The 69,192-nt window shown below is 54.2% G+C and overlaps 2 protein-coding genes and 3 long non-coding RNA genes across 7 annotated transcripts; 3 read left to right on the top strand and 2 right to left on the bottom strand.

Annotated features, from left to right (window-relative positions):
* Positions 1-4,121: 4,121 nt before the first annotated feature.
* LOC139671443 (testis-specific H1 histone-like) lies at positions 4,122-5,518 on the top strand. Its single transcript, XM_071554272.1, has 3 exons — positions 4,122-4,388; positions 4,538-5,256; positions 5,488-5,518. The coding sequence occupies exons 1-3, from the start codon at positions 4,122-4,124 to the stop codon at positions 5,516-5,518; spliced, it is 1,017 nt and encodes a 338-aa protein (XP_071410373.1).
* Positions 5,519-6,159: 641 nt separating this feature from the next.
* Positions 6,160-9,655, top strand: LOC139671001 (uncharacterized). Of its 2 annotated transcripts, XR_011697630.1 has the most exons (4): positions 6,160-6,435; positions 6,646-6,731; positions 8,060-8,207; positions 8,991-9,655. It is a non-coding gene; the product is annotated as an uncharacterized lncRNA (long non-coding RNA). The 2 variants fall into 2 exon arrangements; XR_011697629.1 differs by lacking the exon at positions 8,991-9,655 and having other exon boundaries at positions 8,060-8,316.
* Positions 9,656-25,378: 15,723 nt separating this feature from the next.
* Positions 25,379-28,874, top strand: LOC139671000 (uncharacterized). 2 transcript variants are annotated; one of them, XR_011697627.1, is made up of 4 exons: positions 25,379-25,654; positions 25,865-25,950; positions 27,279-27,426; positions 28,210-28,874. It is a non-coding gene; the product is annotated as an uncharacterized lncRNA (long non-coding RNA). The 2 variants fall into 2 exon arrangements; XR_011697626.1 differs by lacking the exon at positions 28,210-28,874 and having other exon boundaries at positions 27,279-27,535.
* A 28,174-nt stretch (positions 28,875-57,048) lies between these two features.
* Positions 57,049-58,527, bottom strand: LOC139671724 (uncharacterized). The gene is made up of 3 exons (XR_011697772.1): positions 58,264-58,527; positions 57,943-58,178; positions 57,049-57,094 (listed from the first exon to the last, which is right to left on the bottom strand). It is a non-coding gene; the product is annotated as an uncharacterized lncRNA (long non-coding RNA).
* A 1,694-nt stretch (positions 58,528-60,221) lies between these two features.
* Positions 60,222-67,191, bottom strand: LOC139671723 (PAX3- and PAX7-binding protein 1-like). The gene is made up of 8 exons (XM_071555036.1): positions 67,186-67,191; positions 63,832-63,977; positions 63,563-63,684; positions 62,928-63,004; positions 62,604-62,670; positions 62,208-62,354; positions 61,676-61,806; positions 60,222-60,503 (listed from the first exon to the last, which is right to left on the bottom strand). Exons 4-8 carry the CDS (start codon positions 63,002-63,004, stop codon positions 60,356-60,358), a joined length of 570 nt encoding a protein of 189 aa, XP_071411137.1. The 5' UTR covers positions 63,563-63,684; positions 63,832-63,977; positions 67,186-67,191; the 3' UTR covers positions 60,222-60,355.
* Positions 67,192-69,192: the final 2,001 nt, after the last annotated feature.

The raw sequence follows: 69,192 nt of genomic DNA, 5'->3' as shown, positions 1-69,192 counted from the left end.
CGGGCACATGCTGGCACGTCACCAGCAGCACTGGCACAGACCCAGGCCCTGGCTACAGGCGGGTGACCGAGAGGCTTTGCTGCCTCCTCGGAAAGAAGGGCCGAGGCTGGGCCGTGTCTCCGTTTGTGGGTTTTGAGGGCACGCCCCGGTTGTTGCACACAGCCCCTCTTTCCCTCCTGGGAAGCCTAAGCTACGCTACCTGCTTTTCTAGGGGGACCAAGGGACACGCTCGCTCTCTCACTCACACCGACAAAGACAAGACAGAGACACAAAGGGGCAGCGTCCCAGGAGAGGGAGCAAGCTCTGAGCAGCAACCTGCGGCGAGCCATCCCTACCGCCCACAAGCAGGAGACAACGGCCTCAGACTCGCCCTGGCCTGCACAGAGGCCTCAAGGGCCTGACTACGCTCAAGGGCTTCACGGCTGGCCAAAGAACAGCGGCTGTGACGCGGCCCAGCTACAGGGGGTCACAGTGGCCAGCAGCCGTCAGCAGGCACAAAGGTGCCAAGGCAAAAAAAAAAGCCCTGCCCCGTTTACAGGGTGGGCTGGGGTCGGGAGACCTGCATTCTCCTATTGGGTGTGGCCAAGGGGACTCTCCCTCTTCCTTACAGGGTTGTCCCCCTCTTTCTGGGCAGCCAAAGGAGAACCGTGGCAAAAGGCCAACACTACCAAAGGAAAGACCCAGCCCTGTTTACAGGGGGGGTCACCCAGCGCAAAGCCAGCGGGGGCACCCTGAAGATGCCCTCCGCACTCCTACGTGTATGCCTGACCCCGTGATGGCAAAGAGGTTCATTTGCCCAGAAGGCCTTTCTTGTGCTCCCTCTTGACCTCGACGCTGCTGATCCTCTTCTGAACTCTTTTGCCTCGCCGTCCCACGCTCCTGGCTCTGCTTTCTTCTCGGATGGCTTCCGTCAAGCAAAGAGAATAACACAGTTGAGTCCGAGAAGCTCCAACTCCTTCAAGTCAGTGAAACGGGCACCCAGAGCGAGCTCCCCAAGCCACCATCACCTGCCCACTCCCACCACACCCCCCCACGGCTCCACACAACGCTCCAACTTCCACTGGTGTCACCTCCGCGTTTTCCCACGTCAGCACTGCCGTCCGCACGATGCCTCCGCTCTCTTCTCCCATGGTTTCTGCAAAGGAAGGAGGACACAGGCAGGTGTGAGAAACACCAGCTCCTCCGTAGGAAGTAAACCGGGACCCTACATCTCCAGAGGGAGACCTCCAAGTCACTCCAAACCCACCCACAGAGCTCCCCATTGCCACAAACCTCTCCAAACCTCACCTTGAGTGGTCACGGCGATGCCCCGTCTGCTGCTGGGAGCCAGGCCCTCTGGGCAAAGGAAGCTGGGCATGCAAAGCAGTAGCCAAAGAGGCTGCACCTCTGACTACAGAGGGCTCGAGCTGCTGCTAGTCTGCAAAGTGCCCGGGACTCCAGGGCACTGGCCCAGACTTACGGGCGGCCCTGGGCCCACAGGCCCGCGGAGGCTCCTTCTCTCCGCCTCGGGGGAACCCAGACACCCTCCCCCCTAACGGTGCTTCGTTGGCTGCTTGAAGAGAGAGGGCAACCCAGGAAGGAGGGTGAGAATCCCGTTCTTCACCCCCGATGGGAAAATGGAGCTCTCCCAACCCCAGCCCACCCTGAAAACAGGGCACGGCTTTCTTTATTGCCTTGCCACCTTTTGTGGCTGCTGGCGCCTGTCGTCCACTGTGACGCTTTGTAGCTGGGCCATGTCATGTCCTCTGCTCGTTGGCAGCTGTTAAGCCCCTCCACATTGCCAGGCCCTCGTGGCCTCTGCACAAGCCAGGCCATGTCTAAGGCGGCCACCTGCTGCTGTGCAGTACGGATGGCACCCCACAGCTTCCTACACAGAGCCCCTCTTTCCCTCCTGGGAAGCCTAAGCTACGCTACCTGCTTTTCTAGGGGGACCAAGGGACACGCTCGCTCTCTCACTCACACCGACAAAGACAAGACAGAGACACAAAGGGGCAACGTCCCAGGAGAGGGAGCAAGCTCTGAGCAGCAACCTGCGGCGAGCCATTCCTGACGCCCAGCAGCGGGAGAACACGGCCTCAGACTTGCCCTGGCCTGCCCAGACACCTCAAGCCCCTGACTACGCAGGGCGGCTTCAAGGCTGGACAACGAACACAGGCTGTGACATGCCCAGGCTACAGGGGGGTCACCGTGGCCAGCAGCCGCCACCAGGCACTAAGGCACCAAGGGAAACAAAGAAGCCCTGCTCCGCTGACACGGTGGCCTGCAGTCAGGATACCTCCATTTGCCCCTGGGATGTGGAGAAGGGCTCTCTCACTCTCCTTACAGTGTTTCCCGCTCTCCCTGGGCAGCCAAAGGAGAACCGTGGCAAAAGGCCAAAAACACCAAAGGAAAGACCCAGCCCTGTTTACGGGGGGGTCGCCCAATGAAAGCCAGCGGGGCACCCTGAAGGTTCCTGCTGCACTTCAACATGTGTGTCTGTCCCGATGACGGCAGGGACAGTTGTTTGCCCAGAAGGCCTGTCTTGTGCTCCCTCTTGACCTCGATGCTGCTGATCCTCCTCTGCACTCTTTCCTCGATGTCCATCTCCATCTGTTTCTCGACAGCTTCTGCAAGATAAAGAGAAGAGGGTTAGCCCTGAGGTCTCTCTATTAACCTCTACTCCTGTACAAGGACTTAAGTCTTGGAGCAGTACTTGTTTTCATTATATATTGTCTCCTGAACCCACACCAAAATTTTAATGTGATTCATCCTCTTTTCTTTTGTTTTCCTCCCTTTTCAGCCTTCTAACCCGTTTGCTGCTTGAAAAATCTGTGGCTGGACTCGGCGTGAAGTACTTATTACCATTCTTTTTCTCTTCTTACAGGAAAATTACGTCCAAGATCCTTTGTTAAACTTTGACTCCATGATTGGAAAGAACGTAAAACAGTATTCCTAATTTATGGAGTCATTCCCTAGGATGGTGAATTTTTTTTTCAGAAAAATCTGTCTCCTTCACCCCATCAGCAAGTTTAGTTTCTACAACTAAAAGAACTGCACACATCCAGAATGCTAGTTTAGCACAGCCTGCTTAAATGTCTATTCTTTCTCCTACCTAAATTGTCTTGCCAACTTGCAGATGCCTGCTATGAAAATGCTACCAATGTCTTCCCTGAAGTACTTCTGATTTTGTCTTTAAATAGGATGGCCCCACGCTTATATCTCTCCAAGATGTTTATTCTGTCCCTAATAGTTATGCCAGATTGCTCTGAAAATTGTTTATTTTGTCCCCCATAGGCACCCTCTTTTTTTGCTTTTCCCTCAGAATTGTCACGAAACACCCTGCTGCGCTCTGATGCTGTAGTCCAACACTCCCTAGTCTCTAACAACCTAAAATTCGCCCCAGGGCGACTCTACAAGCTTTTATAGGAGCTTTTCAAAGCACCTTTCGCCTGCCCTGCCTCAGGGCTGAGGGGAACGGCGGGGAAAGGGCACAGCTACGGCACGGCCGAGCCCCCCCCACCGCCCTCACGGCACCTGTCGCTGTCCGTGTAGCCCTCACAGCCCCTCAGGAGCATGGGGGACACCCCTTCTCCCTCCCGGAGCGGCGGGAGCCCGCCTGTGCCTCCCGGAGCGGCGGGCGGGACCCGCCTCTGCCCCCCGCCCCTGCCCCGAGCGGCGGGAGGAGTGGGGGCGGGAATCCGCGGCTCCCTCACGCACTCACCGGGGACGACTCTTAACACTTTACCTCGCCTTTTCCCCTCAAAACATATCCCAGCTCTGCCCCCACGGTTCCCTTGGCTTTACATCGCTTTGAGGCTGTGCCATAGCTGACCTCTCCCCTCAGTAACGCCACAGACACCTCACTGCTCTCCGACACGACCGCTCTGCGCCCCGTGCCCCCCGCATCGGCGTAAAATGGCGCCTCGCCTCTCCTTTCCTTGAGCCCCTCACGGTGGGCGGGGCAGCGCAGCTGAGGGGAGGGGCGGGAAAAGCCCCTGCTGGAGAGGCGGGAAATACGTGACGGGGGGGGGGGGGGGGCAGGGTCCCGTGCCAGGAGGCGGAACGTACGTGCGAGAGAAGCGGCGCGGCCGTGACAGACCCACCCTGGCTGACCCAGTCCGGCTGGTGCCGACCCTCAGACCATGGCGGGACCAGCAGAGCCCTTCAGGGCTGCTGCCCCCTCCGCGGCGACACGCGGGGCACCACGCAGGGTGCTGGAGTGCGCTGCAGTTCCCGGCCGTGTCCGCCAGGCGGCGTCGGCGAGGGAGAGGGGGCGGCCGAGGGCGGGATTCGAACCGGCGTTTGGGCAGAGGGGCTCGGTCGCTACTGCGCACGCGCGGAGTACGAAGAGCTGTCGCTACTGCGCACGCGCGGAGTACGGAACATCGTCGCTACTGCGCACGCGCGGAGTACAGAGCGCCGTCGCTACTGCGCACGCGCGGAGTACGGAACTTCGTCGCTACTGCGCACGCGCGGAGTACGGAACTTTGTCGCTACTGCGCATGCGCGGAGTACGAAACTTTGTCGCTACTGCGCACGCGCGGAGTACAGATTGCAGTCGCTACTGCGCACGCGCGGAGTACAGAGCACCGTCGCTACTGCGCACGCGCGGACTACAGTTCGTAGTCGCTACTGCGCACGCGCGGAGTACAGAGCGCCGTCGGTACTGCGCACGCGCAGAGTTTGGAACTGTGTCACTACTGCGCACGCGCGGAATACAGAACTTTGTCGCTACTGCGCACGCGCGGAGTACAGAGAGCAGTCGCTACTGCGCACGCGCGGAGTACAGAGCGCCGTCGCTACTGCGCATGCGCGGAGTACGTCTCTCCGTCGCTACTGCGCACGCGCGGAGTACGGAGCTTCGTCGCTACTGCGCACGCGCGGAGTACGGAGCTCCGTCGCTACTGCGCACGCGCGGAGTACAGAGCGCCGTCGCTACTGCGCATGCGCGGAGTACGTCTCTCCGTCGCTACTGCGCACGCGCGGAGTACGGAGCTTCGTCGCTACTGCGCACGCGCGGAGCACGGAGCTCCGTCGCTACTGCGCACGCGCGGAGTACGGAACTTTGTCGCTACTGCGCATGCGCAGATTACGGAACTTTGTCGCTACTGCGCACGCGCGGAGTACAGCGCGTTTTCGCTACTGCGCATGCGCGGAGTACAGATCGCAGTCGCTACTGCGCATGCGCGGAGTACGAAACGTTGTCGCCACTGCGCAGGCGCGGAGTACGAAGCGCTGTCGCCAGTGCTGCCTCTCCTGCTCGATGCCACATCCCGTGTTCGTTCATGGCGCTGTTTTCCCGCACCTGCCGCAGCCGGTGCCGCGGGAGCGCGCGGGGAACATCCCGCCGCCGGTGCGGCTGCTCCAGAGGCGTTCCTGGAGCGCGGCGCCGGCACCATCGCCCGCAGCGCCGCCGCCAAGATCGTGAGTGCCGGGGCCGCGGGGCAGGGGCTGGGCTGGGCTGGGCCTCAGTGGCGCTCCATGCACGGACAAATACTCTGCATGCAGCTCGGTGGGTGCTTTCCCGTCCTGGGGCTGAGGTGAATCCTGGGCTCCTGTGCTTTTGTCAGCCGAGATGGAAAATTCCTGCACTTGGTTTTGGCAAGTGGCAGTTTCCCAGAATTTTCTTACCTTGTTTGCTTCCTGTGGAACATGTGGACCAGCAGAACTCTCAGGGCTTGTGTTCAGAACAGGTTGAGGAGAGTGAGTGAGGGAGTGAATGAGTGAGTGGAGTGAGTGGAGTGAGTGAGTGGAGTGAGTGAGGGAGTGAGTGAGTGAGTGAGGGAGTGAGTGAGTGAGTGAATGAGTGAGTGAGTGAATGAGTGAGTGAGTGAGTGAGTGAGTGGAGTGAGTGAGGGAGTGAGTGAGTGGACTGAGTGGAGTGGGTGAGTGAGTGAGTGAGTGAGGGAGTGAGTGGAGTGAGTGAGGGAGTGAGTGGAGTGAGTGAGTGAGTGAGTGGAGTGAGTGAGTGAGTGAGTGAGTGAGGGAGTGAGTGAGTGAGTGAGTGAGTGAGTGGAGGGAGTGAGTGAGTGAGGGAGTGAGTGAGGGAGTGAATGACTGAGTGGAGTGAGTGGAGTGAGTGAGGGAGTGAATGAGTGAGTGGAGTGAGTGAGTGAGTGAGTGAGTGAGGGAGTGGAGTGAGTGAGTGAGTGAGTGAGTGGAGTGAGTGAGTGAGTGAGTGAGTGAGTGAGAAGGAGCCACAACGTGTCTTCCTTGTCCAGCACTGCAGGATCAGAATCCTGGTTTAGGTTAGGGATGCTTTTGCACTGTTGCATGTCTTCGATGGTCAGAGCCAACTTTCTGCTGGGCCACTTAGGAAGAACAGTTGCCTAGAGCTTCATGTTTGCTTTCCTTGCAGCCTGGAGTGTTGGGGGGATTCCTGAAGCTGATTGCCTTGAAAGCCAGTGATCCCCAAGGCTTTGACCTGCTAAACAGCATCATGGAGCATATGCCCCCGTGAGTATGAGCTCAAATTGGATTCAGAACTGACTTCTGTGGGCTTTGGTTCTGCAGTGTGCAGTCATGGCAAAGGTTAACACTTCAGGAGCAAAAATGTCACATTTATCAGTTAAAGAGATGGGAACAACTTTATCTGTGTTTTCTGTAAAGTGACAGCACCAGTCAAAGCCCACTGTGAACTGAATAACTGTTCTTTTAAATTTCCAGTGAATCAGTTGACTGGTACAGGAAACAGGTCTTCATTCTGCTATTCCAAAGACTTCCAAGTTCCAAACCAACAAAACTTATCAAAAGTAAGTTCCTTGCTCTGAAAAGCTCCAGTGTGTGACACGAGTGGTTCAGAGTGTGCAGTTGCACAGATCAGGCATCCTGTACATGGGTGGGACTCTGGTGGCTCCAGGGACTTGCTCCAAATGCTCTGGAGTCAAGGGGGGCATAAAGGGCAGTGGCCACAGCAGGTGACACTCCATGAAAACTGAGGGAATGGAACTAAAGGACTTGTGTAGTTCTCCTCCTTTCCTGGTGTGTGTGATGTCGTTACTTGTCTGAAAGTGTCTCCATTTAATCTCCAGCTAATAGCAACACACTTGCCCTGTCACACAGCACAGCCATTCTGACCACTGCTCTCTGCAGTTTGTGTTCATGCTGGGAAACATTCCATGCTTTTGTGTCATTTTGGCCTTCATGGGAATAAAGTTATGAGGAAGGGTTTACGTTCCTCTGTCAAAGCTGTGACACATTGTTGAAATCATCCCCAGGCAGATGGCCATGCTGATGAAATTCGTGATGTTATCTCTACACAGATCACACAAGGTCTGTTATTAATCCTTTAAAATCTGCTTGATGCCTCCTGTAGAGGAGCAAGAATTACAGGGTTCTTCCAATGGTGTTCCACCAACCAAATGGAAGTGGTGCTTCCAGCGTTCCACGTTTCAGTGTTGTGGTGCCCGAGAAGATGAGCAGTTTTAGGCAAACTTTGGAGCAGCAACTTAATGCCCTTCAGTAAAAGGGAACATTTATGAAGGCTGCCCTTTCTGTCTCCTTCTTAGAATGCATTTTGCTGCTGACTCTAAAGCAATTCTCTTGTTTTCATCTGGAGTTTTACTTCATCCTTTTTCTCGTTGCTTTCTCCTCTTCATTAACCAGTATGGCACAGGAAATGGGGCATGAGCTCTGCAGGAAATACTTGGCAGCATACAGCCAAAGGGAGTGTGTTCTGTTGGCTTGGGTTGTATTTCAGGCTGCTGTGCAGTTTTTGCCTTTGAAGCAGGAAAGAGTTGTCTCTCTGGCTGAAATGGCAAAGGAGGTTTGGCGCTAATCTGACTGCCCGGGTGCCTCTCCTTTTGGGGTTCATTTCTGATTTTCTGCCCACAGTTCCTCACTGATAGTTCAAGTTACTGATCTCCTGAGCGGGTCATAAAAGGGAAGGATTGCTGTCTCTGGTTTTTATCCTTTGTAACAAGTTTATATGTGCAAACATCTATGTAAGAGGGCAGCAATTGTTAAGAAACAAATTGTCTTGTGTTCTCTGTTTCCTGGTGCTTTGTGTGGTTTCTGCTTTTCTTTGGTCACCATAGGGTGATAAATCGTTCTGATACTTTTTCTCTAACTGTCATACTAGGATGTTTGAAACGGGCTTGGAGAAAATGATGATTCCTGAAATCCAGAAAGAGTCTGGGACAAGTTGAAAAGCAGATCCGTGCTGTTGGCATCACCAAGACATTAACAGAATGTCCTCCCGTGATGGACACTGAGTACCCCAAGCCGTGGTAGGTGCCACACTTCTTCAGGGTCTGCTGGTGATGCTGTTGGAGGTCTGGAAAGTAGGAGCTTTCACCAGAATAGGCCCCTCCAATAAACTCCTTTGGCATTTCTTCAGGCCCACTGTTGTGGTGAGACTCAGCTTGAGGCTTTTCATACCTTTTCATCCTTCACTGCACAAAGGGAAGTGTGTTTTCAAAGCAAATGGCAGAGCTGGTTTGAGATGTGTTTGAGCCTGGATTTGGCTGAGTAGAGCTCCACTGAAGGGAATTAGGCTACTGTCAGCTTGCATTCCTTCTGGAAAGCTGGGCCCACTTTTGACTTGTAACTGTCCTAGTCAGGAGGCCTGAGAATACTCACAACCTGACAGGCTGTAGTGTCTTAGCCTGAAAGTGGAATCTGGGGGAAAGCTCTGGAGACTGAAAGGCAGTCCAGCAGTCTGGGGGCTCAGGTAGCCCAAATTGAATGACAGTAACCGGATCCAGGACTAGAACTCTTTTTGAATGTACTTAGAGAAAAACTGTAATCTGGAAAAGAATTGCTATTCTTGGGTTTGTATCACAGCAATTTGAGCTGCTAAAAAATGAGGGCATTGCTGATGCTGTTAATATGAGCAGCTGCATTGTGCCTGGAAAGGACCCAGACCCACAGTCCTAGTGCAGCTTCCCTGGGACAGGGACAGTGCCAGGAGTTAAGCAAGTCCCTGCAAAGGGGTTCCAGGTAATCTGAGCGTTCTTGTGAAGCACAGGCTGTCCTCACCTGTTCACTGTTCCCCTCCCTTCTCCCCCCAGGATTCCTTTGCTGCAGGCCCTCCCTCCTTGGCCTCTTCGAGCTGCCTGAGGATGACACGACCCCTGACAAGGAGCACTTCATTGACACAGAGGATACTCCAGGCTGTGAGACTGCATTCTCCCAGCTGGCCTTTGCTGGGAAGAAAGAGCATGATCCTGTGGGGCAAATGGTGAACAATCCCAGGATCCAGCTGGCCCAGTCTCTGCACAAACTGTTCACAGCGTGCCCAGGCAGGGTAGGTGGCTTGGGCTCTGCATCCCTGGGCTGCATTCAGCAGAGAAGAAATGCCTCTGTGAGAATGGTCTCTTGCTAAGGTTTGATAATCAGCAAAATGAAGTGTGTTGTAGGCAGAAGGCAAGATCTTGCTGTGTCTTCTTGTTCATTGGAACTTGGCTTTTGTAAGGTTTTCCTGGTAACCTCAGAAAGGCCTTATTTTTCACAGCACTTAGTTTAGCAATCAGCTCAAATATATGCTATTTTAAAGATGAAGATTTATCCCCTTGATGGCCTATAACTAATGGTTGTCTCCTGTTCAGTTGCATGGACTTGGGAGATTCAGGCAGCTCATATAAAATTAGACATTTTGAGTGCACAGCTAACTCTTACCCCAGATAGTGTTTGTTTTGTTCAAGATTTGGGTAAGTAAAGATTGTCTGAGAGATGAGCTGTTTCTCCCTCCATAACTGCTGCTCTGAGAGTGTCTGAGCTTGTGCCCTGTGCATGAAGAGCCATGGCAGTGGCTGAGTGTCCCTGAGCCCTCTGCTCTGTCTGTGCTGCAGGTTCTGTGCCTGCTGAGTGTCCCTGAGCCCTCTGCTGTGTCTGTGCTGCAGGTTCTGTGCATGCTGAGTGTCCCTGAGCCCTCTGCTGTGTCTGTGCTGCTCTGTCTGTGCCTGCTGAGTGTCCCTGAGCCCTCTGCTGTGTCTGTGCTGCAGGTTCTGTGCCTGCTGAGTGTCCCTGAGCCCTCAGCTGTGTCTGTGCTGCAGGTTCTGTGCCTGCTGAGTGTCCCTGAGCCCTCAGCTGTGTCTGTGCTGCTCTGTCTGTGCCTGCTGAGTGTCCCTGAGCCCTCAGCTGTGTCTGTGCTGCAGGCTCTGTGCCTGCAAACTCTCCAAAAAAGGAGAAAAATTAATGTAAGTACAAAAAAATCAATTTAAAAAATCAAAATTTAAAAAGATAAAGCTAACAAGTGTGACAAAAGAGCAACCAAAAATGACATAAAATAAAAAATAAAATAAGAGCTTTCGCTATTGGGCGACGGTGGGAGTGGAAGGCGCGGCTGCAGAGAAAGAGCCGCTCCCCGGCCCGTGCAGCGCCTTCGCCGCTCGGGTCCCGGCGGGCATTCGTGGTGGTGGGGGCTGGACTGCGGTGCAGTTCCCGGCCGTGTCCGCCAGGCGGCGCCGGCGAGGCAGACGGGGGCGGCCGAGGGAGGGATTCGAACCGGCGATTGGGGAGAGAGAGCCGCGTCCCAGGCGCGCGCCTTGACCGCTCGGCCAGCGGGGCGGGGGCGTGGCCAGCAAGGCGGGGGCGTGCCCGCCCTGCACGGCCCGTAATGGTAAAAACGGAATAAAAGAAATAAAATTAAAAATAAAATTAAAAATTTGAGGAAACCGACATGACAAAGGAATGAGTCCCGGAAGCGTCGGTGGAACCCAGAAGGCTTTGCGGCGCCTCGTTTTATTTTGCAGGCTTTGTAAAATAAAAAATACAGGAAAGTATGCAAACCAAATCCATAAAAAAAAGGAAGTCCCGGTAGATCCCGGGGGCTGTTTGGCGTCTCTGGTGTTCCTTCTGTGTCCACGAGTGTCCCAGAAGGCTCCCGGGAGATGGTGGGAGTCCCTGGGGGGTCTCCTGGGGGCGTTGGGGGTCCTTGGGGGTTCCTGTAGGACCATGGAGGTACCTGGAAGTCTCGGAGTGGGACGGGGGCGGTGGGGCGGGGAGCGTTTTAAGTCCCTGCGAGAATCGTGGCGGTCCCCGGGAGGTACTCGGGGTCTCCAGTTCTCCCGGGGCAGCCAGAGTCCAGCTGTGTTCTGCAGAGAAGAAATGGAGAGCTGGGGGAGGCCCGAGCAACTTGCAATGTTAAGCTGCCCCGAGGGGCTCCTTGGCTGGGCCCGCCGCCCGCAGCCCCCTCGTTCCCCGGAGCGCCGGGCCAGGGCCGCGCCGCGGAGGCTTCGGGCCCGCTCGGGCCGCGTGTGGCGGGGGGGCGGAGGGGCGGGGGTCATGCCGGGAGCGAGCAGAGAGGGCAGAGCGGCGAAGCCGGAGGCGGCACAGCCCCCAGCTAGCTCCGCCTTCCCGCCGGCAGAACGGCACCCACCGGCGGGCGCGCCTGTCAGTCTCGTCGGATCCAGCCCTCTGCTCGCTCCCCCTCCCCGCCGGCGGCGCGGCACCCCACCGGGGGGACTCTTAGATTTTTCATGTAGTTTTCGTCATATTTTTTGAATGTTAAAGGGCGCGAAGCGCGGTGCCGACCCCCCGTGGCCGCGCCCATCCCGCACCGGCTGGACACGCCCCACCGTGACCACGCCCCCGCCCCGCTGGCCGAGCGGTCAAGGCGCCCGCCTGGGACGCGGCTCTCTCTCCCCAAACGCCGGTTCGAATCCCGCCCTCGGCCGCCCCCCGTCTGCCTCGCCGGCGCCGCCTGGCGGACACGACCGAGAACTGCAGCTCAGCCGAGCGCCTTCGTTCCCCCCCCCGCATGCCGCCCGGGGCCCGAGCGGGAAGTCGGTGGATCGACGGGCGCGGGGGGAACGGCGCTTTTTCTACAGCCGCGGCTTCCACTCCCGCCGTCGGCCACCAACAAAACCTCCTATTTGATTTATTATTTTATGTTATTTGTATTGGTTTCTTCGTTACCATTTTTAGGTTGATTTCGGCTCTTCTCACCTGGTCTCCAGGTTCCCGTGCCAAAGCTCCCACAAGCAGTGCCAGGCAGGAGCCGCCCGGCCTTTACCTCCCCCACACAGACTGTTTGCTGCCAGCACCAGCAGCTTTTTGGGCTGACATGTGGAAAGTCGGCCGGCACCCACGGAATTGCCTTTGCTCCCTTCCTAAAGGAACAAAGCTTCCCGAGTTGCAGCCCCAACAACTCCTTCACCAGATGAGTTTATTGAAACAACTTTTCAGAGCAGGCATTTCTGAGCGTACTCCATCAATCCCAAGAGTTCAGAAAAAACACTGTCCGCTGTCCAAAGGAACTGTGCATGTTACAAATGGGATGTTTTTACATCCTCATTTATACCACCCCACAAACATAAATGGCACTCATTATGCAAATTGCTATAACTACCCTAAAAAAAGTAGGGCACACGTGGAAACAGCTCTTTACCCGAGGCTGCTACAGCTGCCCCATGCCTTGGACCCCAAGATCGAGTCACTAGTGTAAAGATGAACGAATCAACAGATTTTCTACAGTTTTCTTCTTTATTGACCTTGAAATTCCATGCTTTTTTGAAAACAATATTCTTACACGGTATTTAGTGGAGAGTGCAGCCTTTGACTATTTACTACAATATAAATGCTTCAAGATTCTTTTCGCCCTCATTGTTCTTGACAGCTGTAGCCACGCTAATGTAAGGCATGACAGCAGAAAACCAACCAAAAAAACCTCAAAAAAGAACCCAGCAGAAAACCCTCTAAACCAAATCCCTACACAGAGTGGATTTAATCAACTAACAAAAGAAAAGAAGATCCAGAGTTCAGGGGGAAACCATTACTAGAAAATCGCAGGTATTTGGAAATTAGGAAGTGCTGCCATGAACACGTGCACCATCAGCACACGTTGTCATTGTAAAGAATTCAGCATTGAGTTTGGAGTTCCCTTTTGAAAAACAGTCTTCTGAGTTGATATTCTGAACGCAAACCACTTTTTACCTGCTCCACTTGGAGTGCAGCCCAGCTGCTTCTTAAAGGTCAGGTTCCATTCCAATGTGCGTACTCTTGAGCTCACAAAATTTTCACACAGTTGAATGTTTTACCAGTTCCTTTGGAGCGAGATGATCATTTTATTGTCAAAATAAGTAACCTTGATGAAAGCCAATTGCAACAGTACATCTTTATACCCAGTGTCAAAGCAACGTGATGTTATAAATAATTGCATACAATGTATTACACAGAAGAAGTTATACACATTCCAGGTAACCATGGAGCAATTGACAGCAGTAGAGGACTACTGAGCATGGGCACAAAGTATTTTTCAGAACAGGATTTGTGGAAACTTAAAGGAAAAAGTAGCCTCTGGAAAGAAGACAATCTTTACATAACATTTTTGTTTTAAATGAAGTCAATGATTTTTATTTTTCAGATGCTCTTTATAAGAACACAATTTCTATTTAAACAAACATAAAGGCTCTAAACTTAAGACACTCTACATATGTACATAATTTACACATCAGGAATGGTTTTCTTATTTGCTTGAGTCTCTCAGTGCTCCACTTCTTCTCTGCAGAGCACAGCTGCACTCTGCCAGCCCCAGAGACCCGGGGACCGCCAGGAACTTACAGTGTCCTAGAGAAACCCCCAAGAAGCCCCAACATCCTCAGGGACCCAGTGACACAGAACAGGAGTCCAAGAGAAACCAAGGGACCAAGGCTACAGGTGGGCCACCGAGAGGCTTTGCTGCCTCCTCGGAAAGAAGGGCTGAGGCTAGCCTCTGCTCTCTGGCCAGCCTCGAAGCCCCTCCACAAGCCAGGCCAAGTCTGAGAGCATTGCCTTCTGCTGCTGTGCAGTACGGATGGCACCCCACAGCTTGCTACACAGAGCCCCTCTTTCCCTCCTGGGAAGCCTAAGCTACGCTACCTGCTTTTCTAGGGGGACAAAGGGACACGCTCGCTCTCTCACTCACACCGACAAAGACAAGACAGAGACACAAAGGGGCAACGTCCCAGGAGAGGGAGCAAGCTCTGAGCAGCAACCTGTGGCGAGCCATTCCTGATGCCCAGCAGCGGGAGAACACGGCCTCAGACTTGCCCTGGCCTGCCCAGACACCTCAAGCCCCTGACTACGCAGGGCGGCTTCAAGGCTGGACAACGAACACAGGCTGTGACATGCCCAGGCTACAGGGGGGTCACCGTGGCCAGCAGCCGCCACCAGGCTCAAGGTGCCAAGGCAAAGAAAAAAAAGCCCTGTTGTTTACACGGTGGGCTGCAGTCCGGAGAACTGCATTCGCCTATCAGGTGAGGCCAAGCGGACTCTCACCCTCCTTCCAAGGTCGCCCCCTCTCTATGGGCAGCCAAAGGAGAACCGTGGCAAAAGGCCAATAACACCAAACCCCGTTTACATGGAGAGTTGCCCAGCACAAAGCCACCCGGAAGGTGCCCACCGCACTCCTACGTGTATGCCTGTCCCGGTGATGGCCGGGAGAGTTTGTCAGGACAGCCTTTCTTGTACCCTCTTGACCTCGACGCTGCTGATCCTCTTCTGAACTCTTTTGCCTCGCCGTCCCACGCTCCTGGCTCTGCTTTCTTCTCGGATGGCTTCCGTCAAGCAAAGAGAATAACACAGTTGTGTCCGAGAAGCTCCAACTCCTTCAAGTCAGTGAAACGGGCACCCAGAGCGAGCTCCCCAAGCCACCATCACCTGCCCACTCCCACCACACCCCCCCACAGCTCCACACAACGCTCCAACTTCCACTGGTGCCACCTCCGCGTTGTCCCACGTCAGCACTGCCGTCCGCACGATGCCGCCGCTCTCTTCTCCCATGGTTTCTGCAAAGGAAGGAGGACACAGGCAGGTGTGAGAAACACCAGCTCCTCCGTAGGAAGTAAACCGGGACCCTACATCCCCAGAGGGAGACCTCCAAGTCACTCCAAACCCACCCACAGAGCCCCCCACTGACACAAACCTCTCCAAACCTCACCTTGAGTGGTCACGGCGACGCCCCGTCTGCTGCTGGGAGCCAGGCCCTCTGGGCAAAGGAAGCTGGGCATGCAAAGCACTGGCCAACGAGGCTGCACCTCTGACTACAGAGGGCTCGAGACGCTGCTAGTCTGCAAAGTGCCCGGGACTCCAGGGCACTGGCCCAGACTTACGGGCGGCCCTGGGCCCAAAGGCCTGCGGAGGCTCCTTCTCTCCGCCTCGAGGGCACCCAGACCCGCTCCCCGCTAACGGGGCGGTCGCCCCGCACAGCCTGCCAGCTGAGGGAGCACCGAGGCTCCCAGACCCGGACCCAGATTACGGGCGGGTGCACACCCAGGGAGCCACAGGACTCGGCTTCCCCCTGCACTAATAGCAATAAGATTCCAGTACCAGGAAAAACAGCTAACGGCCTAAGGCCTGGGGGCCTTCCTCCACGGACAGGGAGCTGCACACCTCCCGGCCCTGGACCTCGGAACGGCCAGGGCCAGGAATACCCACCTGATTACAGGGGCTCCCTCCAACCGCCCGCCGAGCACTGGGGTCGTACAAAGCCCCGCTTACAAGGCTGCCCCTTCTAGGCTCGGCACCCCCAACAATGCCCTCCACGGCCTAAGGTCGCGAGGACAGGGCCCCAGCCCTGAAGACAGGGCGGGCACATGCTGGCACGTCACCAGCAGCACTGGCACAGACCCAGGCCCTGGCTACAGGCGGGTCACCGAGAGGCTTTGCTGCCTCCTCGGAAAGAAGGGCCGAGGCTGGGCCGTGTCTCCGTTTGTGGGTTTTGAGGGCACGCCCCGGTTGTTGCACACAGCCCCTCTTTCCCTCCTGGGAAGCCTAAGCTACGCTACCTGCTTTTCTAGGGGGACCAAGGGACACGCTCGCTCTCTCACTCACACCGACAAAGACAAGACAGAGACACAAAGGGGCAACGTCCCAGGAGAGGGAGCAAGCTCTGAGCAGCAACCTGCGGCGAGCCATCCCTACCGCCCACAAGCAGGAGACAACGGCCTCAGACTCGCCCTAGCCTGCACAGAGGCCTCAAGGGCCTGACTACGCTCAAGGGCTTCACGGCTGGCCAAAGAACAGCGGCTGTGACGCGGCCCAGCTACAGGGGGTCACAGTGGCCAGCAGCCGTCAGCAGGCACAAAGGTGCCAAGGCAAAAAAAAAAGCCCTGCCCTGTTTAAAGGGTGGGCTGGGGTCGGGAGACCTGCATTCTCCTATCGGGTGTGGCCAAGGGGACTCTCCCTCTTCCTTACAGGGTTGTCCCCCTCTTTCTGGGCAGCCAAAGGAGAACCGTGGCAAAAGGCCAACACTACCAAAGGAAAGACCCAGCCCTGTTTACAGGGGGGGTCACCCAGCGCAAAGCCAGCGGGGGCACCCTGAAGATGCCCTCCGCACTCCTACGTGTATGCCTGACCCCGTGATGGCAAAGAGGTTCATTTGCCCAGAAGGCCTTTCTTGTGCTCCCTCTTGACCTCGACGCTGCTGATCCTCTTCTGAACTCTTTTGCCTCACCGTCCCACGCTCCTGGCTCTGCTTTCTTCTCGGATGGCTTCCGTCAAGCAAAGAGAATAACACATGTGAGTCCGAGAAGCTCCAACTCCTTCAAGTCAGTGAAACGGGCACCCAGAGCGAGCTCCCCAAGCCACCACCACCTGCCCCCACTCCCACCACCCCTCCACGGCTCCACACAACGCTCCAACTTTCACTGGTGCCACCTCCGCGTTTTCCCACGTCAGCACTGCCGTCCGCACGATGCCGCCGCTCTCTTCTCCCATGGTTTCTGCAAAGGAAGGAGGACACAGGCAGGTGTGAGAAACACCAGCTCCTCCGTAGGAAGCAGACAGGGACCCTACATCCCCAGAGGGAGACCTCCAAGTCACTCCAAACCCACCCACAGAGCCCCCCACTGACACAAACCTCTCCAAACCTCACCTTGAGTGGTCACGGCGACGCCCCGTCTGCTGCTGGGAGCCAGGCCCTCTGGGCAAAGGAAGCTGGGCATACAAAGCACTGGCCAACGAGGCTGCACCTCTGACTACAGAGGGCTCGAGACGCTGCTAGTCTGCAAAGTGCCCGGGACTCCAGGGCACTGGCCCAGACTTACGGGCGGCCCTGGGCCCAAAGGCCTGCGGAGGCTCCTTCTCTCCGCCTCAGGGGCACCCAGACCCGCTCCCCGCTAACGGGGCGGTCGCCCCGCACAGCCTGCCAGCCGAGGGAGCACCGAGGCTCCCAGACCCAGACCCCGATTACGGGCGGGTGCACACCCAGGGAGCCACAGGACTCGGCTTCCCCCTGCACTAATAGCAATAAGATTCCAGTACCAGGAAAAACAGCTAACGGCCTAAGGCCTGGGGGCCTTCCTCCACGGACAGGGAGCTGCACACCTCCCGGCCCTGGACCTTGGAACGGCCAGGGCCAGGAATACCCACCTGATTACAGGGGCTCCCTCCAACCGCCCGCCGAGCACTGGGGTCGTACAAAGCCCCGCTTACAAGGCTGCCCCTTCTAGGCTCGGCACCCCCAACAATGCCCTCCACGGCCTAAGGTCGCGAGGACAGGGCCCCAGCCCTGAAGACAGGGCGGGCACATGCTGGCACGTCACCAGCAGCACTGGCACAGACCCAGGCCCTGGCTACAGGCGGGTCACCGAGAGGCTTTGCTGCCTCCTCGGAAAGAAGGGCCGAGGCTGGGCCGTGTCTCCGTTTGTGGGTTTTGAGGGCACGCCCCGGTTGTTGCACACAGCCCCTCTTTCCCTCCTGGGAAGCCTAAGCTACGCTACCTGCTTTTCTAGGGGGACCAAGGGACACGCTCGCTCTCTCACTCACACCGACAAAGACAAGACAGAGACACAAAGGGGCAGCGTCCCAGGAGAGGGAGCAAGCTCTGAGCAGCAACCTGCGGCGAGCCATCCCTACCGCCCACAAGCAGGAGACAACGGCCTCAGACTCGCCCTGGCCTGCACAGAGGCCTCAAGGGCCTGACTACGCTCAAGGGCTTCACGGCTGGCCAAAGAACAGCGGCTGTGACGCGGCCCAGCTACAGGGGGTCACAGTGGCCAGCAGCCGTCAGCAGGCACAAAGGTGCCAAGGCAAAAAAAAAAGCCCTGCCCCGTTTACAGGGTGGGCTGGGGTCGGGAGACCTGCATTCTCCTATTGGGTGTGGCCAAGGGGACTCTCCCTCTTCCTTACAGGGTTGTCCCCCTCTTTCTGGGCAGCCAAAGGAGAACCGTGGCAAAAGGCCAACACTACCAAAGGAAAGACCCAGCCCTGTTTACAGGGGGGGTCACCCAGCGCAAAGCCAGCGGGGGCACCCTGAAGATGCCCTCCGCACTCCTACGTGTATGCCTGACCCCGTGATGGCAAAGAGGTTCATTTGCCCAGAAGGCCTTTCTTGTGCTCCCTCTTGACCTCGACGCTGCTGATCCTCTTCTGAACTCTTTTGCCTCGCCGTCCCACGCTCCTGGCTCTGCTTTCTTCTCGGATGGCTTTCGTCAAGCAAAGAGAATAACACAGTTGAGTCCGAGAAGCTCCAACTCCTTCAAGTCAGTGAAACGGGCACCCAGAGCGAGCTCCCCAAGCCACCATCACCTGCCCACTCCCACCACACCCCCCCACAGCTCCACACAACGCTCCAACTTCCACTGGTGCCACCTCCGCGTTTTCCCACGTCAGCACTGCCGTCCGCACGATGCCGCCGCTCTCTTCTTCCATGGTTTCTGCAAAGGAAGGAGGACACAGGCAAGTGTGAGAAACACCAGCTCCTCCGTAGGAAGTAAACCGGGACCCTACATCCCCAGAGGGAGACCTCCAAGTCACTCCAAACCCACCCACAGAGCCCCCCACTGACACAAACCTCTCCAAACCTCACCTTGAGTGGTCACGGCGACGCCCCGTCTGCTGCTGGGAGCCAGGCCCTCTGGGCAAAGGAAGCTGGGCATGCAAAGCACTGGCCAACGAGGCTGCACCTCTGACTACAGAGGGCTCGAGACGCTGCTAGTCTGCAAAGTGCCCGGGACTCCAGGGCACTGGCCCAGACTTACGGGCGGCCCTGGGCCCACAGGCCTGCGGAGGCTCCTTCTCTCCGCCTCGAGGGCACCCAGACCCGCTCCCCGCTAACGGGGCGGTCGCCCCGCACAGCCTGCCAGCTGAGGGAGCACCGAGGCTCCCAGACCCGGACCCCGATTACGGGCGGGTGCACACCCAGGGAGCCACAGGACTCGGCTTCCCCCTGCACTAATAGCAATAAGATTCCAGTACCAGGAAAAACAGCTAACGGCCTAAGGCCTGGGGGCCTTCCTCCACGGACAGGGAGCTGCACACCTCCCGGCCCTGGACCTCGGAACGGCCAGGGCCAGGAATACCCACCTGATTACAGGGGCTCCCTCCAACCGCCCGCCGAGCACTGGGGTCGTACAAAGCCCCGCTTACAAGGCTGCCCCTTCTAGGCTCGGCACCCCCAACAATGCCCTCCACGGCCTAAGGTCGCGAGGACAGGGCCCCAGCCCTGAAGACAGGGCGGGCACATGCTGGCACGTCACCAGCAGCACTGGCACAGACCCAGGCCCTGGCTACAGGCGGGTGACCGAGAGGCTTTGCTGCCTCCTCGGAAAGAAGGGCCGAGGCTGGGCCGTGTCTCCGTTTGTGGGTTTTGAGGGCACGCCCCGGTTGTTGCACACAGCCCCTCTTTCCCTCCTGGGAAGCCTAAGCTACGCTACCTGCTTTTCTAGGGGGACCAAGGGACACGCTCGCTCTCTCACTCACACCGACAAAGACAAGACAGAGACACAAAGGGGCAGCGTCCCAGGAGAGGGAGCAAGCTCTGAGCAGCAACCTGCGGCGAGCCATCCCTACCGCCCACAAGCAGGAGACAACGGCCTCAGACTCGCCCTGGCCTGCACAGAGGCCTCAAGGGCCTGACTACGCTCAAGGGCTTCACGGCTGGCCAAAGAACAGCGGCTGTGACGCGGCCCAGCTACAGGGGGTCACAGTGGCCAGCAGCCGTCAGCAGGCACAAAGGTGCCAAGGCAAAAAAAAAAGCCCTGCCCCGTTTACAGGGTGGGCTGGGGTCGGGAGACCTGCATTCTCCTATTGGGTGTGGCCAAGGGGACTCTCCCTCTTCCTTACAGGGTTGTCCCCCTCTTTCTGGGCAGCCAAAGGAGAACCGTGGCAAAAGGCCAACACTACCAAAGGAAAGACCCAGCCCTGTTTACAGGGGGGGTCACCCAGCGCAAAGCCAGCGGGGGCACCCTGAAGATGCCCTCCGCACTCCTACGTGTATGCCTGACCCCGTGATGGCAAAGAGGTTCATTTGCCCAGAAGGCCTTTCTTGTGCTCCCTCTTGACCTCGACGCTGCTGATCCTCTTCTGAACTCTTTTGCCTCGCCGTCCCACGCTCCTGGCTCTGCTTTCTTCTCGGATGGCTTCCGTCAAGCAAAGAGAATAACACAGTTGAGTCCGAGAAGCTCCAACTCCTTCAAGTCAGTGAAACGGGCACCCAGAGCGAGCTCCCCAAGCCACCATCACCTGCCCACTCCCACCACACCCCCCCACGGCTCCACACAACGCTCCAACTTCCACTGGTGTCACCTCCGCGTTTTCCCACGTCAGCACTGCCGTCCGCACGATGCCTCCGCTCTCTTCTCCCATGGTTTCTGCAAAGGAAGGAGGACACAGGCAGGTGTGAGAAACACCAGCTCCTCCGTAGGAAGTAAACCGGGACCCTACATCTCCAGAGGGAGACCTCCAAGTCACTCCAAACCCACCCACAGAGCTCCCCATTGCCACAAACCTCTCCAAACCTCACCTTGAGTGGTCACGGCGATGCCCCGTCTGCTGCTGGGAGCCAGGCCCTCTGGGCAAAGGAAGCTGGGCATGCAAAGCAGTAGCCAAAGAGGCTGCACCTCTGACTACAGAGGGCTCGAGCTGCTGCTAGTCTGCAAAGTGCCCGGGACTCCAGGGCACTGGCCCAGACTTACGGGCGGCCCTGGGCCCACAGGCCCGCGGAGGCTCCTTCTCTCCGCCTCGGGGGAACCCAGACACCCTCCCCCCTAACGGTGCTTCGTTGGCTGCTTGAAGAGAGAGGGCAACCCAGGAAGGAGGGTGAGAATCCCGTTCTTCACCCCCGATGGGAAAATGGAGCTCTCCCAACCCCAGCCCACCCTGAAAACAGGGCACGGCTTTCTTTATTGCCTTGCCACCTTTTGTGGCTGCTGGCGCCTGTCGTCCACTGTGACGCTTTGTAGCTGGGCCATGTCATGTCCTCTGCTCGTTGGCAGCTGTTAAGCCCCTCCACATTGCCAGGCCCTCGTGGCCTCTGCACAAGCCAGGCCATGTCTAAGGCGGCCACCTGCTGCTGTGCAGTACGGATGGCACCCCACAGCTTCTTACACAGAGCCCCTCTTTCCCTCCTGGGAAGCCTAAGCTACGCTACCTGCTTTTCTAGGGGGACCAAGGGACACGCTCGCTCTCTCACTCACACCGACAAAGACAAGACAGAGACACAAAGGGGCAACGTCCCAGGAGAGGGAGCAAGCTCTGAGCAGCAACCTGCAGCGAGCCATTCCTGACGCCCAGCAGCGGGAGAACACGGCCTCAGACTTGCCCTGGCCTGCCCAGACACCTCAAGCCCCTGACTACGCAGGGCGGCTTCAAGGCTGGACAACGAACACAGGCTGTGACATGCCCAGGCTACAGGGGGGTCACCGTGGCCAGCAGCCGCCACCAGGCACTAAGGCACCAAGGGAAACAAAGAAGCCCTGCTCCGCTGACACGGTGGCCTGCAGTCAGGATACCTCCATTTGCCCCTGGGATGTGGAGAAGGGCTCTCTCACTCTCCTTACAGTGTTTCCCGCTCTCCCTGGGCAGCCAAAGGAGAACCGTGGCAAAAGGCCAAAAACACCAAAGGAAAGACCCAGCCCTGTTTACGGGGGGGTCGCCCAATGAAAGCCAGCGGGGCACCCTGAAGGTTCCTGCTGCACTTCAACATGTGTGTCTGTCCCGATGACGGCAGGGACAGTTGTTTGCCCAGAAGGCCTGTCTTGTGCTCCCTCTTGACCTCGATGCTGCTGATCCTCCTCTGCACTCTTTCCTCGATGTCCATCTCCATCTGTTTCTCGACAGCTTCTGCAAGATAAAGAGAAGAGGGTTAGCCCTGAGGTCTCTCTATTAACCTCTACTCCTGTACAAGGACTTAAGTCTTGGAGCAGTACTTGTTTTCATTATATATTGTCTCCTGAACCCACACCAAAATTTTAATGTGATTCATCCTCTTTTCTTTTGTTTTCCTCCCTTTTCAGCCTTCTAACCCGTTTGCTGCTTGAAAAATCTGTGGCTGGACTCGGCGTGAAGTACTTATTACCATTCTTTTTCTCTTCTTACAGGAAAATTACGTCCAAGATCCTTTGTTAAACTTTGACTCCATGATTGGAAAGAACGTAAAACAGTATTCCTAATTTATGGAGTCATTCCCTAGGATGGTGAATTTTTTTTTCAGAAAAATCTGTCTCCTTCACCCCATCAGCAAGTTTAGTTTCTACAACTAAAAGAACTGCACACATCCAGAATGCTAGTTTAGCACAGCCTGCTTAAATGTCTATTCTTTCTCCTACCTAAATTGTCTTGCCAACTTGCAGATGCCTGCTATGAAAATGCTACCAATGTCTTCCCTGAAGTACTTCTGATTTTGTCTTTAAATAGGATGGCCCCACGCTTATATCTCTCCAAGATGTTTATTCTGTCCCTAATAGTTATGCCAGATTGCTCTGAAAATTGTTTATTTTGTCCCCCATAGGCACCCTCTTTTTTTGCTTTTCCCTCAGAATTGTCACGAAACACCCTGCTGCGCTCTGATGCTGTAGTCCAACACTCCCTAGTCTCTAACAACCCAAAATTCGCCCCAGGGCGACTCTACAAGCTTTTATAGGAGCTTTTCAAAGCACCTTTCGCCTGCCCTGCCTCAGGGCTGAGGGGAACGGCGGGGAAAGGGCACAGCTACGGCACGGCCGAGCCCCCCCCACCGCCCTCACGGCACCTGTCGCTGTCCGTGTAGCCCTCACAGCCCCTCAGGAGCATGGGGGACACCCCTTCTCCCTCCCGGAGCGGCGGGGGCCCGCCTGTGCCTCCCGGAGCGGCGGGCGGGACCCGCCTCTGCCCCCCGCCCCTGCCCCGAGCGGCGGGAGGAGTGGGGGCGGGAATCCGCGGCTCCCTCACGCACTCACCGGGGACGACTCTTAACACTTTACCTCGCCTTTTCCCCTCAAAACATATCCCAGCTCTGCCCCCACGGTTCCCTTGGCTTTACATCGCTTTGAGGCTGTGCCATAGCTGACCTCTCCCCTCAGTAACGCCACAGACACCTCACTGCTCTCCGACACGACCGCTCTGCGCCCCGTGCCCCCCGCATCGGCGTAAAATGGCGCCTCGCCTCTCCTTTCCTTGAGCCCCTCACGGTGGGCGGGGCAGCGCAGCTGAGGGGAGGGGCGGGAAAAGCCCCTGCTGGAGAGGCGGGAAATACGTGACGGGGGGGGGGGGGGCAGGGTCCCGTGCCAGGAGGCGGAACGTACGTGCGAGAGAAGCGGCGCGGCCGTGACAGACCCACCCTGGCTGACCCAGTCCGGCTGGTGCCGACCCTCAGACCATGGCGGGACCAGCAGAGCCCTTCAGGGCTGCTGCCCCCTCCGCGGCGACACGCGGGGCACCACGCAGGGTGCTGGAGTGCGCTGCAGTTCCCGGCCGTGTCCGCCAGGCGGCGTCGGCGAGGGAGAGGGGGCGGCCGAGGGCGGGATTCGAACCGGCGTTTGGGCAGAGGGGCTCGGTCGCTACTGCGCACGCGCGGAGTACGAAGAGCTGTCGCTACTGCGCACGCGCGGAGTACGGAACATCGTCGCTACTGCGCACGCGCGGAGTACAGAGCGCCGTCGCTACTGCGCACGCGCGGAGTACGGAACTTCGTCGCTACTGCGCACGCGCGGAGTACGGAACTTTGTCGCTACTGCGCATGCGCGGAGTACGAAACTTTGTCGCTACTGCGCACGCGCGGAGTACAGATTGCAGTCGCTACTGCGCACGCGCGGAGTACAGAGCACCGTCGCTACTGCGCACGCGCGGACTACAGTTCGTAGTCGCTACTGCGCACGCGCGGAGTACAGAGCGCCGTCGGTACTGCGCACGCGCAGAGTTTGGAACTGTGTCACTACTGCGCACGCGCGGAATACAGAACTTTGTCGCTACTGCGCACGCGCGGAGTACAGAGAGCAGTCGCTACTGCGCACGCGCGGAGTACAGAGCGCCGTCGCTACTGCGCATGCGCGGAGTACGTCTCTCCGTCGCTACTGCGCACGCGCGGAGTACGGAGCTTCGTCGCTACTGCGCACGCGCGGAGTACGGAGCTCCGTCGCTACTGCGCACGCGCGGAGTACGGAACTTTGTCGCTACTGCGCATGCGCAGATTACGGAACTTTGTCGCTACTGCGCACGCGCGGAGTACAGCGCGTTTTCGCTACTGCGCATGCGCGGAGTACAGATCGCAGTCGCTACTGCGCATGCGCGGAGTACGAAACGTTGTCGCCACTGCGCAGGCGCGGAGTACGAAGCGCTGTCGCCAGTGCTGCCTCTCCTGCTCGATGCCACATCCCGTGTTCGTTCATGGCGCTGTTTTCCCGCACCTGCCGCAGCCGGTGCCGCGGGAGCGCGCGGGGAACATCCCGCCGCCGGTGCGGCTGCTCCAGAGGCGTTCCTGGAGCGCGGCGCCGGCACCATCGCCCGCAGCGCCGCCGCCAAGATCGTGAGTGCCGGGGCCGCGGGGCAGGGGCTGGGCTGGGCTGGGCCTCAGTGGCGCTCCATGCACGGACAAATACTCTGCATGCAGCTCGGTGGGTGCTTTCCCGTCCTGGGGCTGAGGTGAATCCTGGGCTCCTGTGCTTTTGTCAGCCGAGATGGAAAATTCCTGCACTTGGTTTTGGCAAGTGGCAGTTTCCCAGAATTTTCTTACCTTGTTTGCTTCCTGTGGAACATGTGGACCAGCAGAACTCTCAGGGCTTGTGTTCAGAACAGGTTGAGGAGAGTGAGTGAGGGAGTGAATGAGTGAGTGGAGTGAGTGGAGTGAGTGAGTGGAGTGAGTGAGGGAGTGAGTGAGTGAGTGAGGGAGTGAGTGAGTGAGTGAATGAGTGAGTGAGTGAATGAGTGAGTGAGTGAGTGAGTGAGTGGAGTGAGTGAGGGAGTGAGTGAGTGGACTGAGTGGAGTGGGTGAGTGAGTGAGTGAGTGAGGGAGTGAGTGGAGTGAGTGAGGGAGTGAGTGGAGTGAGTGAGTGAGTGAGTGGAGTGAGTGAGTGAGTGAGTGAGTGAGGGAGTGAGTGAGTGAGTGAGTGAGTGAGTGGAGGGAGTGAGTGAGTGAGGGAGTGAGTGAGGGAGTGAATGACTGAGTGGAGTGAGTGGAGTGAGTGAGGGAGTGAATGAGTGAGTGGAGTGAGTGAGTGAGTGAGTGAGTGAGGGAGTGGAGTGAGTGAGTGAGTGAGTGAGTGGAGTGAGTGAGTGAGTGAGTGAGTGAGTGAGAAGGAGCCACAACGTGTCTTCCTTGTCCAGCACTGCAGGATCAGAATCCTGGTTTAGGTTAGGGATGCTTTTGCACTGTTGCATGTCTTCGATGGTCAGAGCCAACTTTCTGCTGGGCCACTTAGGAAGAACAGTTGCCTAGAGCTTCATGTTTGCTTTCCTTGCAGCCTGGAGTGTTGGGGGGATTCCTGAAGCTGATTGCCTTGAAAGCCAGTGATCCCCAAGGCTTTGACCTGCTAAACAGCATCATGGAGCATATGCCCCCGTGAGTATGAGCTCAAATTGGATTCAGAACTGACTTCTGTGGGCTTTGGTTCTGCAGTGTGCAGTCATGGCAAAGGTTAACACTTCAGGAGCAAAAATGTCACATTTATCAGTTAAAGAGATGGGAACAACTTTATCTGTGTTTTCTGTAAAGTGACAGCACCAGTCAAAGCCCACTGTGAACTGAATAACTGTTCTTTTAAATTTCCAGTGAATCAGTTGACTGGTACAGGAAACAGGTCTTCATTCTGCTATTCCAAAGACTTCCAAGTTCCAAACCAACAAAACTTATCAAAAGTAAGTTCCTTGCTCTGAAAAGCTCCAGTGTGTGACACGAGTGGTTCAGAGTGTGCAGTTGCACAGATCAGGCATCCTGTACATGGGTGGGACTCTGGTGGCTCCAGGGACTTGCTCCAAATGCTCTGGAGTCAAGGGGGGCATAAAGGGCAGTGGCCACAGCAGGTGACACTCCATGAAAACTGAGGGAATGGAACTAAAGGACTTGTGTAGTTCTCCTCCTTTCCTGGTGTGTGTGATGTCGTTACTTGTCTGAAAGTGTCTCCATTTAATCTCCAGCTAATAGCAACACACTTGCCCTGTCACACAGCACAGCCATTCTGACCACTGCTCTCTGCAGTTTGTGTTCATGCTGGGAAACATTCCATGCTTTTGTGTCATTTTGGCCTTCATGGGAATAAAGTTATGAGGAAGGGTTTACGTTCCTCTGTCAAAGCTGTGACACATTGTTGAAATCATCCCCAGGCAGATGGCCATGCTGATGAAATTCGTGATGTTATCTCTACACAGATCACACAAGGTCTGTTATTAATCCTTTAAAATCTGCTTGATGCCTCCTGTAGAGGAGCAAGAATTACAGGGTTCTTCCAATGGTGTTCCACCAACCAAATGGAAGTGGTGCTTCCAGCGTTCCACGTTTCAGTGTTGTGGTGCCCGAGAAGATGAGCAGTTTTAGGCAAACTTTGGAGCAGCAACTTAATGCCCTTCAGTAAAAGGGAACATTTATGAAGGCTGCCCTTTCTGTCTCCTTCTTAGAATGCATTTTGCTGCTGACTCTAAAGCAATTCTCTTGTTTTCATCTGGAGTTTTACTTCATCCTTTTTCTCGTTGCTTTCTCCTCTTCATTAACCAGTATGGCACAGGAAATGGGGCATGAGCTCTGCAGGAAATACTTGGCAGCATACAGCCAAAGGGAGTGTGTTCTGTTGGCTTGGGTTGTATTTCAGGCTGCTGTGCAGTTTTTGCCTTTGAAGCAGGAAAGAGTTGTCTCTCTGGCTGAAATGGCAAAGGAGGTTTGGCGCTAATCTGACTGCCCGGGTGCCTCTCCTTTTGGGGTTCATTTCTGATTTTCTGCCCACAGTTCCTCACTGATAGTTCAAGTTACTGATCTCCTGAGCGGGTCATAAAAGGGAAGGATTGCTGTCTCTGGTTTTTATCCTTTGTAACAAGTTTATATGTGCAAACATCTATGTAAGAGGGCAGCAATTGTTAAGAAACAAATTGTCTTGTGTTCTCTGTTTCCTGGTGCTTTGTGTGGTTTCTGCTTTTCTTTGGTCACCATAGGGTGATAAATCGTTCTGATACTTTTTCTCTAACTGTCATACTAGGATGTTTGAAACGGGCTTGGAGAAAATGATGATTCCTGAAATCCAGAAAGAGTCTGGGACAAGTTGAAAAGCAGATCCGTGCTGTTGGCATCACCAAGACATTAACAGAATGTCCTCCCGTGATGGACACTGAGTACCCCAAGCCGTGGTAGGTGCCACACTTCTTCAGGGTCTGCTGGTGATGCTGTTGGAGGTCTGGAAAGTAGGAGCTTTCACCAGAATAGGCCCCTCCAATAAACTCCTTTGGCATTTCTTCAGGCCCACTGTTGTGGTGAGACTCAGCTTGAGGCTTTTCATACCTTTTCATCCTTCACTGCACAAAGGGAAGTGTGTTTTCAAAGCAAATGGCAGAGCTGGTTTGAGATGTGTTTGAGCCTGGATTTGGCTGAGTAGAGCTCCACTGAAGGGAATTAGGCTACTGTCAGCTTGCATTCCTTCTGGAAAGCTGGGCCCACTTTTGACTTGTAACTGTCCTAGTCAGGAGGCCTGAGAATACTCACAACCTGACAGGCTGTAGTGTCTTAGCCTGAAAGTGGAATCTGGGGGAAAGCTCTGGAGACTGAAAGGCAGTCCAGCAGTCTGGGGGCTCAGGTAGCCCAAATTGAATGACAGTAACCGGATCCAGGACTAGAACTCTTTTTGAATGTACTTAGAGAAAAACTGTAATCTGGAAAAGAATTGCTATTCTTGGGTTTGTATCACAGCAATTTGAGCTGCTAAAAAATGAGGGCATTGCTGATGCTGTTAATATGAGCAGCTGCATTGTGCCTGGAAAGGACCCAGACCCACAGTCCTAGTGCAGCTTCCCTGGGACAGGGACAGTGCCAGGAGTTAAGCAAGTCCCTGCAAAGGGGTTCCAGGTAATCTGAGCGTTCTTGTGAAGCACAGGCTGTCCTCACCTGTTCACTGTTCCCCTCCCTTCTCCCCCCAGGATTCCTTTGCTGCAGGCCCTCCCTCCTTGGCCTCTTCGAGCTGCCTGAGGATGACACGACCCCTGACAAGGAGCACTTCATTGACACAGAGGATACTCCAGGCTGTGAGACTGCATTCTCCCAGCTGGCCTTTGCTGGGAAGAAAGAGCATGATCCTGTGGGGCAAATGGTGAACAATCCCAGGATCCAGCTGGCCCAGTCTCTGCACAAACTGTTCACAGCGTGCCCAGGCAGGGTAGGTGGCTTGGGCTCTGCATCCCTGGGCTGCATTCAGCAGAGAAGAAATGCCTCTGTGAGAATGGTCTCTTGCTAAGGTTTGATAATCAGCAAAATGAAGTGTGTTGTAGGCAGAAGGCAAGATCTTGCTGTGTCTTCTTGTTCATTGGAACTTGGCTTTTGTAAGGTTTTCCTGGTAACCTCAGAAAGGCCTTATTTTTCACAGCACTTAGTTTAGCAATCAGCTCAAATATATGCTATTTTAAAGATGAAGATTTATCCCCTTGATGGCCTATAACTAATGGTTGTCTCCTGTTCAGTTGCATGGACTTGGGAGATTCAGGCAGCTCATATAAAATTAGACATTTTGAGTGCACAGCTAACTCTTACCCCAGATAGTGTTTGTTTTGTTCAAGATTTGGGTAAGTAAAGATTGTCTGAGAGATGAGCTGTTTCTCCCTCCATAACTGCTGCTCTGAGAGTGTCTGAGCTTGTGCCCTGTGCATGAAGAGCCATGGCAGTGGCTGAGTGTCCCTGAGCCCTCTGCTCTGTCTGTGCTGCAGGTTCTGTGCCTGCTGAGTGTCCCTGAGCCCTCTGCTGTGTCTGTGCTGCAGGTTCTGTGCATGCTGAGTGTCCCTGAGCCCTCTGCTGTGTCTGTGCTGCAGGTTCTGTGCCTGCTGAGTGTCCCTGAGCCCTCAGCTGTGTCTGTGCTGCAGGTTCTGTGCCTGCTGAGTGTCCCTGAGCCCTCAGCTGTGTCTGTGCTGCTCTGTCTGTGCCTGCTGAGTGTCCCTGAGCCCTCAGCTGTGTCTGTGCTGCTCTGTCTGTGCCTGCTGAGTGTCCCTGAGCCCTCAGCTGTGTCTGTGCTGCAGGCTCTGTGCCTGCAAACTCTCCAAAAAAGGAGAAAAATTAATGTAAGTACAAAAAAATCAATTTAAAAAATCAAAATTTAAAAAGATAAAGCTAACAAGTGTGACAAAAGAGCAACCAAAAATGACATAAAATAAAAAATAAAATAAGAGCTTTCGCTATTGGGCGACGGTGGGAGTGGAAGGCGCGGCTGCAGAGAAAGAGCCGCTCCCCGGCCCGTGCAGCGCCTTCGCCGCTCGGGTCCCGGCGGGCATTCGTGGTGGTGGGGGCTGGACTGCGGTGCAGTTCCCGGCCGTGTCCGCCAGGCGGCGCCGGCGAGGCAGACGGGGGCGGCCGAGGGAGGGATTCGAACCGGCGATTGGGGAGAGAGAGCCGCGTCCCAGGCGCGCGCCTTGACCGCTCGGCCAGCGGGGCGGGGGCGTGGCCAGCAAGGCGGGGGCGTGCCCGCCCTGCACGGCCCGTAATGGTAAAAACGGAATAAAAGAAATAAAATTAAAAATAAAATTAAAAATTTGAGGAAACCGACATGACAAAGGAATGAGTCCCGGAAGCGTCGGTGGAACCCAGAAGGCTTTGCGGCGCCTCGTTTTATTTTGCAGGCTTTGTAAAATAAAAAATACAGGAAAGTATGCAAACCAAATCCATAAAAAAAAGGAAGTCCCGGTAGATCCCGGGGGCTGTTTGGCGTCTCTGGTGTTCCTTCTGTGTCCACGAGTGTCCCAGAAGGCTCCCGGGAGATGGTGGGAGTCCCTGGGGGGTCTCCTGGGGGCGTTGGGGGTCCTTGGGGGTTCCTGTAGGACCATGGAGGTACCTGGAAGTCTCGGAGTGGGACGGGGGCGGTGGGGCGGGGAGCGTTTTAAGTCCCTGCGAGAATCGTGGCGGTCCCCGGGAGGTACTCGGGGTCTCCAGTTCTCCCGGGGCAGCCAGAGTCCAGCTGTGTTCTGCAGAGAAGAAATGGAGAGCTGGGGGAGGCCCGAGCAACTTGCAATGTTAAGCTGCCCCGAGGGGCTCCTTGGCTGGGCCCGCCGCCCGCAGCCCCCTCGTTCCCCGGAGCGCCGGGCCAGGGCCGCGCCGCGGAGGCTTCGGGCCCGCTCGGGCCGCGTGTGGCGGGGGGGCGGAGGGGCGGGGGTCATGCCGGGAGCGAGCAGAGAGGGCAGAGCGGCGAAGCCGGAGGCGGCACAGCCCCCAGCTAGCTCCGCCTTCCCGCCGGCAGAACGGCACCCACCGGCGGGCGCGCCTGTCAGTCTCGTCGGATCCAGCCCTCTGCTCGCTCCCCCTCCCCGCCGGCGGCGCGGCACCCCACCGGGGGGACTCTTAGATTTTTCATGTAGTTTTCGTCATATTTTTTGAATGTTAAAGGGCGCGAAGCGCGGTGCCGACCCCCCGTGGCCGCGCCCATCCCGCACCGGCTGGACACGCCCCACCGTGACCACGCCCCCGCCCCGCTGGCCGAGCGGTCAAGGCGCCCGCCTGGGACGCGGCTCTCTCTCCCCAAACGCCGGTTCGAATCCCGCCCTCGGCCGCCCCCCGTCTGCCTCGCCGGCGCCGCCTGGCGGACACGACCGAGAACTGCAGCTCAGCCGAGCGCCTTCGTTCCCCCCCCCGCATGCCGCCCGGGGCCCGAGCGGGAAGTCGGTGGATCGACGGGCGCGGGGGGAACGGCGCTTTTTCTACAGCCGCGGCTTCCACTCCCGCCGTCGGCCACCAACAAAACCTCCTATTTGATTTATTATTTTATGTTATTTGTATTGGTTTCTTCGTTACCATTTTTAGGTTGATTTCGGCTCTTCTCACCTGGTCTCCAGGTTCCCGTGCCAAAGCTCCCACAAGCAGTGCCAGGCAGGAGCCGCCCGGCCTTTACCTCCCCCACACAGACTGTTTGCTGCCAGCACCAGCAGCTTTTTGGGCTGACATGTGGAAAGTCGGCCGGCACCCACGGAATTGCCTTTGCTCCCTTCCTAAAGGAACAAAGCTTCCCGAGTTGCAGCCCCAACAACTCCTTCACCAGATGAGTTTATTGAAACAACTTTTCAGAGCAGGCATTTCTGAGCGTACTCCATCAATCCCAAGAGTTCAGAAAAAACACTGTCCGCTGTCCAAAGGAACTGTGCATGTTACAAATGGGATGTTTTTACATCCTCATTTATACCACCCCACAAACATAAATGGCACTCATTATGCAAATTGCTATAACTACCCTAAAAAAAGTAGGGCACACGTGGAAACAGCTCTTTACCCGAGGCTGCTACAGCTGCCCCATGCCTTGGACCCCAAGATCGAGTCACTAGTGTAAAGATGAACGAATCAACAGATTTTCTACAGTTTTCTTCTTTATTGACCTTGAAATTCCATGCTTTTTTGAAAACAATATTCTTACACGGTATTTAGTGGAGAGTGCAGCCTTTGACTATTTACTACAATATAAATGCTTCAAGATTCTTTTCGCCCTCATTGTTCTTGACAGCTGTAGCCACGCTAATGTAAGGCATGACAGCAGAAAACCAACCAAAAAAACCTCAAAAAAGAACCCAGCAGAAAACCCTCTAAACCAAATCCCTACACAGAGTGGATTTAATCAACTAACAAAAGAAAAGAAGATCCAGAGTTCAGGGGGAAACCATTACTAGAAAATCGCAGGTATTTGGAAATTAGGAAGTGCTGCCATGAACACGTGCACCATCAGCACACGTTGTCATTGTAAAGAATTCAGCATTGAGTTTGGAGTTCCCTTTTGAAAAACAGTCTTCTGAGTTGATATTCTGAACGCAAACCACTTTTTACCTGCTCCACTTGGAGTGCAGCCCAGCTGCTTCTTAAAGGTCAGGTTCCATTCCAATGTGCGTACTCTTGAGCTCACAAAATTTTCACACAGTTGAATGTTTTACCAGTTCCTTTGGAGCGAGATGATCATTTTATTGTCAAAATAAGTAACCTTGATGAAAGCCAATTGCAACAGTACATCTTTATACCCAGTGTCAAAGCAACGTGATGTTATAAATAATTGCATACAATGTATTACACAGAAGAAGTTATACACATTCCAGGTAACCATGGAGCAATTGACAGCAGTAGAGGACTACTGAGCATGGGCACAAAGTATTTTTCAGAACAGGATTTGTGGAAACTTAAAGGAAAAAGTAGCCTCTGGAAAGAAGACAATCTTTACATAACATTTTTGTTTTAAATGAAGTCAATGATTTTTATTTTTCAGATGCTCTTTATAAGAACACAATTTCTATTTAAACAAACATAAAGGCTCTAAACTTAAGACACTCTACATATGTACATAATTTACACATCAGGAATGGTTTTCTTATTTGCTTGAGTCTCTCAGTGCTCCACTTCTTCTCTGCAGAGCACAGCTGCACTCTGCCAGCCCCAGAGACCCGGGGACCGCCAGGAACTTACAGTGTCCTAGAGAAACCCCCAAGAAGCCCCAACATCCTCAGGGACCCAGTGACACAGAACAGGAGTCCAAGAGAAACCAAGGGACCAAGGCTACAGGTGGGCCACCGAGAGGCTTTGCTGCCTCCTCGGAAAGAAGGGCTGAGGCTAGCCTCTGCTCTCTGGCCAGCCTCGAAGCCCCTCCACAAGCCAGGCCAAGTCTGAGAGCATTGCCTTCTGCTGCTGTGCAGTACGGATGGCACCCCACAGCTTGCTACACAGAGCCCCTCTTTCCCTCCTGGGAAGCCTAAGCTACGCTACCTGCTTTTCTAGGGGGACAAAGGGACACGCTCGCTCTCTCACTCACACCGACAAAGACAAGACAGAGACACAAAGGGGCAACGTCCCAGGAGAGGGAGCAAGCTCTGAGCAGCAACCTGTGGCGAGCCATTCCTGATGCCCAGCAGCGGGAGAACACGGCCTCAGACTTGCCCTGGCCTGCCCAGACACCTCAAGCCCCTGACTACGCAGGGCGGCTTCAAGGCTGGACAACGAACACAGGCTGTGACATGCCCAGGCTACAGGGGGGTCACCGTGGCCAGCAGCCGCCACCAGGCTCAAGGTGCCAAGGCAAAGAAAAAAAAGCCCTGTTGTTTACACGGTGGGCTGCAGTCCGGAGAACTGCATTCGCCTATCAGGTGAGGCCAAGCGGACTCTCACCCTCCTTCCAAGGTCGCCCCCTCTCTATGGGCAGCCAAAGGAGAACCGTGGCAAAAGGCCAATAACACCAAACCCCGTTTACATGGAGAGTTGCCCAGCACAAAGCCACCCGGAAGGTGCCCACCGCACTCCTACGTGTATGCCTGTCCCGGTGATGGCCGGGAGAGTTTGTCAGGACAGCCTTTCTTGTACCCTCTTGACCTCGACGCTGCTGATCCTCTTCTGAACTCTTTTGCCTCGCCGTCCCACGCTCCTGGCTCTGCTTTCTTCTCGGATGGCTTCCGTCAAGCAAAGAGAATAACACAGTTGTGTCCGAGAAGCTCCAACTCCTTCAAGTCAGTGAAACGGGCACCCAGAGCGAGCTCCCCAAGCCACCATCACCTGCCCACTCCCACCACACCCCCCCACAGCTCCACACAACGCTCCAACTTCCACTGGTGCCACCTCCGCGTTGTCCCACGTCAGCACTGCCGTCCGCACGATGCCGCCGCTCTCTTCTCCCATGGTTTCTGCAAAGGAAGGAGGACACAGGCAGGTGTGAGAAACACCAGCTCCTCCGTAGGAAGTAAACCGGGACCCTACATCCCCAGAGGGAGACCTCCAAGTCACTCCAAACCCACCCACAGAGCCCCCCACTGACACAAACCTCTCCAAACCTCACCTTGAGTGGTCACGGCGACGCCCCGTCTGCTGCTGGGAGCCAGGCCCTCTGGGCAAAGGAAGCTGGGCATGCAAAGCACTGGCCAACGAGGCTGCACCTCTGACTACAGAGGGCTCGAGACGCTGCTAGTCTGCAAAGTGCCCGGGACTCCAGGGCACTGGCCCAGACTTACGGGCGGCCCTGGGCCCACAGGCCTGCGGAGGCTCCTTCTCTCCGCCTCGAGGGCACCCAGACCCGCTCCCCGCTAACGGGGCGGTCGCCCCGCACAGCCTGCCAGCTGAGGGAGCACCGAGGCTCCCAGACCCGGACCCAGATTACGGGCGGGTGCACACCCAGGGAGCCACAGGACTCGGCTTCCCCCTGCACTAATAGCAATAAGATTCCAGTACCAGGAAAAACAGCTAACGGCCTAAGGCCTGGGGGCCTTCCTCCACGGACAGGGAGCTGCACACCTCCCGGCCCTGGACCTCGGAACGGCCAGGGCCAGGAATACCCACCTGATTACAGGGGCTCCCTCCAACCGCCCGCCGAGCACTGGGGTCGTACAAAGCCCCGCTTACAAGGCTGCCCCTTCTAGGCTCGGCACCCCCAACAATGCCCTCCACGGCCTAAGGTCGCGAGGACAGGGCCCCAGCCCTGAAGACAGGGCGGGCACATGCTGGCACGTCACCAGCAGCACTGGCACAGACCCAGGCCCTGGCTACAGGCGGGTCACCGAGAGGCTTTGCTGCCTCCTCGGAAAGAAGGGCCGAGGCTGGGCCGTGTCTCCGTTTGTGGGTTTTGAGGGCACGCCCCGGTTGTTGCACACAGCCCCTCTTTCCCTCCTGGGAAGCCTAAGCTACGCTACCTGCTTTTCTAGGGGGACCAAGGGACACGCTCGCTCTCTCACTCACACCGACAAAGACAAGACAGAGACACAAAGGGGCAACGTCCCAGGAGAGGGAGCAAGCTCTGAGCAGCAACCTGCGGCGAGCCATCCCTACCGCCCACAAGCAGGAGACAACGGCCTCAGACTCGCCCTAGCCTGCACAGAGGCCTCAAGGGCCTGACTACGCTCAAGGGCTTCACGGCTGGCCAAAGAACAGCGGCTGTGACGCGGCCCAGCTACAGGGGGTCACAGTGGCCAGCAGCCGTCAGCAGGCACAAAGGTGCCAAGGCAAAAAAAAAAGCCCTGCCCTGTTTAAAGGGTGGGCTGGGGTCGGGAGACCTGCATTCTCCTATCGGGTGTGGCCAAGGGGACTCTCCCTCTTCCTTACAGGGTTGTCCCCCTCTTTCTGGGCAGCCAAAGGAGAACCGTGGCAAAAGGCCAACACTACCAAAGGAAAGACCCAGCCCTGTTTACAGGGGGGGTCACCCAGCGCAAAGCCAGCGGGGGCACCCTGAAGATGCCCTCCGCACTCCTACGTGTATGCCTGACCCCGTGATGGCAAAGAGGTTCATTTGCCCAGAAGGCCTTTCTTGTGCTCCCTCTTGACCTCGACGCTGCTGATCCTCTTCTGAACTCTTTTGCCTCACCGTCCCACGCTCCTGGCTCTGCTTTCTTCTCGGATGGCTTCCGTCAAGCAAAGAGAATAACACATGTGAGTCCGAGAAGCTCCAACTCCTTCAAGTCAGTGAAACGGGCACCCAGAGCGAGCTCCCCAAGCCACCACCACCTGCCCCCACTCCCACCACCCCTCCACGGCTCCACACAACGCTCCAACTTTCACTGGTGCCACCTCCGCGTTTTCCCACGTCAGCACTGCCGTCCGCACGATGCCGCCGCTCTCTTCTCCCATGGTTTCTGCAAAGGAAGGAGGACACAGGCAGGTGTGAGAAACACCAGCTCCTCCGTAGGAAGCAGACAGGGACCCTACATCCCCAGAGGGAGACCTCCAAGTCACTCCAAACCCACCCACAGAGCCCCCCACTGACACAAACCTCTCCAAACCTCACCTTGAGTGGTCACGGCGACGCCCCGTCTGCTGCTGGGAGCCAGGCCCTCTGGGCAAAGGAAGCTGGGCATACAAAGCACTGGCCAACGAGGCTGCACCTCTGACTACAGAGGGCTCGAGACGCTGCTAGTCTGCAAAGTGCCCGGGACTCCAGGGCACTGGCCCAGACTTACGGGCGGCCCTGGGCCCAAAGGCCTGCGGAGGCTCCTTCTCTCCGCCTCAGGGGCACCCAGACCCGCTCCCCGCTAACGGGGCGGTCGCCCCGCACAGCCTGCCAGCCGAGGGAGCACCGAGGCTCCCAGACCCAGACCCCGATTACGGGCGGGTGCACACCCAGGGAGCCACAGGACTCGGCTTCCCCCTGCACTAATAGCAATAAGATTCCAGTACCAGGAAAAACAGCTAACGGCCTAAGGCCTGGGGGCCTTCCTCCACGGACAGGGAGCTGCACACCTCCCGGCCCTGGACCTTGGAACGGCCAGGGCCAGGAATACCCACCTGATTACAGGGGCTCCCTCCAACCGCCCGCCGAGCACTGGGGTCGTACAAAGCCCCGCTTACAAGGCTGCCCCTTCTAGGCTCGGCACCCCCAACAATGCCCTCCACGGCCTAAGGTCGCGAGGACAGGGCCCCAGCCCTGAAGACAGGGCGGGCACATGCTGGCACGTCACCAGCAGCACTGGCACAGACCCAGGCCCTGGCTACAGGCGGGTCACCGAGAGGCTTTGCTGCCTCCTCGGAAAGAAGGGCCGAGGCTGGGCCGTGTCTCCGTTTGTGGGTTTTGAGGGCACGCCCCGGTTGTTGCACACAGCCCCTCTTTCCCTCCTGGGAAGCCTAAGCTACGCTACCTGCTTTTCTAGGGGGACCAAGGGACACGCTCGCTCTCTCACTCACACCGACAAAGACAAGACAGAGACACAAAGGGGCAGCGTCCCAGGAGAGGGAGCAAGCTCTGAGCAGCAACCTGCGGCGAGCCATCCCTACCGCCCACAAGCAGGAGACAACGGCCTCAGACTCGCCCTGGCCTGCACAGAGGCCTCAAGGGCCTGACTACGCTCAAGGGCTTCACGGCTGGCCAAAGAACAGCGGCTGTGACGCGGCCCAGCTACAGGGGGTCACAGTGGCCAGCAGCCGTCAGCAGGCACAAAGGTGCCAAGGCAAAAAAAAAAGCCCTGCCCCGTTTACAGGGTGGGCTGGGGTCGGGAGACCTGCATTCTCCTATTGGGTGTGGCCAAGGGGACTCTCCCTCTTCCTTACAGGGTTGTCCCCCTCTTTCTGGGCAGCCAAAGGAGAACCGTGGCAAAAGGCCAACACTACCAAAGGAAAGACCCAGCCCTGTTTACAGGGGGGGTCACCCAGCGCAAAGCCAGCGGGGGCACCCTGAAGATGCCCTCCGCACTCCTACGTGTATGCCTGACCCTGTGATGGCAAAGAGGTTCATTTGCCCAGAAGGCCTTTCTTGTGCTCCCTCTTGACCTCGACGCTGCTGATCCTCTTCTGAACTCTTTTGCCTCGCCGTCCCACGCTCCTGGCTCTGCTTTCTTCTCGGATGGCTTCCGTCAAGCAAAGAGAATAACACAGTTGAGTCCGAGAAGCTCCAACTCCTTCAAGTCAGTGAAACGGGCACCCAGAGCGAGCTCCCCAAGCCACCACCACCTGCCCCCACTCCCACCACCCCTCCACGGCTCCACACAACGCTCCAACTTTCACTGGTGCCACCTCCGCGTTTTCCCACGTCAGCACTGCCGTCCGCACGATGCCGCCGCTCTCTTCTCCCATGGTTTCTGCAAAGGAAGGAGGACACAGGCAGGTGTGAGAAACACCAGCTCCTCCGTAGGAAGCAGACAGGGACCCTACATCCCCAGAGGGAGACCTCCAAGTCACTCCAAACCCACCCACAGAGCCCCCCACTGACACAAACCTCTCCAAACCTCACCTTGAGTGGTCACGGCGACGCCCCGTCTGCTGCTGGGAGCCAGGCCCTCTGGGCAAAGGAAGCTGGGCATACAAAGCACTGGCCAACGAGGCTGCACCTCTGACTACAGAGGGCTCGAGACGCTGCTAGTCTGCAAAGTGCCCGGGACTCCAGGGCACTGGCCCAGACTTACGGGCGGCCCTGGGCCCAAAGGCCTGCGGAGGCTCCTTCTCTCCGCCTCAGGGGCACCCAGACCCGCTCCCCGCTAACGGGGCGGTCGCCCCGCACAGCCTGCCAGCCGAGGGAGCACCGAGGCTCCCAGACCCAGACCCCGATTACGGGCGGGTGCACACCCAGGGAGCCACAGGACTCGGCTTCCCCCTGCACTAATAGCAATAAGATTCCAGTACCAGGAAAAACAGCTAACGGCCTAAGGCCTGGGGGCCTTCCTCCACGGACAGGGAGCTGCACACCTCCCGGCCCTGGACCTCGGAACGGCCAGGGCCAGGAATACCCACCTGATTACAGGGGCTCCCTCCAACCGCCCGCCGAGCACTGGGGTCGTACAAAGCCCCGCTTACAAGGCTGCCCCTTCTAGGCTCGGCACCCCCAACAATGCCCTCCACGGCCTAAGGTCGCGAGGACAGGGCCCCAGCCCTGAAGACAGGGCGGGCACATGCTGGCACGTCACCAGCAGCACTGGCACAGACCCAGGCCCTGGCTACAGGCGGGTCACCGAGAGGCTTTGCTGCCTCCTCGGAAAGAAGGGCCGAGGCTGGGCCGTGTCTCCGTTTGTGGGTTTTGAGGGCACGCCCCGGTTGTTGCACACAGCCCCTCTTTCCCTCCTGGGAAGCCTAAGCTACGCTACCTGCTTTTCTAGGGGGACCAAGGGACACGCTCGCTCTCTCACTCACACCGACAAAGACAAGACAGAGACACAAAGGGGCAGCGTCCCAGGAGAGGGAGCAAGCTCTGAGCAGCAACCTGCGGCGAGCCATCCCTACCGCCCACAAGCAGGAGACAACGGCCTCAGACTCGCCCTGGCCTGCACAGAGGCCTCAAGGGCCTGACTACGCTCAAGGGCTTCACGGCTGGCCAAAGAACAGCGGCTGTGACGCGGCCCAGCTACAGGGGGTCACAGTGGCCAGCAGCCGTCAGCAGGCACAAAGGTGCCAAGGCAAAAAAAAAAGCCCTGCCCCGTTTACAGGGTGGGCTGGGGTCGGGAGACCTGCATTCTCCTATTGGGTGTGGCCAAGGGGACTCTCCCTCTTCCTTACAGGGTTGTCCCCCTCTTTCTGGGCAGCCAAAGGAGAACCGTGGCAAAAGGCCAACACTACCAAAGGAAAGACCCAGCCCTGTTTACAGGGGGGGTCACCCAGCGCAAAGCCAGCGGGGGCACCCTGAAGATGCCCTCCGCACTCCTACGTGTATGCCTGACCCCGTGATGGCAAAGAGGTTCATTTGCCCAGAAGGCCTTTCTTGTGCTCCCTCTTGACCTCGACGCTGCTGATCCTCTTCTGAACTCTTTTGCCTCGCCGTCCCACGCTCCTGGCTCTGCTTTCTTCTCGGATGGCTTCCGTCAAGCAAAGAGAATAACACAGTTGTGTCCGAGAAGCTCCAACTCCTTCAAGTCAGTGAAACGGGCACCCAGAGCGAGCTCCCCAAGCCACCATCACCTGCCCACTCCCACCACACCCCCCCACAGCTCCACACAACGCTCCAACTTCCACTGGTGCCACCTCCGCGTTGTCCCACGTCAGCACTGCCGTCCGCACGATGCCGCCGCTCTCTTCTCCCATGGTTTCTGCAAAGGAAGGAGGACACAGGCAGGTGTGAGAAACACCAGCTCCTCCGTAGGAAGTAAACCGGGACCCTACATCCCCAGAGGGAGACCTCCAAGTCACTCCAAACCCACCCACAGAGCCCCCCACTGACACAAACCTCTCCAAACCTCACCTTGAGTGGTCACGGCGACGCCCCGTCTGCTGCTGGGAGCCAGGCCCTCTGGGCAAAGGAAGCTGGGCATGCAAAGCACTGGCCAACGAGGCTGCACCTCTGACTACAGAGGGCTCGAGACGCTGCTAGTCTGCAAAGTGCCCGGGACTCCAGGGCACTGGCCCAGACTTACGGGCGGCCCTGGGCCCACAGGCCTGCGGAGGCTCCTTCTCTCCGCCTCGAGGGCACCCAGACCCGCTCCCCGCTAACGGGGCGGTCGCCCCGCACAGCCTGCCAGCTGAGGGAGCACCGAGGCTCCCAGACCCGGACCCAGATTACGGGCGGGTGCACACCCAGGGAGCCACAGGACTCGGCTTCCCCCTGCACTAATAGCAATAAGATTCCAGTACCAGGAAAAACAGCTAACGGCCTAAGGCCTGGGGGCCTTCCTCCACGGACAGGGAGCTGCACACCTCCCGGCCCTGGACCTCGGAACGGCCAGGGCCAGGAATACCCACCTGATTACAGGGGCTCCCTCCAACCGCCCGCCGAGCACTGGGGTCGTACAAAGCCCCGCTTACAAGGCTGCCCCTTCTAGGCTCGGCACCCCCAACAATGCCCTCCACGGCCTAAGGTCGCGAGGACAGGGCCCCAGCCCTGAAGACAGGGCGGGCACATGCTGGCACGTCACCAGCAGCACTGGCACAGACCCAGGCCCTGGCTACAGGCGGGTCACCGAGAGGCTTTGCTGCCTCCTCGGAAAGAAGGGCCGAGGCTGGGCCGTGTCTCCGTTTGTGGGTTTTGAGGGCACGCCCCGGTTGTTGCACACAGCCCCTCTTTCCCTCCTGGGAAGCCTAAGCTACGCTACCTGCTTTTCTAGGGGGACCAAGGGACACGCTCGCTCTCTCACTCACACCGACAAAGACAAGACAGAGACACAAAGGGGCAACGTCCCAGGAGAGGGAGCAAGCTCTGAGCAGCAACCTGCGGCGAGCCATCCCTACCGCCCACAAGCAGGAGACAACGGCCTCAGACTCGCCCTAGCCTGCACAGAGGCCTCAAGGGCCTGACTACGCTCAAGGGCTTCACGGCTGGCCAAAGAACAGCGGCTGTGACGCGGCCCAGCTACAGGGGGTCACAGTGGCCAGCAGCCGTCAGCAGGCACAAAGGTGCCAAGGCAAAAAAAAAAGCCCTGCCCTGTTTAAAGGGTGGGCTGGGGTCGGGAGACCTGCATTCTCCTATCGGGTGTGGCCAAGGGGACTCTCCCTCTTCCTTACAGGGTTGTCCCCCTCTTTCTGGGCAGCCAAAGGAGAACCGTGGCAAAAGGCCAACACTACCAAAGGAAAGACCCAGCCCTGTTTACAGGGGGGGTCACCCAGCGCAAAGCCAGCGGGGGCACCCTGAAGATGCCCTCCGCACTCCTACGTGTATGCCTGACCCCGTGATGGCAAAGAGGTTCATTTGCCCAGAAGGCCTTTCTTGTGCTCCCTCTTGACCTCGACGCTGCTGATCCTCTTCTGAACTCTTTTGCCTCACCGTCCCACGCTCCTGGCTCTGCTTTCTTCTCGGATGGCTTCCGTCAAGCAAAGAGAATAACACAGTTGAGTCCGAGAAGCTCCAACTCCTTCAAGTCAGTGAAACGGGCACCCAGAGCGAGCTCCCCAAGCCACCACCACCTGCCCCCACTCCCACCACCCCTCCACGGCTCCACACAACGCTCCAACTTTCACTGGTGCCACCTCCGCGTTTTCCCACGTCAGCACTGCCGTCCGCACGATGCCGCCGCTCTCTTCTCCCATGGTTTCTGCAAAGGAAGGAGGACACAGGCAGGTGTGAGAAACACCAGCTCCTCCGTAGGAAGCAGACAGGGACCCTACATCCCCAGAGGGAGACCTCCAAGTCACTCCAAACCCACCCACAGAGCCCCCCACTGACACAAACCTCTCCAAACCTCACCTTGAGTGGTCACGGCGACGCCCCGTCTGCTGCTGGGAGCCAGGCCCTCTGGGCAAAGGAAGCTGGGCATACAAAGCACTGGCCAACGAGGCTGCACCTCTGACTACAGAGGGCTCGAGACGCTGCTAGTCTGCAAAGTGCCCGGGACTCCAGGGCACTGGCCCAGACTTACGGGCGGCCCTGGGCCCAAAGGCCTGCGGAGGCTCCTTCTCTCCGCCTCAGGGGCACCCAGACCCGCTCCCCGCTAACGGGGCGGTCGCCCCGCACAGCCTGCCAGCCGAGGGAGCACCGAGGCTCCCAGACCCAGACCCCGATTACGGGCGGGTGCACACCCAGGGAGCCACAGGACTCGGCTTCCCCCTGCACTAATAGCAATAAGATTCCAGTACCAGGAAAAACAGCTAACGGCCTAAGGCCTGGGGGCCTTCCTCCACGGACAGGGAGCTGCACACCTCCCGGCCCTGGACCTCGGAACGGCCAGGGCCAGGAATACCCACCTGATTACAGGGGCTCCCTCCAACCGCCCGCCGAGCACTGGGGTCGTACAAAGCCCCGCTTACAAGGCTGCCCCTTCTAGGCTCGGCACCCCCAACAATGCCCTCCACGGCCTAAGGTCGCGAGGACAGGGCCCCAGCCCTGAAGACAGGGCGGGCACATGCTGGCACGTCACCAGCAGCACTGGCACAGACCCAGGCCCTGGCTACAGGCGGGTCACCGAGAGGCTTTGCTGCCTCCTCGGAAAGAAGGGCCGAGGCTGGGCCGTGTCTCCGTTTGTGGGTTTTGAGGGCACGCCCCGGTTGTTGCACACAGCCCCTCTTTCCCTCCTGGGAAGCCTAAGCTACGCTACCTGCTTTTCTAGGGGGACCAAGGGACACGCTCGCTCTCTCACTCACACCGACAAAGACAAGACAGAGACACAAAGGGGCAGCGTCCCAGGAGAGGGAGCAAGCTCTGAGCAGCAACCTGCGGCGAGCCATCCCTACCGCCCACAAGCAGGAGACAACGGCCTCAGACTCGCCCTGGCCTGCACAGAGGCCTCAAGGGCCTGACTACGCTCAAGGGCTTCACGGCTGGCCAAAGAACAGCGGCTGTGACGCGGCCCAGCTACAGGGGGTCACAGTGGCCAGCAGCCGTCAGCAGGCACAAAGGTGCCAAGGCAAAAAAAAAAGCCCTGCCCCGTTTACAGGGTGGGCTGGGGTCGGGAGACCTGCATTCTCCTATTGGGTGTGGCCAAGGGGACTCTCCCTCTTCCTTACAGGGTTGTCCCCCTCTTTCTGGGCAGCCAAAGGAGAACCGTGGCAAAAGGCCAACACTACCAAAGGAAAGACCCAGCCCTGTTTACAGGGGGGGTCACCCAGCGCAAAGCCAGCGGGGGCACCCTGAAGATGCCCTCCGCACTCCTACGTGTATGCCTGACCCTGTGATGGCAAAGAGGTTCATTTGCCCAGAAGGCCTTTCTTGTGCTCCCTCTTGACCTCGACGCTGCTGATCCTCTTCTGAACTCTTTTGCCTCGCCGTCCCACGCTCCTGGCTCTGCTTTCTTCTCGGATGGCTTCCGTCAAGCAAAGAGAATAACACAGTTGAGTCCGAGAAGCTCCAACTCCTTCAAGTCAGTGAAACGGGCACCCAGAGCGAGCTCCCCAAGCCACCACCACCTGCCCCCACTCCCACCACCCCTCCACGGCTCCACACAACGCTCCAACTTTCACTGGTGCCACCTCCGCGTTTTCCCACGTCAGCACTGCCGTCCGCACGATGCCGCCGCTCTCTTCTCCCATGGTTTCTGCAAAGGAAGGAGGACACAGGCAGGTGTGAGAAACACCAGCTCCTCCGTAGGAAGCAGACAGGGACCCTACATCCCCAGAGGGAGACCTCCAAGTCACTCCAAACCCACCCACAGAGCCCCCCACTGACACAAACCTCTCCAAACCTCACCTTGAGTGGTCACGGCGACGCCCCGTCTGCTGCTGGGAGCCAGGCCCTCTGGGCAAAGGAAGCTGGGCATACAAAGCACTGGCCAACGAGGCTGCACCTCTGACTACAGAGGGCTCGAGACGCTGCTAGTCTGCAAAGTGCCCGGGACTCCAGGGCACTGGCCCAGACTTACGGGCGGCCCTGGGCCCAAAGGCCTGCGGAGGCTCCTTCTCTCCGCCTCAGGGGCACCCAGACCCGCTCCCCGCTAACGGGGCGGTCGCCCCGCACAGCCTGCCAGCCGAGGGAGCACCGAGGCTCCCAGACCCAGACCCCGATTACGGGCGGGTGCACACCCAGGGAGCCACAGGACTCGGCTTCCCCCTGCACTAATAGCAATAAGATTCCAGTACCAGGAAAAACAGCTAACGGCCTAAGGCCTGGGGGCCTTCCTCCACGGACAGGGAGCTGCACACCTCCCGGCCCTGGACCTCGGAACGGCCAGGGCCAGGAATACCCACCTGATTACAGGGGCTCCCTCCAACCGCCCGCCGAGCACTGGGGTCGTACAAAGCCCCGCTTACAAGGCTGCCCCTTCTAGGCTCGGCACCCCCAACAATGCCCTCCACGGCCTAAGGTCGCGAGGACAGGGCCCCAGCCCTGAAGACAGGGCGGGCACATGCTGGCACGTCACCAGCAGCACTGGCACAGACCCAGGCCCTGGCTACAGGCGGGTCACCGAGAGGCTTTGCTGCCTCCTCGGAAAGAAGGGCCGAGGCTGGGCCGTGTCTCCGTTTGTGGGTTTTGAGGGCACGCCCCGGTTGTTGCACACAGCCCCTCTTTCCCTCCTGGGAAGCCTAAGCTACGCTACCTGCTTTTCTAGGGGGACCAAGGGACACGCTCGCTCTCTCACTCACACCGACAAAGACAAGACAGAGACACAAAGGGGCAGCGTCCCAGGAGAGGGAGCAAGCTCTGAGCAGCAACCTGCGGCGAGCCATCCCTACCGCCCACAAGCAGGAGACAACGGCCTCAGACTCGCCCTGGCCTGCACAGAGGCCTCAAGGGCCTGACTACGCTCAAGGGCTTCACGGCTGGCCAAAGAACAGCGGCTGTGACGCGGCCCAGCTACAGGGGGTCACAGTGGCCAGCAGCCGTCAGCAGGCACAAAGGTGCCAAGGCAAAAAAAAAAGCCCTGCCCCGTTTACAGGGTGGGCTGGGGTCGGGAGACCTGCATTCTCCTATTGGGTGTGGCCAAGGGGACTCTCCCTCTTCCTTACAGGGTTGTCCCCCTCTTTCTGGGCAGCCAAAGGAGAACCGTGGCAAAAGGCCAACACTACCAAAGGAAAGACCCAGCCCTGTTTACAGGGGGGGTCACCCAGCGCAAAGCCAGCGGGGGCACCCTGAAGATGCCCTCCGCACTCCTACGTGTATGCCTGACCCTGTGATGGCAAAGAGGTTCATTTGCCCAGAAGGCCTTTCTTGTGCTCCCTCTTGACCTCGACGCTGCTGATCCTCTTCTGAACTCTTTTGCCTCGCCGTCCCACGCTCCTGGCTCTGCTTTCTTCTCGGATGGCTTCCGTCAAGCAAAGAGAATAACACAGTTGAGTCCGAGAAGCTCCAACTCCTTCAAGTCAGTGAAACGGGCACCCAGAGCGAGCTCCCCAAGCCACCACCACCTGCCCCCACTCCCACCACCCCTCCACGGCTCCACACAACGCTCCAACTTTCACTGGTGCCACCTCCGCGTTTTCCCACGTCAGCACTGCCGTCCGCACGATGCCGCCGCTCTCTTCTCCCATGGTTTCTGCAAAGGAAGGAGGACACAGGCAGGTGTGAGAAACACCAGCTCCTCCGTAGGAAGCAGACAGGGACCCTACATCCCCAGAGGGAGACCTCCAAGTCACTCCAAACCCACCCACAGAGCCCCCCACTGACACAAACCTCTCCAAACCTCACCTTGAGTGGTCACGGCGACGCCCCGTCTGCTGCTGGGAGCCAGGCCCTCTGGGCAAAGGAAGCTGGGCATGCAAAGCACTGGCCAACGAGGCTGCACCTCTGACTACAGAGGGCTCGAGACGCTGCTAGTCTGCAAAGTGCCCGGGACTCCAGGGCACTGGCCCAGACTTACGGGCGGCCCTGGGCCCACAGGCCTGCGGAGGCTCCTTCTCTCCGCCTCGAGGGCACCCAGACCCGCTCCCCGCTAACGGGGCGGTCGCCCCGCACAGCCTGCCAGCTGAGGGAGCACCGAGGCTCCCAGACCCGGACCCCGATTACGGGCGGGTGCACACCCAGGGAGCCACAGGACTCGGCTTCCCCCTGCACTAATAGCAATAAGATTCCAGTACCAGGAAAAACAGCTAACGGCCTAAGGCCTGGGGGCCTTCCTTCACGGACAGGGAGCTGCACACCTCCCGGCCCTGGACCTCGGAACGGCCAGGGCCAGGAATACCCACCTGATTACAGGGGCTCCCTCCAACCGCCCGCCGAGCACTGGGGTCGTACAAAGCCCCGCTTACAAGGCTGCCCCTTCTAGGCTCGGCACCCCCAACAATGCCCTCCACGGCCTAAGGTCGCGAGGACAGGGCCCCAGCCCTGAAGACAGGGCGGGCACATGCTGGCACGTCACCAGCAGCACTGGCACAGACCCAGGCCCTGGCTACAGGCGGGTCACCGAGAGGCTTTGCTGCCTCCTCGGAAAGAAGGGCCGAGGCTGGGCCGTGTCTCCGTTTGTGGGTTTTGAGGGCATGCCCCGGTTGTTGCACACAGCCCCTCTTTCCCTCCTGGGAAGCCTAAGCTACGCTACCTGCTTTTCTAGGGGGACCAAGGGACACGCTCGCTCTCTCACTCACACCGACAAAGACAAGACAGAGACACAAAGGGGCAGCGTCCCAGGAGAGGGAGCAAGCTCTGAGCAGCAACCTGCGGCGAGCCATCCCTACCGCCCACAAGCAGGAGACAACGGCCTCAGACTCGCCCTGGCCTGCACAGAGGCCTCAAGGGCCTGACTACGCTCAAGGGCTTCACGGCTGGCCAAAGAACAGCGGCTGTGACGCGGCCCAGCTACAGGGGGTCACAGTGGCCAGCAGCCGTCAGCAGGCACAAAGGAGCCAAGGCAAAAAAAAAAGCCCTGCCCCGTTTACAGGGTGGGCTGGGGTCGGGAGACCTGCATTCTCCTATTGGGTGTGGCCAAGGGGACTCTCCCTCTTCCTTACAGGGTTGTCCCCCTCTTTCTGGGCAGCCAAAGGAGAACCGTGGCAAAAGGCCAACACTACCAAAGGAAAGACCCAGCCCTGTTTACAGGGGGGGTCACCCAGCGCAAAGCCAGCGGGGGCACCCTGAAGATGCCCTCCGCACTCCTACGTGTATGCCTGACCCCGTGATGGCAAAGAGGTTCATTTGCCCAGAAGGCCTTTCGTGTGCTCCCTCTTGACCTCGACGCGGCTGATCCTCTTCTGAACTCTTTTGCCTCGCCGTCCCACGCTCCTGGCTCTGCTTTCTTCTCGGATGGCTTCCGTCAAGCAAAGAGAATAACACAGTTGAGTCCGAGAAGCTCCAACTCCTTCAAGTCAGTGAAATGGGCACCCAGAGCGAGCTCCCCAAGCCACCATCACCTGCCCACTCCCACCACACCCCCCCACAGCTCCACACAACGCTCCAACTTCCACTGGTGCCACCTCCGCGTTTTCCCACGTCAGCACTGCCGTCCGCACGATGCCGCCGCTCTCTTCTCCCATGGTTTCTGCAAAGGAAGGAGGACACAGGCAGGTGTGAGAAACACCAGCTCCTCCGTAGGAAGTAAACCGGGACCCTACATCCCCAGAGGGAGACCTCCAAGTCCGTCCAAACCCACCCACAGAGCCCCCCACTGACACAAACCTCTCCAAACCTCACCTTGAGTGGTCACGGCGATGCCCCGTCTGCTGCTGGGAGCCAGGCCCTCTGGGCAAAGGAAGCTGGGCATACAAAGCACTGGCCAACGAGGCTGCACCTCTGACTACAGAGGGCTCGAGACGCTGCTAGTCTGCAAAGTGCCCGGGACTCCAGGGCACTGGCCCAGACTTACGGGCGGCCCTGGGCCCAAAGGCCTGCGGAGGCTCCTTCTCTCCGCCTCGAGGGCACCCAGACCCGCTCCCCGCTAACGGGGCGGTCGCCCCGCACAGCCTGCCAGCTGAGGGAGCACCGAGGCTCCCAGACCCGGACCCCGATTACGGGCGGGTGCACACCCAGGGAGCCACAGGACTCGGCTTCCCCCTGCACTAATAGCAATAAGATTCCAGTACCAGGAAAAACAGCTAACGGCCTAAGGCCTGGGGGCCTTCCTCCACGGACAGGGAGCTGCACACCTCCCGGCCCTGGACCTCGGAACGGCCAGGGCCAGGAATACCCACCTGATTACAGGGACTCCCTCCAACCGCCCGCCGAGCACTGGGGTCGTACAAAGCCCCGCTTACAAGGCTGCCCCTTCTAGGCTCGGCACCCCCAACAATGCCCTCCACGGCCTAAGGTCGCGAGGACAGGGCCCCAGCCCTGAAGACAGGGCGGGCACATGCTGGCACGTCACCAGCAGCACTGGCACAGACCCAGGCCCTGGCTACAGGCGGGTCACCGAGAGGCTTTGCTGCCTCCTCGGAAAGAAGGGCCGAGGCTGGGCCGTGTCTCCGTTTGTGGGTTTTGAGGGCACGCCCCGGTTGTTGCACACAGCCCCTCTTTCCCTCCTGGGAAGCCTAAGCTACGCTACCTGCTTTTCTAGGGGGACCAAGGGACACGCTCGCTCTCTCACTCACACCGACAAAGACAAGACAGAGACACAAAGGGGCAGCGTCGCAGGAGAGGGAGCAAGCTCTGAGCAGCAACCTGCGGCGAGCCATTCCTGACGCCCAGCAGCGGGAGAACACGGCCTCAGACTTGCCCTGGCCTGCCCAGACACCTCAAGCCCCTGACTACGGAGGGCGGCTTCAAGGCTGGACAACGAACACAGGCTGTGACATGCCCAGGCTACAGGGGGGTCACCGTGGCCAGCAGCCGCCACCAGGCTCAAGGTGCCAAGGGAAACAAAGAAGCCCTGCTCCGCTGACACAGTGGCCTGCAGTCAGGATACCTCCATTTGCCCCCGGGATGTGGAGAAGGGCTCTCTCACTCTCCTTACAGTGTTTCCCGCTCTCCCTGGGCAGCCAAAGGAGAACCGTGGCAAAAGGCCAAAAACACCAAAGGAAAGACCCAGCCATGTTTACGGGGGGGTCGCCCAGTGAAAGCCAGCGGGGCACCCTGAAGGTTCCTGCTGCACTTCAACATGTGTGTCTGTCCAGATGACGGCAGGGACAGTTGTTTGCCCAGAAGGCCTGTCCTGTGCTCCCTCTTGACCTCGATGCTGCTGATCCTCCTCTGCACTCTTTCCTCGATGTCCATCTCCATCTGTTTCTCGACAGCTTCTGCAAGATAAAGAGAAGAGGGTTAGCCCTGAGGTCTCTCTATTAACCTCTACTCCTGTACAAGGACTTAAGTCTTGGAGCAGTACTTGTTTTCATTATATATTGTCTCCTGAACCCACACCAAAATTTTAATGTGATTCATCCTCTTTTCTTTTGTTTTCCTCCCTTTTCAGCCTTCTAACCCGTTTGCTGCTTGAAAAATCTGTGGCTGGACTCGGCATGAAGTACTTATTACCATTCTTTTTCTCTTCTTACAGGAAAATTACGTCCAAGATCCTTTGTTAAACTTTGACTCCATGATTGGAAAGAACGTAAAACAGTATTCCTAATTTATGGAGTCATTCCCTAGGATGGTGAATTTTTTTTTCAGAAAAATCTGTCTCCTTCACCCCATCAGCAAGTTTAGTTTCTACAACTAAAAGAACTGCACACATCCAGAATGCTAGTTTAGCACAGCCTGCTTAAATGTCCATTCTTTCTCCTACCTAAATTGTCTTGCCAACTTGCAGATGCCTGCTATGAAAATGCTACCAATGTCTTCCCTGAAGTACTTCTGATTTTGTCTTTAAATAGGATGGCCCCACGCTTATATCCCTCCAAGATGTTTATTCTGTCCCTAATAGTTATGCCAGATTGCTCTGAAAAATGTTTTTTTTGTCCCCCATAGGCACTCTCTTTTTTTTTTTACATGTTCCCGTTTCAGGAAAAGCCCAGTAAGTCAATTTTTCTCTCAGAGATCTTCTTTCTGGCCTGACACTTTACATAATGATTTTCCTTTCAAATATCTCAAGTGTCCTTTTGCAGTTTTCTCAGCTTTATCAAACTCTGTGGCAGCTGAGTTACCTCATGAAGTCTCAGTTCAATAAGCTTTTCCCTCAGAATTGTCACGAAACACCCTGCTGCGCTCTGATGCTGTAGGCCAACACTCCCTAGTCTCTAACAGTCCAAAATTAGCCCCAGGGCGACTCTACAAGCTTTTATCGGAGCTTTTCAAAGCACCTTTCGCCTGCCCTGCCTCAGGGCTGAGGGGAGCGGCGGGGAAAGGGCACAGCTACGGCACGGCCGAGCCCCCCCACCGCCCTCACGGCACCTGTCGCTGTCCGTGTAGCCCTCACAGCCCCCCAGGAGCGTGGGGGACACCCAGTGTGCAAAAAGTAAGTGACATAAAAGCCAATGCTAAAGCAAAACAAGCTGCTAAAACCATGAAAAGCAAATCGCTGCCCTAGTTCCAGAAACAAACAAAAACCTGGTAAACAGATACTGTATCAAAAGTCAGATTTCAAAGAAAAATACAAAAATAGTAACAAAATAGTAACAAAAAAGTTAATTAGTTACTACATACAAAGTTAGTTTAGCACTTTGCAAAACTGAGCATGAAAAAACCACACTAAAAATTAAAAAGCTGAGTAGTAAAGCCAAACCTGTTCACAACAATAAAACAAGTTACATTTCAATGGAAAACATCTTTGAGAAATAACCCAAATACTAGAACCAAAATACAACAAAGAGCAATAAACTGATGCCAAAGGGGTTTTCTGATTTTTCATTTTTATAGATTTTAGAAATATTTGTAACTGTAGCAAATGTAGTGTTCATACTTGTAACAGCTCATGTTCATTGTTTATACATCCCAACCCCTACCACAGATCAGGAGCTCAAATTCTTTTAGCTATTTAGGCTCTCTTCGAGGTACAAGAGCTGACAACTATCAGAAAGGTCTGCAAAACAAGACCAAACATAAATCAACAACCTTGAGTCTGAGAACACTGGAAAAACTCCAAAGCCCGAGGAAAAAGAGCTGATGAAGAACAGGGGGTCCCAGTGACCCCAGTCCCCAAATCCTGGGGGATGGCACAGGGGTGGGACTGGGGCTGGACTGAGAGATGTGTAAACTGGGCATTGGGTGGGCAATATTATAAAAACCATGGAAATCAGTGTTCTAGGAAGAAGGGGGCAGCACGAAGATGTCATCATGTATTCCTAAAAGCCCCAAGCCTGGCCATTAAAGAATGTACCTTTTTATCTTATCCTACATTAACTGGGCTCCAAGTCCTGTTTCTGGGGGCACTCACGGCAGCAAAACAAAAGATGCCTATTAAGTAAAAGTCAGCAAATTGACTTTTAATTTCCTAACGGGGGGGGAGATTTCTGTTACCTTTTAGTTTTCACGGATCTCTTTCCTAAGTGACCAGAAACATTCCTGTGCAAAATTAACCAATCAAGAAAATTTATTAAAATTCTATTAAATAAAATAACATTATGTGTTAGCAAACTGTATTTATGTACCTTTAGTGATTGTGTATGTTAAGAATTTTTCAGGAGACCCACTACAAGAAAGATGAAATAGACTGTTTCAAATGTTGCTAACCCTGTTCCCAGCAGTCTGGATAAAAGAAAACCCTCCCTGAAAACTCCTAAGAAAAAAAATAAACCTCAGAACCCGTAAGACCAACAACCCTCAAATTTCACTCGACACAAATTGCTGAACTTTTGGCAACTATTATGACTTTAACACAAACTTTTGTTTTGAAATAGCCACAGTCTCAAGACTTTATTCAGTATTTTAGCAGTGTATGTATTTTATGTGAGCTATGGCTGTGTACATGTTAGAATTTTGTGTGATTATACGTTGTGTCATGATACACCTGAATTGCAGAACTAGCACAGATATTCACCTGTTTAAAGAAATGCTGGGGCACTTAAGGAAACCTCAGCACATGCTAAAGCAAATTAAACATGATACTGAAAGCATTGAAACTGTCTCAACCAAAGTTAAACGAGTAAAAACCCACCACTGGTAAAGCATTTTTATAAGCTATTTGCCCACTGCCTCATAAGCTATTTAAGTCCCTGGTACCCCCAGTCATAACTACAGCAACAGCAATACTCTTGCTAGCACTGCTCAGTGTGTAGCTATAGTGCAAATAAAGCAATAAAGACAAAAATTGTAAGTGATACCAGCAATACACATGTATATCAAACCCCAATAGTACTGAAACTGAACAAAAGACTTTGTACACTTTGAAACACTGGGGGGACTGAAAGAGAAAAGAGACCAAAAGCCCCTAGTTTTGTGAAATTTCTATTTCTGCTCTGCAAAGTGTTGTTTGCACAGCAAGGCCACTGAACAGCATGAAGTCCTAGAGCCACCATGTTCAAGTACAAATTGTCAGGAGCCCAGTGTAGCAAGGTTAGGAGTCACACATTCCACTAACCTAGACATCTCTATAGGATGAGGTGGTAAAGAGCCAGGATTTTGTAGAGTTACAGCCAAGGGTTTACGAGTTTTACAGACCCATGTTGTCATCGAACAAAGAAAGGCAAAAGTCCAGCAGTGATGAAGACGCGTCAAGACCACCCCGAGGGATGAAGTCAGGAGACCCCAACCCAAATTCGAAGCCAAAAGAAAGCTCTGCCCAAGACTCCGCCTAGTCATTAATATGGAAATTAGAAGGTGTCACTATAGACTTAAGACTATAAAAAAGCTTATTTTCCATAAACAAGCTAGGCAAGTTTTTGCCCAGTATGAACTGCCTTGTCTCCAACGTTGTCAATAAATGCCTTTGCTGATAAAAGTAAAAATTTTCTCTTAGCAGTTATTTTTGTGACGTTTTCGCTTATCTGAACTCATCGAGTACTTTTCTGATTATAATTTTCTTTCATAAAAATCTTTTTTTACCCAACCTGTAGTTTTACTTTGTACAACGAAATCAACTACATGAATGCTAATTCAGCAGAGCCAAGTAACACTTTCTTTCTTTTTAATACTTTAATCTTCTTGCCTGCTCATAAGTTCTCTGCTACAAAAATGCTGCCTATGTGTTTCCTTAAAGTTCTTCTGATTTTCCCCCAAAAATGATCACCCCATGCTAACATCCCTCTAATGTGTTTGTTTTGTCCCTGACATTTACCTCATATTTCTCCCAAAACTGATACCTGTAGATTAGCTCATGGTTTACCCTCTCAATAACCCCAGTGAAACAGCCTGCTTTAGTCTAATGCCGAAGTTCAAAACTTTTTACCCTTCCAACTGCACCACATCTACCCTGGGGAACCTTTCAGGGCACCTTTTTCTCACTGTGTCCCTCACACCCCTCAGGGACACAGGAGACGCCTGTTTACCCCTCAGGGTACCCTTTTTCCCCTCACAGATTCTTAGGGGTATGCAGGGGACACCCACCTCCCACTCAGGGACACGCACAGGGACCCGTGTTTCACCCCCCCAAAATGCTCCTCACTCAGCTTTTGTGTCCAACAGCCCACAATCTCCCCCAGAGAGACTTCACAAGTTTTTATCCACCTTTTCAAAGCGCCTTTCACCTGCGGCCGCCTCAGGGACCTGTCTGAGGGCTGCGGGAACGGCGGCCCCGCCCCGCCTGAGGCGGGAAAGGAGGCTCAGCTGTCCCAGCGGGGCCGCCCTGCCTCCCTCAGGGCACCATCACGGACCCCCGGGGACCCCCCTGGCTCCTCAGGGACCCTTCAGGGCACCTTCTTCAAAACCCCTCTGTTATTGTCAAGACATCTCATAATTCACCTCAAAATGTGCTCTATTCAGTTTTTCCCTCAAAGATCGTCAGTCTGTTCTTGGCGTTTTACCTCAATTTTCCCTCAAGACATCCTGTATTTGAAGCTGCAAAGTTCCCTCAGCTTTACCTGTACGAAGTTCTCTGTCTCCTCTGGTGTTCCCCAGCATCTCTACCGACAGACCCTCTGCGCCTCTGTGCCGTACTGCCTCTCACGCCGCTCCCGAACGCACTCTCCCTCCTGAAAATGCCAAAAATCCGACCTGAGGCGACTCCAAACCCTTTTTTTGAGCCCCTCACGGGTGGGCGGGACTGGGGGGCTGAGGGGAGCGGCGGGACCGCCCCCCGGGCGGGCGGGAAAATGGGACCAGCTGCAACAGAGCGGCCCCGCCCGGCCCCGCGTCCCGCTGGGGGCTCCTGCGGCCTCTCGGTGACCACCAGGGGGCGCCTGCGACACATTGGACACCTGCCTGTCCCCTCAGGGACCCCCACAGAGCCCGCAGTGACACACGGGGCACCCCTGTCCCCTCAGGGACACCCACAGAGCCCGCAGTGACACACGGGGCATCCCTGTCCCCTCAGGGACACCCACAGAGCCCGCGGTGACACACGGGGCACCCCTGTCCCCTCAGGAACACCCACAGAGCCCGCAGTGACACACGGGGCACCCCTGTCCCCTCAGGGACACCTACAGAGCCCGCAGTGACACACGAGGCACCCCTGTCCCCTCAGGGACCCCCACAGAGACACACGGGGCACCCCTGTCCCCTCAGGGACACCCACAGAGACACACGGGGCACCCCTGTCCCCTCAGGGACACCCACAGAGCCCTCAGCGACACACGGGGCACCCCTGTCCCCTCAGGGACACCCACAGAGACACACGGGGCACCCCTGTCCCCTCAGGGACCCCCCACAGAGCCCACAGTGACACACGGGGCACCCCTGTCCCCTCAGGGACACCCACAGAGCCCGCAGTGACACACGGGGCACCCCTGTCCCCTCAGGGACACCCACAGAGCCCGCAGTGACACACGGGGCACCCCTGTCCCCTCAGGGACACCCACAGAGCCCGCAGTGACACACGGGGCACCCCTGTCCCCTCAGGGACCCCCACAGAGCCCGCAGTGACACAAGAGGCACCCGCCTTGTCCCTTCGATCCACAGGGCACCTCTGCCCCCTCATGGACCCCAACAGAGCCGGCGGAACCCAGGGGGCACCCCGTGTCCTGTCATGGACCCCCACAGAGCCCCAGTCCCACCGTGCGTTTTTCCCCACAGCCCCTTTAAGTGTCGTCCTCTCCCATGCACGAAGTCCCCACAGACTTCTCCACAGTGTTCCCCCCTCCCATACCAACCCGTGGGGTTCCCCCGCAGACACTCCCATGGGGTCTCCTCCGTACTCACCCGTGGAGTGTCCCCCATACGTTCCCATGGGGTTACCTCGCAAGTTTCCCCCTCATACCCACCCGTGGGGTCCCCGGGGTTGACCACGCACAGCACGGTGGGGCGGCAGCGGCCCCGCGCGTCCCGCAACTCCCTCCGGGGCACGGCCACATCCAGCGCCCAGCCTCGGGATTCATCCAGAGGGTACGGGATGGCCATGGCCCCTGCCAGCCCCGCGGCTGCCCCGAGCAGGGGAGATCCGGCACCGGCACCCGGACCCCCCGTGGGCAGCGCCAAGCCGGGATCCGCAACCAAGGGGACCTTGGATCACATCTGCGAAAACCTCCTACCCCAACGGGACCCCATAATTTGGGTGGCCCCCCACCACCCCATACTCAAACATTTTGATGCTCCCGTACTCCAGGTGGGTATCCCCCCACACCCGGTGCCCACATTTGGCTGCCCCTCATACCCCAGGTGGGTGCCCCCCCGTGCCCGAAGTGGCTTCCCGGGGGCAGTACCATCCCCGTGTCCTTCTCCAGCCCCTACAGAAGCGATCGGGCACCAGGCACAGCTCCTGCAGGGGCACTGGGGGGCACTGCTGGGATCGGGGAGACGGGGGGAAAGGGGAGAACTGCTGGGATAGCGGGGCAAGGGGGGAACGGAACGGGGGGGCACCGGGGTTGGGGCAAAGTGGATGCCTTTTTTTCCAGAGGGTCCACACACACATCTGAGGGTCCCTGGAGAGCCCCCGGCACCAGAGAAGCCACACACACATGTCCCCTGTGTCCCCTGTCCCCAGAGTGTCCAACACCAAAAGGGGTCCCTACTCCCCCACACTGTTCCGTGGCACTGAGGTGACTTCTGTCCCCAGGATGACCCCTGTTCCCAGGAGTCCTCATATTCCAAGATCGCCTTAACCTCAGTACCCCGGTGTCCCCAGGACACCCCTCTCCCCGCAGGGCCGTGCATTACTCCACTCTTCCCTCGCCCAGGACATCCCTAGTCCCTTCCCAGGACATTTTCTTTTCCTCCATCTACTCCTTTCCCCTCTATTTACCTGTCCTTCCTGTCCCCCCGTTTTTCCTTTCCTTCTTTGTCCCTCTGTCCTCTCTCCTCTCTGTCCCCCCTGCCCATTAAGTTATCCACCCCTGTCCCATCCTATCCCCCCGTGTCGTCCCAGTCGCCTCTCTATCCTACCCCTTTGTCTCCCCCCATCCGTGTTTCGTCCTTCCCTTCCCCCCGTACCTTTTTCTACCCGTCTCTCCCCCTCTTCCCGCCTTTCATCCCCTGCACCTCCCGTACCGTGTTCCCCTCTATCACACTTTTCCGTCCCCCCGTCCTCTCTGTCCCACCAGCCACTGTCACCCCCTGTATCTCCTCTGTCCCCTCTATCGCACCCACTGCCCCTCTCTCTTCCCCTGTCCCCCCGGTCCCGCCCCTGTCCCCGGTCCCGTCCCCTGTCCGCACTCACCGCGGTGCTGCTCCGGGCGCGGGGGAGGATGTGGATGCGGGGGAAGGCGCGGGACCCCCCGGCCAGGCGCTGGCAGCGCGAGCGCGGCACAGGGACCGACTGCCCGTGCAGCCGGGGGACAGTGGGATTGGGATAGTGGGGCTGGGACAATGGGGATGGGCTTGGGATAGGATGGAATGGGGTGGGGTGGGGTCGAATGAGATGGGGTGGGATGGGATTGGGATGGGATGGGGTGGAATGGGTGGGGTAGAAAGGGTTTGGATGGAAGGGAATTAGGTGGATTGGAATTGGATTCAGTTGGCTTGCTTGAATAAAGAGCTGATAAGAGAAGGCTGTTAACACCTCGTCAACACAGCAGGAGGGCAGAAACCTGGGTAAATGGGCAGTCCGAACAGCTTTTGTTTAAATTATCTTCTATAAAATTCTTATATTAGAAAATCTGTGTTAAACAAATAACTGTCTGTAATAGATATTTGAAACCACCTGTATAAAAATCACCCCATTTTTGTACACGGTAGACACGTACTTTGTTTAGGTATGAGCTCCCTGCGTGACTCCAGCCATGGGCAAGCTGTAATAAAATTTTGCTTTACCATTAATATCTAGATTTTCTTTAAATCACAGTCCCACCGTGCGTTTTTCCCCACAGCCCCTTTAAGTGTCGTTCTCTCCCATCCATGAAGTCCCCACAGACTTCTCCGCAGTGTTCCCCCCCATACAAACCCGTGGGGTTCCCCCGCAGACCCCCCATGGGGTCCCCTCCATACTCACCCATAAATTTTCTGGGGTACCCCGTGGGTCTGGGCACCCTGTAACTCAAATGGTCACTCCATAGTGCTGGGAACCCCATAACTCAAACAGGCACCCCACAACTCTCTCAGGCACCCCACAGGATGTGCTGGGGCACCCCAAGGGTCTGGGCACCCCATATATGGTTTGGGGTAACCCCAAAACTCTAATGGGCACCTCATAAATAATAAGACACCCCATGGGCATTCTGGGCACCTTAATGGTCTGGGCATCCTATAACTTCAGTGGGCACCCCATAGACTGTGCTGGGCACCCCACGGATCTGGGCATCCCACATATTGTTTGGGGGCACTCCACAGATCACCCAAAACCCAATCCTGGGACGCCCCCAAATCCAACACCCCCTCCATTAGAACCCACTTCCCGAACCGTGCCTGGGTGTCCCCAAACACCCCAAAAGTCACATCCCCACCCCGCAGGACCCTCCCCAAACCCCAGCTCTCCACAAGCCCTGCCCAGGGACACGGAGGTGACATTCCCAGGGCTATTCCCAGTGCTATTTGAGGATCGGGCACCCCCTGTCCTGTGAGAGACCCCCCCAGAGCCCGCAGTGGCACACAGGGCCCACATCTCCCTCTCAGGGACCCCCACAAACCAACACAAACGTACCTCACTTCCAAACACGACTGGCTTGTATTTTACTGCATTTTCTTTGGACGACAGCTACTACTGAAATGTTATCCAGGGCTAACTCGGGTAAAGAATCCGTGTAAGTGTCTTAAATGCTTCTCAGCTTGCTGACTTTCTCATGTCTTCAAGAATACTTACTCTTTTACATACTGTGACTACTTATGTGTTAAATTATTTAAGAATAATATATGTGAACACTTCCTCTGCGACGACAGCTGTGTAAGGTAAAATGAAACAACACGTTTCCCAACTAGAAAATTTTAAAGTTTTATCCACCAGAAGATACTTTTGCAGACCTACCACTTTATTCGAAGTGCATTCAGTCCTGTCTTACGAAAATATCTCAAAAGCTTTAGGCTATTAGTCATACACAAGGAGACCTCTTTCCCCCATTCTGCCAGGACAAAGACAGGAGACACAACACTTCACAAGTTACACAGAACTATACAGAGAACTAGAGGTACCACGCCCAGGGACCAAGCGGCAAACGACTGTTTTTGTCTGGCTTTAATGCCTTCATCCCTCTTCTGACAAAAGACAGGGCTTTTTAGCAAGGGTTTACGGTGTTTTGCTAAAACTCCAAAGGTGCTTAAGAACTTCTGAGATAAGACAATGAACAATGAACGCACGTTGAGGTCTTTGCCCAGTGCTTAAAAACTAACGAGTTCTTTTGTGAGCCTCTGTACACCTGGCACTCATCATCCCTGCCTCTCCTCCGGGCTATGAAACTTCCCAAAACCAAATGGAATGGCAGGAAAGCTCCGAAATTCCCCCAAAACTCTATTCCTACCTTGGTCTCGTTGCTTTAGCTTCAGCAAAATCCTGTTTCTGACATTTCCAAATAAAAATAAAGTCATTTTCTTCCTGGAGCCCACCTCCAAAATTCAAACGCGACCTTCAGAATAGAACATCCCCATGAATTGCTGCCACAAGCAGTGCCAGGCAGGAGCCGCCCGGCCTTTACCTCCCCCACACAGACTGTTTGCTGCCAGCACCAGCAGCTTTTTGGGCTGACATGTGGAAAGTCGGCCGGCACCCACGGAATTGCCTTTGCTCCCTTCCTAAAGGAACAAAGCTTCCCGAGTTGCAGCCCCAACAACTCCTTCACCAGATGAGTTTATTGAAACAACTTTTCAGAGCAGGCATTTCTGAGCGTACTCCATCAATCCCAAGAGTTCAGAAAAAACACTGTCCGCTGTCCAAAGGAACTGTGCATGTTACAAGTGAAATGTTTTTACCATTCTCATTTAAACCATCACATGAGCATAAATGGCACTCATTATGCAAATTGCAACAGTTCCCCTAAAAATAATTAGGGCACAAACGGAAATAGTTCTTAACCCAAGGCTGTTACAGCTGCCCCATGCCTTGGACCCCAAGACCAAGTCACTACTGTTCTGATATAAATCAACAGATTTTTAAAAAATGTTTTCTTGTTTCTTTACATTTACCTTTGATCCTTGTTTTTTTAAAAGAACATTCTTATATGGTATTTAGTGGGAAGTGTAACATTTGAATATTTACTAAAATATAAGTACTTCCAAGCTTTTTTCACCTTCATTCTTCTTGACATCTTTAGCCACACTAATCTGAAGAAGCAGGTTCCATGGATTACATTAGAAAACCAACCAACAAAACCCTGAAAACCACCACAACCCCCCCCCCCCAAAATGGGACACAAAGTGGATTTGAGCAACTTACACGTGTCTGGACTTCAGGAAGTGCTGCCGTCTACACGTGCACCATCAGCACAAGTTCTCATTCTTTGACTGTATTAAAATAATTCAGCATTGAGTTTGGAGCTCCCTTTTGAAAAACAGTCTTCCGAGTTCATATTCTGAATGCAGAATTTTACCTGCTCCACTTGGAGTGCAGCCCAGCTGCTTCTTAAAGGTCAGGTTCCATTCCAATGTGTGTGCTCTTGAGCTCACAATTTTCACACAGTTGAATGTTTTACCAGTTCCTTTGACCAACAGTACGATCATTTTATTGTCAAAATAAGTAATTTTTAGCAAATGAAAAGCTTAATGCAACAATACATCTTTATACCCAGTGTGAAAGCAACATGATGTTATAAATAATTGCATACAGTGTATTACACAAAGTATATTATACACATGCCATGTAACCATGGAGCAATTAACAGCAGTACAGGACTACTGATCATGGGCACAAAGCATTCTTGTAAACAAGATTTTGAGAAACTTGGAGAAAAAGGTGGCTTCTGGAAAGATGAAAATCTTGGGATTCCATTTTTGTTTTAAATGAAGTCAATGATTTTTAATTTTCAGGGTGCTGTCTATAAGAATGCACTTCATATTGAAACAAAGATCAATACTATACAGTTTAAGAAACTTTACATATGTACATAAATTACACATCAGGAATGGTTTTAAAGCTCAAAATGAGTTGTGGGAAAAGTCTCTTTTCCCTCTATTAAAATCTTTACCTCTTTCACATTGTGATCATTTGCAACTGTCACGGCGTGATCCAGGGCTCGGGTACTCGCCAGGAGCTTTATGACCTGCTGGATGTGCTCCCTAAAAGGAGGGAGGAGAAGTCAGTAAAGGGGTAGAACAATCAATGACATGGATTAATATCCCAACAGAAGGCTACATCATGAAAGCCATATCATAAATATTCCTGCCTCAGATTTATTAGAGTTGCTTAATTAGGGCAACAGCAGCAGATTTGTTTAATGCTGGGAAAAGGCAGGACAGAAGACAGAAATTAAATTAGAACTTCCTATGAAAATAAGGCTAACTGCATGTTTCTCTCCCAATACAAACTTTTACCAAGTTTGTACTTACACCTGGTAAAAAAGGTTCTTTCAAATCTAGACACAGACTACCAAAAGAGAGAGTTCAAAAATTTCAATGAACTTTAAACACAAATTGCTACACTGATACACAAGAGTATAACAAGACTGGAAGATTCTTTATTCCTGTGCTGTTGCTGTTGCCAAACCATTACAGGCCAGCAGTGATGTGTCTAATCTGAACTTCTAATTAAGCTGATTATGGGACTCAAGCAAAGTGACTCTTGGATCTAAGGCCAAAAAGTTCATCCAGCTGCTTGTGTAAATGAAATCAGAAGGTTTGTACTGTATAGGAAAGACAGTTTGCAATTCAGAAGCCATTATGCAGGAATCAGCAGGGCTCACAGGGTGAAATAGTCCACATGCAGTAGCTGCAAAATTTGGCAGAATAAAAGGTGGTTTTGTTTGGAAGGGACACCTTCCATAGCCCAGGTTGCTTCGAGCCCCATCCAACCTGACCTTGGACACTTAAAAGGATGGGGCAGCCACAGCTTCCCTGGGCAACCTGTGCCAGTGCCTCACCACCCTCACAGGGAAGAATGTCTCCCTAAAATCCAACCTAAATATCTCCTCTTGCAGTTTAGAACCATTGCCCCTTGAGTGGACATGATCTGCCCATATAAAAAGTCCCTCTCCTTCCATTTTACAAACCCCCTTAAGAGTCTGTGACACTGAGCAGTGGTACAACAGGTATCATCAGTGTTTCAGTATTTCCAGGAGGTGCTGTGTCCAGACACTTTAAAAATATCCCCATGCACCACACGGTAACATTTTGGAAGTCTCCTTTTAAAGAAGTTTCCAAAGACACTCCACAGGATGGAGACAGTTACTCATGTTTGCATGTAAATAAAACAAATGACAAGAACTGCAATTGCTTTAACTCAAGGTAATTACCTTGCATTTCTCTTCTCTACATCAGAGCAACCAATGCTGTGTCTGTAAATTGTATCAGCCAGGTGAGCAAGGTATCTACAGGAGTTTTCTAGCTGGGAAATAGTCTTGTCTCCTCTTAGATTACTGAACCACTGTTAGGAAAGCAAGCTATTACCCAGGCAGAACAGGAAAAGAAAGTTAAATACAATGTAAGAAAATTCTTACAAACTATGTAACATGATTGGGGAAATCTGCCAGCTGAGATTGAGGTGACAAGACCCAACTGAGTGAAAAAATGAGAGAACTACCAAAAAAGTATCCAAAATCCAAGCAGTGTGACACTGAAACCCACAAAATACCTACACGAAATACAGGTATAAGCCAGAGAAGTTTCTTTCTTTAGTTTGTGTGTTAAAAAATACAAAATCTCTTTTTCACTGACACTACAACTTTTGAAATACCAAACCCGAGATTACACAGGCAACTTCAAGTTTTAACCACATTTTACTTTAATTGCAATCTGTGATTTTAAACATTGTTTGATTTTACTTACACTTTGAGCCTTCTTCATGCTGTCCTCTCCATACTCTGAGTTTTGAAAAGCCATAAGAATGTGCCTGTTCAGCAGCCCATCTATGCACAGCTCCTGGAGAGTTTGATTTGAAAGGATCCCATACCACTGGAGAAAGTTTCCTAATAACTGAAAATAGGCATTTCAAGACTTACTGAAACCAGAAAGTTGATCAAACACATGAACATTTAAAAATATTTAATATTTTAAAATATCTTGTAAACCTATTCAGAATACAGTCTCCCTCACAGTGCATTACCAAAGACTAAGGATCCTCATTTAGAGATTACAGCAGCTTCCATCTACCCTTTTCCACAAATTTGAGAAGTATTTTATTGCTACACTGTCTCAGACCATTTACCAGATGTATTTACTCACCTTACCAGAGGACCAAAACTGACGTTGGAAAAACAAATATGGACCCGAGTTCTTGTTTTCTAAGATGCTGCAAAGTAAAGAGATTTCTTAATGAGCAACCAAGACCACATCTCTGTCTGCAATTTGCTGGTTTCCAGCACACAATTCATTTCCATAAATACTCCCTTCCATCCTTCTTGTCTTTGCTAAATTCTACCAGGAGGATAACAAAAAGATGTCCTGTATCCAGGCACTGAACCACACTGGGAAAAACCCTGTTAACTGTGGACAGAAGGCAGCAACTTGCTAAGGAAAATCTAACACCATAGTTGAAAGTAAACTTACTTTTTTGGGTATAAGGGCATGAATACATCAGCATCTAGTGTTCTCCTCATTCTTAGCAATAATGCCTTCAAAAGCATCTGAAACAGATCATTTTATTTTTAGATGTCCAAGGCACTGCTTAGTAGTTAAAAATCGGAAATTGATTTTTAAAACAATAAAGAACATTTGTGAGCCCAACAGTAAGGGCACACATATTTAAGCACACATACAGTCTTAAAGGAAGAAGCCTGTAATAATGAAAACATCGAACTTTGACAGGTTCCATTAAAGCCTGAACTCTTAACATCAGTTGCTGCACTCACAGAAGGCAAAGTAAAACTACCCAATTTCCAGGCACTGCATTTGAAAAGATTGCAGAGATCTTAAGAAAGAAAACACAGTATTTGTAGCAGACCCTTAAAGCAAAACTGGAGACCAACAAGTCTTACATTTGGTGTATCTTTTTATCTCCAGTATCTATTTTGGGGAGGTTTCACTGAGTTCCTTCTCTTAATCTATCACCATACTTGACTGTTCACAACCAAGCTGCCGAGCATCAAATAAACTGAAAACTTCTCTTTCTTCCTCTGTTTTCCAGCATTAAGTATAGTAAAAATATATTCAAATTCCTTAACTTATGCAAAAACCCAACTCACTTGTGTGTTTTTGTTTTCTGCATTCACCACTGAGGGGTATCCATCTACTGGTTTCTGTACAATTGCCACCACTCTACATGTCTGTGTGGTAGAAAAAGGATCCCAGATATTTTCTGAAATCACTGTAAGAGAGTAAAGAATTACCCCACCTTGAACATACTCAAATACAGGTATTGATGCATTCATTTATTTACAAAACAGTAAAATCTGAAAGCACAAACAAGCACGAGATTCCACAACCCCTTCCCCACCATTTTCCAAACCTATACCTGTTAATTTAGGAAGAACAACTCGCTCTGCAATGGTAGGCAACAGTGAAATATCAGCATCATCTTTCACTTGCTCCTGCTCTTCACAGCCGTAAAACAGCAAAGGATTCAAACCACAACATTGTTTCAAAATCTCGACACTTGCCCTAATAAAAGAATTTGAGTTAGATACCTAAAAAGAGATTTGAGTCAACACATACAAGAAGCAACATGTATGCAAGGATCATACACTCACAAAACAAAGAAACTCTAAAACACTCAACCAGATGAACCAATTCACTCTCTTAGCCCACAGTCACCGATAGAATGAAAACCTAAAATAGCAGAAACCTGATTGTTTTCACAGTTGTTGCCCCACAGATTTTAACTTGTACTTACACCAAAAAGAAAACCCCAGAGATCAGGGTACAAGTGGGAATTACAGTTCAATTGTGCAGAACTACAAAATTATACTTTCTGGATTCAAAACATCTCTTTATGAGCACCTTGTATTTTTTCTAACTTAACAAAGTGCTTACCAGGACCAGCAACAGTCAGGAGGGAACACAGTTAGACTTGAGAATTCTGTACCATGTCTCTAACTAACCTGAGTTTTGTTTTGTCAGCCTGGAAACTCACTGAGAAATGACAAGGCAGAAGGGACAATGTGCAGAAACGGTTTTTAATTTAATGAGGATATATTTCAGATTTTCCCTGGTTTGATTAATGAAGTAAATCATAATAAATTAACAAATTAATTAAATACTCTGGATTCCCTCTGAAGAGGACTCACGCTTCCCTCCCTCTGCAATCAGAGCAGAGGTGACAGAAAACTCCCTTTTAAAAAATTTCTCTTAGTAGTTAAGAAAACACTTCTGAAAAAAAAAAAAGAAGAGAGCAGGAGTCAAAAGGTACCTGAACTGTTTGTCCTGGTGTCAGCTCATGTAAGCACAACATGCAGGCTGCAGAACGAACATGGGCCAGGATACTGGGCTGCAGCAATGTCTGCTTTTCCCTTGCTCCCCACCTGGTAACTGGGTAATGCAGACTAGGAGGGAGACTGGGATATTGCCAGCCGGAGTTCCACAGGGCATGAAGGTGCAGGGGTGTCAGAGACTGAAACGGTTAATGATTTATGCATTCTAAGAAACTTTGCGGGCTTTTGACTTTTGCATTATACCCCTGATGGGCAGTTGGGGCCATCCCTGCAGTGCTCGAGCCCTTTTAAGGTGCAGATAAAGGAATTACAGGAGCAATTAGGAAAAGAACTCCCACAGTCGACTGATGAACGTGAAGCAGTTCGGGGGAAAAGGAAATAAATCTGTTGCTTCAACATTACAAAATGAGGAAATAAAAAATTAAAAGCTTGCAATGAAAAATTGTGAATTACATCAATTTGGAATACCCCAGACCGGTAGATGTTAACAAACCCCTGTATCCCTCTGAAGAACTAACAGAATTTAAGGAAGGCCATTCAGAGAACATAGTCAAAATACAGCAGTAAGGACCGTGAATCAGAAACTGAATAGCATCAATCACCCCCTGAGGGCAGCTGCCCCCAGCAGTCCAACACTGTGGTCCCCTCAGCCCCACCACAAACCTGTTTAACAGGTCCATAGTGGGCCAGATGTGTTCCTTTACAGAAACCTGCCAGACGAAGAAATGAAACCACATAAAACTACATGAAACCGATGAAACCTTCTACAGCTGCTATGATTGGTTCTCATTGTCCTTTGAGAACATGAAGTAACAACAAGACTGAAAAGTTATGCTGGTTATTTTTCTTTAGGGTTGTTTGCATGTGCTTCGTCTTGAAAATGTTCTGATCCTAACAAATTTCAATATGTAAAAACCTACCACAAACATTGTGTTTGTGTTCCCCTACTCCCAAAATCGCTTGTTTCATATGAACAACTTGCTAGTAAAATTGTGTAAGATACATGCAAGTTTATTTTGTCCTTTTGGAATATCTCTCTCAATTGAGAAACTCAACCAAATGTAACCTGGGAGTTAGTACAAGTATTTAGGCATATTTGGAATCAAACAAATATGCATTACATGCATTTGTCTTTGCCTTAAAAAACAATGCCTACCACATTTGGTTAAATTTAACAAATAGAACTAAATGTAGGCCTAAAGGAGAATATAAGAAAGCCTTTCACCAGCTCCCAAGTAACTCAATGCTTTCTGATAACTTCAAGCATTTGTCTCCCAAGTAACTCTATGTTTTAATGTATAATTTTGCAAGTATTTGTGTGTTTGTAACCTTATTAATGTCACGTGTGCATAATTTCCAGCATTTCTGTATGTTTGTAACTTTTTAATGTTCATTTGTGTTATTAATGTTAAGAAATTTAATTGTAACTACTGAAATCCTTTAATGCCCCCCCAGTACCACTCACGGAGCAGAGAAATAAAATTGTTTTCCTTAAGGGGGGGAATCCCGTGCACGGGGGGCTTCCCTTCCTTTCCTTTCCTCTTCTGTCTCCCTGTCCACTATATAAAAATCACCGCCCTCAATGAAGCTTCACGGAGAACGACAAAGCAAAATTGTTATTGAATGCAGACATGGCTGGGTGCTGTCAGACTGACGGTTAATGATTTATGCATTCTAAGAAACTTGGCAGGCTTTTGACTTTTGCATTATACCCCTGATGGGCAGTTGGGGCCATCCCTTCCTCCAGGGCTGAAGAGGCAAGAGGAGCCCTTGCCCTGCCCTCCGGCGAATATGGGGGTTCGCAGAAAACAACCCCCTGCCTCGGAGGGAGGTGCAGAGGGCATGCTGAGGGTAGAAAATGGACTGGTGATTTGGGGAATTTGGGTTCTGTTCTTCGACCCCGCCGACCGCAGGACCGTTGAGATGCAACGCTGGATCCCCGGGCGGTGACTGTGTAACCTTTCCATTCTCACCTTCTCTCACCTCTTCTTTTCCCTGCTGTTCTGGACCCTTCTCCTGTCTTTCTTCCCCCTGTGCATCTTTTCCCCCCCACTAAGGTTATTTTCTATGTCACACTGTACGGAATTGTTAAAATAAACACCGATCATATGGTGTCGTTTCACTTTAATCCACCCCAAAGGCAATGATTAAAAACAAACTCGGTTACCCCCGTCCCCTTCCCAGGAGCAGGTCGTGACAACATTATTATAAATAATAACAGCAACACTAAATATGAAGCAGTCAGGGGCACAGGTTCTACCAAACAGCTGAAGGCAATTCAGCTCTACGCTCCAAAGACAACAACAATTCACCATCCTACTGCATCCCATTGAAATAAAAACTGACAATGATTACTTGATTTTTCCCTCCTCCTCCCACCTCCATTTTAGAAAACCTTGTGGTGTCCCGTGGGCTGCTGGTTCTGAATCTGATGGTACCTTTGTCGTGCTGAAAGCACTGAATTCCAAACATTATCTGGCCAAATAATGTCACAATAAATGAAATGCTCCAGCTGGACTGACCCATCAGCTCCTGCTTTTGCAGCTCACTGTGCAGACAAATACAGCAACAGCCTCCTCCTGAAACAGCAAAACTCTGTGAATGCCCCTAAAAAGCAGGAGATGACAGAAGTCACATCTTACAAGTTCAACGGACTGGAATGCCAGGTGAGGTACAGGGAGGGTGAGAAAGTCGTCCAGGTGTAGAATCCTTAAAGACCAACTACCAGCAAAGCAAGGGTATGTTGTAGGAAAGCAACTGCAGCTGCTGCTAATTTAACAACCAGGCTCGTTAATTTGCTGTCAAATGGCTGGGATTGATTTATTTACTAGTGGAGCTAGGTAGGCCAAAAACCCTCCTTCAAACCGAACTGAAATTGTTACACAACTTCTTAATAATATGTTTTCCTGGTTATACAAAATCTGTCAGACTCAGGAGTGTGGCTTCCTCAGTGAACAATCAATGGCAACTAATTAGTCACACTAATCAATCACTTGGATGAACTAACTGGTTCGCACTTCCCAGGTTTGTTCACAACACAGTTAGTCTTCACTTTACAGGACTGCAGACTGGTCTCTCCCAATTCCAGGGACACTGGACAATTAATATCTACCCCATTAACACCCAGAATGCTTTTCTGTTCCCCTCCCACACCCACCGAGCTGGGCAAACAGCAGCTTAAAGTGCTTGGTCATTCCGACAGGTTCTATATTTAGAAGCTACTGTGCTACTGTATTCAAGTCAGAAGACAACAAAGAAACAGCCCATGTACTGCCAGCTGAATTCCACAGCTCCTGTGTGTGCCTAATATATATATATATAAATACAGAAATGGGTAATACATTCAGGAGCTCCTACAATATTTACCACAAAGTAAGTAATCCAACCATTGTGAAAATCTTGAGAAAAAACTAATTATGTTTTTGAGTTGGACATACACATGAAAGAAGGATATTTTCAAGTCTGGGTGTCTTTGAACAGCCACTTTACTTTTACAACTCTTCTCCCTCAGAGCAGAGCAATACCAAGTGACGCCTGGCAGAAGGAAGTCTATAATAATACAGAAGACAAAAGTCTGTCACTGTGTACACAAAACATTCCAGAAACTAACAAGATCATAGTTCAGCCCTTATTTTTGCTAACCTGACATCCAACAAAAGTAAAAAGCAGCATCTGAGTAAACTTGAAATGCCAGAGTATCTACCAAAGTCCTCTAGACAGAAAATCTGCAAGTTTTTAGGCAATCTAAAGTCACTGACCTCGTACACTGTGAAGTTTCTGACAACCAGCTCAGCATGATGAGAAGTTCTTTTCAACCCTCGAATGACCAAACCTTTAGAAGAGTAGTATGTTCTCAGGGTTTGAAAACAGAGGAAAATGTGCTCTTTGGCAGGTACTACCAGACTCTTTTTTTTTTAAGAGATGAATGTTTTTGCATCCTTACCTTTTCTCTGAAACACTCAAGCAAGTCTTGGACATTCCGTCGCATTTCCTGCAAAAACTTACACTGTTCACCAGTACCCCCAAAGACTCTTCTAGTCTTTCATTGCCTTGGCAGAGTCCTCTCGGCTTTGCTGACGTTTCTCACATTGCTGCCGATGAGCCTTGTGCATTTCTGTCATGGAGTCCAACCTGCAGGGCAATGGATGAACAGTAAATTTACACCCAAAAGCCTGTCTATTGCAGACCATTGAGATATTAAAGACAGTGCAAGTAGAGCCCATGTATGGGAGATACAGCAAAGACACTTTCTCCAACCTTCGTTTGTCACTTCCCCCCCCTCCATCGACAGCAGGGCCGATGGTTGAAATTCATTTGCCAGACTGTGCTGAGCGCATCGCACCGGCCCCTCCCACAGATTGTCACACGAGTTGATGGCACACAGAACAGAGCGGGCCCTGAAGAAAAGCTGCTGGAAAGGCTGCAGGGAGAGGGAAACTACAGCT

Source organism: Pithys albifrons, chromosome 4 (genome assembly GCF_047495875.1).
Source record: "Pithys albifrons albifrons isolate INPA30051 chromosome 4, PitAlb_v1, whole genome shotgun sequence".
NCBI classification, from domain to species: Eukaryota; Metazoa; Chordata; class Aves; order Passeriformes; family Thamnophilidae; genus Pithys; species Pithys albifrons.
This window is presented reverse-complemented; position numbering and strand designations above follow the sequence as displayed.

What these genes read in the sequence shown, in the direction of transcription:
- LOC139671443 (XM_071554272.1), top strand. Translation starts at nt 4,122, where the DNA reads ATGGCGGGACCAGCAGAGCCCTTCAGGGCTGCTGCCCCCTCCGCGGCG. An exon ending in CGCTACTGCGCACGCGCGGA is followed by an intron (nt 4,389 to 4,537) that starts GTACAGAGCGCC and finishes TACAGATTGCAG; the next exon opens with TCGCTACTGCGCACGCGCGG. An exon ending in TGCTCGATGCCACATCCCGT is followed by an intron (nt 5,257 to 5,487) that starts GTTCGTTCATGG and finishes CTCTGCATGCAG; the next exon opens with CTCGGTGGGTGCTTTCCCGT.
- LOC139671723 (XM_071555036.1), bottom strand. Translation starts at nt 63,004, where the DNA reads ATGCTTTTGAAGGCATTATTGCTAAGAATGAGGAGAACACTAGATGCT. An exon ending in ATGCCCTTATACCCAAAAAA is followed by an intron (nt 62,671 to 62,927) that starts GTAAGTTTACTT and finishes TTTACTTTGCAG; the next exon opens with CATCTTAGAAAACAAGAACT. An exon ending in GTAGAGAAGAGAAATGCAAG is followed by an intron (nt 60,504 to 61,675) that starts GTAATTACCTTG and finishes CCCTCCTTTTAG; the next exon opens with GGAGCACATCCAGCAGGTCA.